Here is a 72,089-nt window from a genome sequence, read left to right on the forward strand (position 1 = left end):
ACTAACAAAATAAGAGTCATAACCATAACTGGAGATTGTACCAACTTCAACAAATATATGCATCTTTGTTTAAAAGAGTATGTAATTCCTAAAAAAAAACAACCAGGTTATCTTAAACTTAGACTACCAAAAAATATGATTCCATCCAAACCAAGAAAAGAAGACCTACTGGACTTTAGCTAAAAATGTTCTCTATTCAGTATTGCAGTCAGCGGGGGTTTGATGAAGGGTGGGTTCAGTAAGTCAAAGAGATGTGATGTAGTTTCCACCTGGGATGTGCCACCACTAGGTGGTTCAAAGCGTATCCTGCTTTTTTTGCTAGCCACGACACCAACTTTAATTCCATTCCTATGTTTTTTAATCTATACTCCACCATCATAATGCAAATACCTTAATCGAAGCCACATATAACCCAAAGATCTACATCCAAACCAATCCAACTATTATAGGGGAAAAAAAAAGAGATCATATTTAATGCACAAATTGAAAAATAAAGAGGAAAATTTTCTGTTTGCAGTCTCGGCAAGCTTTTTCTTAGGATTTGAATTTTTTAGTATCTGCACTCCTAATCACTAAAACCCACTGATCCACTCTTTATAGAAGAAAAAAAACGTAGAAATAGAGCCCATAACTGTAAATAAACTTTAAACAAAGAACAAATTGAGATAAATACAAAGAATCTCTAATGGTAAAGCGCAAAGAGAGGGAGATAGAATTCTGACCGAAATGCCTAAATCAAAGCAAAGCAATACCCAAACTGCCAAACATAAATCATAGTTATTGCAAGATTTGAAAACAGAGCAGAGAAGGGATGAGGTTGAGATTTGAGAACGATTAGAGTAGCAATTAAGATGAAATTGAAACGATGGAGTGAAGAAAATTGATTTTTTTTTTTTTTTTGGGTCTGTGTTTAGTTTTGTCCAACTCTGTTCTCTTCCTCTTTCTCTGTACTGCAAGCAAGCCTTTTTTTTAAATTAATTTAAGCGGTTAATTTTTTTTATTTATAATGAGAGGCTTTTAAACAATGTTATAGCATTGTCAAATGGAATAACGTTTCTCTTTTTAACTTATATACGTGACTGAATTTTAAGTAGATAGATTTTCTACGTGGCAGCACAACCTTAATTGCAGGAAAAAGTTTCTGCTATTATATACTATAGTATTAGATATTTAAATATTTTTGGTTCAAATTTGATTGTTAAGATAGAAGAAATTTGCAATTATGGAAATTTCCATAGAAAATATCAATAAGTTTCAATCGAACTAATTGCAAGACTCATACAATTGTAGATATCTACAAACGCAGGTGACCTCTAGCCTCTAGGACAGTTTGAAAATCCTTTTCTACATATATAAAATCAAAAAGTCAGTAAATTATAGATATGCAAATGGATAGTACTACACTACTCCCCCAGATAATGTATTTCACCTCTTTGTCTTATTGTGTACTACTCGGATCGTTTCTTGTCAGCTTGCTCATGCATTCCTTATTACAGATCGAACAAAATATATTTATTTATTTTGTGGCTGTTTCATACATGCATATATATAACATATTACATGGATTGAGGCCTATCTCCTAGGATGTGCCCATTTGAATGCATAATCTAATCTTATCTAATCTTTTAAGATTCAGAGCTGCGTCACTGCCACAAGGTGTTTAGGGCAGTTGTCCTATATATGATATGTGCCTTTCTTTGTGCTCAACAAGAAAAGCTTTTTTATAACAGAGAGAAAGAGAGAAAAAAGAAAAAGAAAATAACAACAACAACAACAACAGCAACAACCATAAAGGTAATTTTAAGTGTTAGCACAGATGGTATATTAGCACTTGTATCCTTCGCATGCCTAATTACAGGGACAAGAAGTGTTACGTCCACAATTTTTTCACAACAAATTATAGGTAATTAGTTGTTATTGATTCAAATTTAAACTTAACACTAAAATTATTTTTTTGCCCTAATAATAACAACTAATAATAATTAGTCACTTAAGATTTATTTTAAAAATATTATGAAATATTATAGACATATTTATCTGTAGAGATTTGAGTTCGGACAAAAGTTTAATAGCTAAGAAGAAGGTAATATATATTAATCCTCTATTTAATTTTTTTGGAATTGTATATTAATCCACTATATTATATATTTTATGTATGGAAAAGTCGTATTCATCAATAATTTAAAACGCAGCTAGCACCAGACAAGCCTCTTGCCCCAAGGCCGGGGAGTATAATAAATCGAAAAAATGAGAAAGCAAACAAAATACATTATTTTAGATTATTATCGTTGTTTTGGCATATATAGTTGTAGTAAAAATTAATTTACGTAAGTCCATATGGTTACTGAATATGACGAGAACTAGATTCTAGATGCACCGACAACTGTACAACAGTTGGTCGAATTGGCATAGATAACATGAAATCCACAATTGTGCCATGAATTCACGCAATGTAAGTTTCTTAAGCTTTTTTACGTTAGCTTATGAACTAGAGACAAAGGAGTTCATTAAGAAAAACTAAGAAGAAGTAACTGCGGATAAATATATATATATATATATATATATATATATATATTATAATATAAAAAATAATGAGAAACTCTCAAGCACCAAATTTTTCATCATCTTTCTCACTATTATGAGTTTCTAAATTTTGTTCCACAAGTTCTTCAAAACTATAACATAAATCACTTAATTTTTTTTAATAATGCACAGAAAAGAGCTAAACTTCATAAGAGCTCTCTCTTTTTTTTTTCTTTTTTTTTTCCGAGTCCATTCACTAATGCTGTTCTGTTTAGTTGGAAATCTATGGTCCCCTGTCATACAATGATTACTATTATTGCACTAACTGTTGCTAAAAGTAAGGCTACCTACGCATGCTACGTCGATATCTAGAAGAGAATTATTACTATCAAAGCAATAAGAGAATTAATTATTACCAAGCCACCTAGTTGCTTTCAAATTGACAGTATCCAATAATCTACATTAAGCAAGGTACACAGCTAGTACATGTAGGTTGAAGGGTTGGGAAAGAAACCAATTGCCTTAACAGGTTCATTTAGGTAACAACTAGTCTTTGCTACCCTTTAATCATATTTAGTTGTTTAAAAAAAACCATATGGGCCAGATTGGCAAATCAAGAACTGTATCCTTGAACATGTTTAATTTTGGTTAATTGACCAGCATTGAGTACAATTGTGTTCAGCCTTTTCTTTTATTGTATTTTTTTTTTTGCTGAATGTTTCTTTTATTGTATTTAATATTATTGTTCAAAGACGGTTAAATTGATGTTCATAATTTTGCTTCACAAGTTAGAATAATCCTCATTTTGGATCTATATTTATATTATTTTTTGAAATGGTGGATATATATAATTATGATGAAAGGAAAACAAAATTATGTACAAGCATATATAAGAAATTGAAGGCTTAAGCAATTTAATATATATTTTTTGTTTGTCATGATCTCGGAGAAGGTTAAAAAGAAAGGGTGGCGATTCATAAATGCATTCATCTTATATTATGTGACTAGAAAAGACTAATTACAAAGTGTTTGGGTCTAAAGGTGAAAGAGTTTGAACTGCGCAATTAGCAGCATGTTGTAATTATTTAAAAAAAAAAGACTAATTACTACTTGGACTTTTTAATACAAGATAAAATTTTTACTCTAACCTAATCTAAGTGTATATGTGTATGAAGTTTCCTCCTGAAACTTAAACCTCGGCCTTTACCCCCACACCTTACAAATATTTAAACTTGTGAAGTGATCATCGCAACAAAAATTTGCTGTGATATTACTGCTTGGACTTTATATAACCAAAAAGTTTGTTTACTCTCAAACTTTCATTTAAAATTTTGTTGAAATGGGTGCACAAACATCAGTCAAACATGATAAAGAAATTTCTGGTCAAACATCACTAAAAAGGAGAGCACATAAATTGACTTTTGATCAGAGAAACAAATTATCTATACTTTGTGAAGAAATCTGAGTCGTTGTAGTCTTGTTGATTCAAAAGTGTGAGGGTTTGTTTGAAATTTGTTTATTTTGTTGAAATTAAATTTTTGTTTGCTAAAAGTATTATAAATAAAGATAAAAGTTAGTTAAAATAGTACTAAAAAATATAATAAAACTTATAAATAATAGTAAAAATAAACTGAATAGTAAAATAAATTAACGAAAATAACCCATGACAAGAGCGTAAGTCACATTTTTTTTTTGAATTCGATATCTTCTACTGTGAGATGATATGTGATTTGGATCTAATCTGCTTTATTATTGAGAGAGGATATATGAGGTAGATAATTTAGCATGTTTTAGAGTGGGGTTTTGCTAAGGCCTATGGGGTTTGAGTCGGTGCTAGCTACCATACATAGTACATACTTTAGTGGAAAATCATCAAAAGCGGTCGAGTTCGTGCCTTCCTCAGCGCGTCCCTTTCTGTCATTCCCGCGTAACATTAGCTTGGAACCCACTTCCTCCATTTAAAGAAAGTGGGACCTACTCTTTGTTTTGTTTTTTGGGGTAGGGTAGTACTAGTACTATTCCATTGTGTCATTTAATCCAAATCTTTAAGTGGTTCGTTAGCCTTGTTGGTTCCATTGACTAAATTGTCCTCGAGGGAACATAACCCAAAAATAGATAAATAAATAAAATTGGACGTTCCTTAGAGCATTCACAGCAGTGGAGCTAAATAGCTATATTGCTATTTTAGTTCCACTCAAACCCCAAAAACCATCCTGCAGCAGTGGAGGCAAAGCTAAAAAAATTTAGCTTTGCGCTACAGTGCTCATGTATCAATACATGAGCACTGTAGCTGAGAGTTATAAAAAAAAAATTTTTTTTATTCGGCCCCGATTAAAATAATACATGCCTCTCTCTCTCTCTCTCTCTCTCTCTCTCTCTCTCTCTCTCTCTCTTTCAGTCACTCTCATCTCTGTGTGCGAAGCTTTCAACTCTCATCTCTTCTCTTTCAACTCTCTCAACTCACTCAAGCTCACCGCCGCCGGCCCGTCACCGACCCACGCCGTCCGAAGCTCTCAACTATCTCAAGCTCACCGTCGCCGAGACCCACGCCGTCCTCTCTCAAGCTCACCGTCGCCGAGACCCACGCCGTCCGAAGCTCTCAACTCTCTCAAGCTCACCGTCGCCGAGACCCACTAGCTGAGACCCACCGTCACCGACCCACCGCCGATCAACCCTCTCAACCTCAGACCCACTCCGTCCCAAGCTCTCAAACCCACACCGTCACCGACCCTCCAAGCCGCCGATTAGCTCAGACCCACGCCGCCGATCCTTATGAGATTGATCTGGGTTTTTGGTTGAGTTTGACCGCCGATCCTTCTGAGCTCACCGCCGATCCTTCTGGGTTTTGCTCCATTTTTTTTCCTTTCTTTTATCACCGTGCCTCTCTCTGTCTCTCATTCACTTTCAGAAAGAAAAGTTCAGAGGATTGAAGAAATGAAACAAACAAAGAGGAAAAAAAAAATACGGGTATTTGGGTGAAACCAACAAATAAGATAAATAAGAAAAATAAAATAAAGAATAATAAGAAATTAAAATTAAGTAATGTTTTATAATATTTTTGTAATAAATTTTAAGCGGTAGATTATTACTATTTAATATTGGTGAGAAAAAAATAATTTTTTTGATGGTGGCGGTTGCAGTGGTGGTGGCAGTTGCAATGGCGGTGATGGTAGTGACAGTGGTGATGACAGTGGCTGTGATTGTTGTTTATTGTAGATAATATATTATTCTATTATGTGGCGGCGGTGGCGGCGGTGACGGTGGGCGGCGGTAGTGATTGCGGTGGCGGTGGAAGAGTCGGTGGCGGTGGTGGTAGTGGTAGTGATAGCGGTTGGTTGTGATTGTTATTTATTGTAATGAATATATTATTTTATTGTAGTAGATATATTATTTTATTGTGAAGTTTATATTATTTTATTGTGTTGAAAGTTAAAATAGATCCACTGATGCAGCATGTTTTGTAAAATGTATAGGTAAAATAGATAAAGTAACTTTTTGTGAAGCTAAAAAGCTAAATTTTTAGCTCCACTGCTGTGGATGCTCTTATATATGAGCAGAAACATTATTTCTGAAAACGTCAAATTTTATCTCCTATGTAAAGTTTTCCGAATCAATTACGTGACAATTTATAAAATTATTTATGCTTATTTTTTAGTCACATAATAATTTAATGAATTATGTAATTTAAAAAAATAATAAACACAAATGATTTAAAGAATTGTTATATAACTGTAGTTTTCAAGATCAAGAGTTAGATGGTAAGATTATACGATCCTATTAAGGGTCCGTTTGAATAATACTAAAAATTGAAAAATATTGTAACAAAATAACTTTTAAATGTGTGAAAAGTTACTGTTGACGCCTAAAATCACTGTTCATAAGCCTAAAATCATTGTTCATGGCAAATGCACAGTGACATATGCGCGTCCAGGAAAAAAAAAAAGGTTGAAACGCAGACGCACTGCGTTTTAGCCCAATCCAAACATTACCTAAGCCAAAATGACTCAGATTGCAGAAATATTGTGCATTTCTCTAGATCAAATGTAGGATTGGTAGGATCATGTAAAATTGTACTGATCCTACAATCCACCAAAAATCCAAATTTTCTTTGAGTTGGCTTAAAGAAAAAACTCAATCAACCCAATGGATAAAAATGTGTTTCTCTCTCACTAGCTCTCAAACCCAAGACATCATACTCATTATAAAAATGAGATAATATGCCTCATACTATTGAAAAAGTTACTCACTTTAAATTAAAAACTTATTCCCTAAACCCCTAAAATCAACTTAACGGCACTCACATTCTCTCCATCCTCTTCAACAGAATTTTGCTTTTAGATTTTATATTATAGTTAGCTACTTAAGCTAGTTGCCATTTGCAAATTTATTTTGGATTTTGAATTTGGAACTTAGAATTAGGAAAATATTTTCCGAATGTGTTGATGATAGTTATTTTGGCACTTGATGACTAATTAAACATTTGATGAATTTTTTGGATACATTGGGTTAAAACTTGTTTTTTATTTTTTTATACAAGATAGAATTTCTACTCTAATTTAATTTAAGTGTGTATGTGTGTGAAACTCTTTTCTGGAGACTTGAACTCCGACCCTTACCCCCCCCACATCCTATAAGCATTTATATTTATGGAGTGACCACCGCACTATGGGTTTGCGGTGGGGTTAAAACTTAAATATATTTCTTTCATGTATAGACATAACCATACGTCACACAACAGTTAATGGTATAAAGATGATATCATATTGATGAAAATTTTCTTCTCAAAAAAATATTGATGCAAATCTTTGATTTTTAATTTTTTATGGATGAATTCATACTTTATGAGATTATTAAATATACAATGCCATTACCAATGTGTTTGTTGCTCTCTCTTTTTTTAACTTCAAAAAACAACCGATTATCAATTAGAGAATTTTAAGGAAATCAGATAAATTTGAAATTTATAGAGTATTCTAAGGTGTTCTAGCATATAAGGGAAAATTGGTATAATATGAGACGAGGTTTGGGGATTTTTTTTTTTTTTTTTGGGGTATTAATATGCCCATTTCAAATTAAATGCCTTTACCTTCTTAAAAAATAGTGCAATATTACCTTTTTCGAATTTTACAACAATCAATCAAAGTAAATGGTCCAAGATTTGTAGGGCTCGTCAACCTTGTAATTTTGACCCTTGAACAGTAAGCCAATTAGTCAAGTATGAAGTATGAAACAAGAAAGGCTTTACCAAATTGAACCAATTGACAAGTTTGCCTGTTAACATAACTTTAATAAAGGAAAGGACAAGTTTGTCTTAGGGGCTTAACAAGAAGAAGCACGTTGACAAAAGTGAACTGAGCATCTAAGCACTAGTTTTGTAAGCACAAAAGCAAAAGTCAAAGGGTAGATGGGTCACTGAAAAATAAAGGAAAGCTTGGGTCCATGCAGTGGCAAATATGGAAAATTGGAGAGTGTTTGCTACGTGTGTTTTGGTGTTTGAAAAAATATATAAAAATGTATGTTAATAAATAAATAAATAAAAATACGTAAATTATTATTTAAAAAACTAAAAATATATATTTAATCAAATCTACCCATCCTTCAACTTTTGGACTTGGCGAGGGATACGTTTAACTTTGTGGCCCGTTATCAAGGGAACAGAGGAGCCACGGTGATGACTGGTGTAGTGAGTGCTTTGACAAAAAGTGGGAATTAAAAGCTCCAATTACATCAATCCCGATGGCGTTTCATGTACGGTCTTGATATTTTAACCCCATTCCATGATTGGCGGAGCCTATTATGCTCAAATTTTCTAGTGCCATAATGCCATTTAAACAATTTGTGTGGAGGGTAGAAGAAGAACGTGAGAAGTTGAGGTTGTATGCAAATTCTTTTTTTTTTGAAAGCAGGTTGTATGCAAATTCATGTGCTTGAAATTAACCATTGGATTATATGGGCATGTGTTATGGCAGAGGTGAGGCTTATGTATTGTGCATAAAAATATAGAGCCGGATACGAGACTAATAAGTAGTCCTTATAAAATATGTAATAATTTGGTGCTATTTTTATTGCACAAAAGTATATGAGGGAAGCCAAATTCTTATGATAGATTCTATAATGGTATAGTATATGAAGTTTGAACTCTAATCAACTCATTGGTTGCAACTCTACAATGGAACTCATAAATTATCAACAACAAATAATTAACCATGGGAAAAATACTCCCAATATTATAAATTTATAAAGTAATTTTTATTTACAATGGAAAGAAGGAATTGAACTTTTTATGTCTTCACTAGAAATATTAAGATGTCTCAATCATTTGAGTTATAAGGTTTTTGGCAAAATAAACACAAATTTTTTCAAGAATCTTAATCAAACTAAAATAAAGAGTATGAATTAGGCCAAAATGGCAATATACTACTGTTTGGGAAAATATGTATAGATCTATCGATGTTTACGAAAAATTTAGTAATTTACCACATTTTTTAAACTCAAGTTTATTGTAGAACTCAAGTCCTAGAAATTCAAGTTCTTTGAAAAAATAGTTTTCAAACTTGTCATATTATTTTTTATGGAATTCAAGCTTCATAAAAAATTTTCAAAATTTTTCAATGGAACTCGAGTACCATGGAAAAGCTTGAGTTTCCCAAACTTGAATTCCTAATTAGTGGTAGATCCCTAATTAGTGGTAGATTGCAAAATATTTTTAAAAACAGTGGTATTTGGTTATTTTAGCCGTATGAATTGGGAAGTCAATAAATTTGTTTGACAAGATTTTAACTCTAGAAGGAAGAACCCTTCAAATTTGTGGATGCCTTCTATGCTGACAATCAGTAATTTTGCCTCCGATTAAAAAGAAAAGGGGGAAAAAGAAAAATAGAACAAATAAATTACACGAAAGATTATGTTTTACCAAAAACAAAAAGTCCCATTCATGGGATCTTACTTTGAATTTGGGTTGATTCCTAAAACACGAGTTTCACTTTCACCGTCCTTCTGATGAAAACTTATAGCATAAATTAGACTCCGTATTCCGTAAGAAGCTACATAAAAATGCTCAATATAATTAATAGCTACATAATAAGCTAAAGTCACTTCCATTACAATAAATCTTACCTTATTTTGAACTCCGAAAAGTCAAATATTACACACTTTCAACTGGTTCAAATATTGACCCTTTAAAATATCACATTCATACGAAACTACAAAACCTACATTTGATTTTCATAAAACTAATTAACAATGTGCGTTGGCTCACTCTTTTTTTTTTTTTTTTTAAATGGGAATCAATATTATTCTCGATTTCTCGTCTTGTGAATTTGTGACAACCGAGTCTGTGCAACATTGGCCTTCCCCACTCAAACCATTCAATCTTTGTATATTAATTTAAAGTAATTTTTATTTTGAAACAAGTGATTCAATTATTATTTTTAAATTTAAAAATTTAAATATTCAAGGGAACATGATTTAAATAATTGGCTAAAATATTATTTCCTTCCTAAAAAGTCTGCATGAATTTTTTTTTTCATCCTTTAACTTTAAAATATTTGTTTTCGTTCTTATACTTTAAATTTTTTTTAATAATTTAAGAATGAAAAAAAAAATTAATTAAAGATTAATAAGTGTAACATTTGTAATAATTCAATGAAGAAAAACGAGCTTTTTTAAAACTTAGGGATCAAAAATAAAATTTATGTAAATCTTAAAAAAGAAAACAATATTTCATCCAAAATAATTTGTCTCTTAGGAAAGTTTTGATACTATTTTCATGGAAAATGAAAAAAACTGTCAAAATATTAATTGTTTTATTTTCTTTAAATGGATTATTAACTAATACCCTAAGGGCATTCATTAGTATTTTTCTAAAGAGAAAACATAAGTTTTAAGTACCGCTGCCTTTATAAACTTTCAAGAAGTTAATAAATCGGAGTAAAATAAAGAATAGGGGTATATTGAGATTTGGGAAGTCAATAAATTTGTTTGCCAAGATTTAATCTCCAGAATGAATGAAGAACCTTCAAATTTGTGGATGCCTTGTACAATGGTTTTTGGCCTATGATTTCCATCTATGCCGACAATTAATATACTAATACTGCCACCCAATTTTTTTTTTTTAAAAAGGAAGCAGAATAAGTAAAATACGCAAAAGAATAAAGATTATGTATTACAGTTTAGCAAAAGAAAAAAAAAAAAGTTCCCATTCAAGCTGAGACTGACTTTGGAATTGGGAAGACATGCATGGTATAAATTCTTTGTTTTTTTTTTTTTCTTTGGAGAAATAATTAGTATAAATTCTTTGTTGATTCCAAAAACAAGAGTTTCACCATCATATTCTGCCGAAATTTAACATAAATCGGATGCTTGATCAATTCAATTAATAGCTACATTACATAATTCGTAAAGTAACTTCCATTAAAAAATACAAAAAATATTTACCTTATTTTGAATTCATAAAGTCAAATATTACACACTTCCAACTGGTTCAAAATACTGACCCCTTAAAACATCACATCCACACGAAACTACAAAACGTACACATTTTATTTTCATTAAAAAAATAAAAATAAAAAACTTATTTAATCTTGTATCGTGAATTTGTAACTACCGAGTCAGTGTAACATTGGCCCCCCCTCAGTCAAACTAACCAATCAATATTATGCATTCTTTAATATTTTTATTTTACTGTTTCCTAATTAAAAACCGGCAACAAATTTGAAAAAATCCCAAGTTTTGATTGAGAAATAAAGTCCTGATTGGCTGGAATTACCTACAAAAAGTACAAGTACCACCTAATTTCTTTGGCATTTCAAAGACCATAACTTTATCATCATAAAATCAAAGACCCCTAGATTTGAAAATTGCTATCTATACTTGTCATAAAAAAGTTTTTAAAAGAAAGGGTCAAGTAACCGGGTTAGCAGGTGAACCGGTAAACATTCCCTACAATCAGTTATCACCCACCCCGTACACAATCACAAATTAAACACTATACATACATAAAAGCACAATCGCACTTCCCAACACTCTCTCATACTCCGTACAAATTCTCACCCAACTCTCTCTCTCTCTCTCTCACACACTTTTTTTTCTATATACATTACAGGTCCCAAATTGGAGCTTTTTTTTTTTTTGCTTTGCTCCGTCCGTAACTTACCAAAAAATCACAAAGCGACGAGTAAAAGCGCGTGAAATGTGCTGTATTTGAGCACTCGGAATCGTCGTGGTGTTGTGTTCATCATCAACTTAGTGTGTTACTGTTTGGTACCAGAACTGAGCTGACACTTGCAGATTTATTACTGTGACCCAGTTCTCTCTCTCTCTCTCTCTCACGGAATAAATGACTTTCGGGGTTGTTTGATTCTGAAAAAAACACTCTCTGTACTCTTTTCTCTCTTTCTGTGTTAGACTTGATAAAAGGTTTTCTGGATCTGAAGCCCCTCTGACCTGATTCTGAAGCTTCATTGCTTGTAAGTAAAAATAACAGCCAATATTTTTGATATGGTACTGAGTACTGACACAAATTAATTGAAACATGTGTAGTATACGGCATTTCTGTTTAATTTTCACCCACTCAATTTAAATACTCACCATACACATTCACGCACAATACTAATGATTGTTTTTGGTTACAGTTTTCAGATTTTTGAAATGGGTAAAACAACGACGAGCAGAGACTGGACTCAGATCTACGCGATCTACGGTGTGGACCAGTGGCAAACTCTACTCTTCCTGCTCTTCCATGCGCTACTCTTCACCATCCTTTCCGTACTCTACTTACTCTACTTCGACGCAATGGGCGCTTTCTTCGAGTCGTTGTTTTCCGTCACCGGCGTAACTCTCCCAGGCGGCGCAGCCAGATTCGCCGCCGGCTTCACCGGCTCCGTAACTGCTATATCCGCCGTGTGCCTCTTCTTCGCCGCCGCGAACTTCTTCTACTCGGCCGTCCCGCTCCACCACGACATGGCGCTCCGGATGGTCGGCGCGGTCAGCGACTGGTCAACGGTCAAGCACGCCCTCGACCTCGGCTGCGGCCGCGGGATCCTCCTGAACGCCGTGGCAACGCAGCTGAAGAAAGAAGGGAGTTCGGGTCGGGTCGTCGGGTTGGACCGGAACAAGACGACGACGTTGAAGACGCTACGCACCGCGAAGATCGAGGGAGTGGGAGAGTACGTGACGTGCAGAGAGGGCGACGTCCGGAGCTTGCCGTTCGGCGATAACTACTTCGACGTGGTGGTGTCGGGAGTGTTCGTGCACACGGTGGGGAAGGAGTACGGGAAGAGGACGGTGGAGGCGGCGGCGGAGAGAACCAGAGTGGTGGGTGAAGTGGTGAGAGTGTTGAAGCCAGGTGGGGTCGGAGTCGTGTGGGACCTACTTCACGTGCCGGAGTACGTGCGCCGACTCCAAGAGCTGAAAATGGAGGACATTCGGGTCTCCGAGCGGGTCACCGCTTTTATGGTCAGTAGTCACATCGTTTCGTTTCGGAAGCCCAGTCAGCACATCGTTGGCTCCGGCGAGGTCAGGCTCGAATGGCGTTGCTGACGTGGCATTGCCGATCATTACATACTTATTACTTATTATATATATATAATTATATTATCTTATAGATCATATATGAATATCCATATTATACATCAAAGAGCGAGGAAGATGCTGACGTGGAAATTATATGCTATGTTTGAAAAAAAAAAAAAAGGAAGGAAAGAAGAGAAGTGAGGTTTATACATAAGTAAAAAAAATAACGTATGTTGATACTGAAGTTTTATGTTCTGGGGAGGCGAAGCTGACCTAGATAGAGATATACTTTTTATGTCGGAAAGTATATAGGTGAAAAATGTAGTTTGTTCTACTCTTGATCGATCTATTATGGGTTATCAAATTTGAGAATTGATGCCTCTTTGAATTTGAATTTTTGTAAAAAGTTATTATGGTATAATATTATTGATATGTATATTAACCTTTGATGATGCTTAATTAGTTTTTAAATTTTGATAATTTTGTGTTTTTGGATGGATTGCGAAATGGTAACTTGATTGTTACTCCGTATGCGTTTGTCAAAATGAGAATTGATGCTACGTTTTGTTCTAGAATTTGAATCTGTAAAAAGTTATGACAAATGACAATTCATTGATAGTAACATATCCGGGGTTTTACAGAGCTGGAGTGCATTGACAAAACTGTTGTGAAAAATTTCACTAAATTAATTTAAATTTTTTCAAAAGGAAAAAAAAATCCAAGAAAGGTATAATAAAATATGGCAGGTTTGGTTAAATAGCACTGATTTATGTCTATGATGGGCTATAATAACAACGGACGAAGGTGTTAGATTTTGGGTTTTGAAGCATAAAGATTTTGGGTTTTGAAGCATAAATAAAATTGTCGCTGTCTAGTTTCCTTTTGGTGTTCATTTGGCTCCATGTGGTGTTGCTCCTTGCTAAAAGTATAAACCAAACAGTGATGATATTTGAAAAGATAGTGATATATATAGGTGGGTGGGATACAACTATGTGGAGGCAGTGAGCTGATAGAGTTGATGTAGGGCATGGTTTTTGTCACGTCTTTATCCTGTATTTTTTTTATCCTGATATATGCCTATATGCAAAATGCTGAGTTGCAATGTGGAAAAATGAGTTACTGTAAGATAAGATAAGATATTCTTTTTTTTTTAATTTTTTAAGATGTTCTAATACAGGGTCACGGTGTAAATTTAGTCAAAAATGTCGACGGTTGGAGATTACTTGCATTAATCTTAGATGATAAGACATTTATTAGCTGGAATATTTTTTGTTCTTTATTAAAAAAATTTGATTTTTGTTTTCCTCGATTAATTTTAAAAAAAAAATAAGTTACGTAAAGTCATAAACTGGTAAAAGTATTATAAGCTATCATTTTAAACTTTAAAAAAAAACACTCAGGTAATGTAAAAAAAAAAAAAAACTCATAAGTAAATATATGAACATTCTAGATTTCTAGGAATTCAAATTCCTACTGTCACGCATTGTCCCGTACTTTAAAGAATGAAAGTGTATTTTTTTTTTAATTTTTTATAAAGAAATCATTTTGATAGTTGAAATAATACTTTATAAAGTATTAATTGATGTACAAATAAATGAAATTATTCAATGTACTTAGTATGTTACCCAATTTTTTCACATAAGAGTAGGTCACACTTGTGTATCTCATCATAGTGGTCTAAGGTTATATAGATGGTATTGGTACGTTAATTCTTTATATAAGAATACTTATTAATAAATAAAAAAATTGAAGCAAAAACTTCAAAAGACAAAAGCATATTTAATAACACATACAATAAAAAATATAAAAATAATTGTACACTTGAATTAGTGCAAATAATTAAATATTTTTTAACTCATTTAAGTAACTGGTTTATATTTTTTATCATCCACTTTTTTTAATAACATGCTATATAATTGAAGTTACTTAGTAGTATTATCCATAGGATGTGATATAATTTTTACAAAATATTTCAAAATGCAAAAAAATTTTGAACTGTGGAAGGCATAGACAAAAGTAAGTAAAGGTCAAATAGTATAAATTTTGGAAGGCATACGTTTAAAGTAGCATGTGCTACTTTACAAAAGACATCATCATGATCTTTAATGAATTTACAATATCCAATTACTGATTTTGGACCACTTGGGGTTTGAATTTGTTCATCACTTCACTTACTGATGGCTTTGCTTGCTTGGATACCATGTAAAGAAAATAATAATAATAATAATAATAATAAATTACCTGAAATCTTTTACTTTGGTTTTTCTGATAATTAAATGGAGGTTCAATTAGCTAAAGAAACGAAGAAAAAGTGTCCACGTGAAGGGAAGGTAATCATAATTAGAGTTGCACATTAAACGAAGCACTTTAAGATTTAACAAAACAAGAATTTGAGAATCTTCTTCTTTAATCCATAGGGGAATACTATGATTCCATCGAATTTTTATCTTTGATATTCCATTCATCAGTTAGAAAATTCTGAAAATCTGCAGTTAGCGCTGCATATATAAAAAGTTAATTAAATAAATACTTAACGATCGAGGTCCATCGATCCCTCATGGCATGATGGTTTGTTCTGAAACTTATTAATTGCACCACGTGCCTATCCATCTCGACCTGTACAAGCATAATAAAAGTCCAACTTTCTTTAGGAAATTGGAACCCACTCTTTTTAGGCTATATATATATATATATATATATATATATATATATATATATATATACTTTACTGTTTTTGTCCTAAGTTCACCACTATTAAATTTCTGGGCTGGATTGGAAAAATCTTATGTTTGTTCATTCAGTTCAGAACTAATTTATATTTAAGTTTGTAACTTAATCAAGCTTCTCCTTTTTGTTCAGGAGAAAGATGATGAAGCATCAAGCATGAGGATGAATTTATCATGGCTTTCAATTGAATTTAAAAGTTAAAACCCTTAGTTTTCTAAACATGCCCAGATGGATAATGATATTTTTTTTGTAAGAGGCAAAAAGTATGAGAGGGGTCAATTTGATTGTACATTTATCAACTTAATCTCTCGTAATTTCTGTTGTTTAGATAAATTTGCTTCAATGTAGCATCAATACCAAGTCTCCAATTTTTAATTTTTAATTTTTTATTATTACCGAGTTTTGTAAGTTATAACTCATCTGGTGCCAACACACCGATTGGTTCAGGGGTAAGGAGGTTGTGGCCCTACTTGTCACAATTGGATTCAAATTACCTCCATAGCCGATCGTTGGTGGACGTCCACACCTGTGCACCGTGCCTTGGAGGCTTGCGTAGCCTACACTGATTGCACTTTCTGATATTTTTAATAGATCAAAATCTAAATTTTTACCTCTTTCATTGTTTTAATTATCAAATTATATTTGTGAAATTGTCAAAGAAAAACTACAATTTCAGTGACATTTCTTTTCTCCAAGTTGAAGATTCACTTGTGCTATCCTTGGGTCTTGAACGACCCTTGAAAGTGAAAAACAATCCAAAGATAAATTCTTAAAAAAAAAAAAAAAAAAAAAAATCGGTTTTATGAATAAAATTGATTTTCCAATAGAGACCTTTTGTTCCCTCAAGCCTAGTCAGCATCTAATGGAACCGAAGGGCGGTGAAACTCTGTCGGAGATGCTCATTTGGCCACAAATTAGTACTAAAGAAAAAACAAAAACAAAAGATCGATGCCTATCAAGGACAAAAATGAAAGTGAGGGAAAATTATACATAATACTAAAAATGTTGCTGTTTTAAGGTTCTCGAATCTCGGGAGGCAATAGCCAAACTAGACACTTTGTTGGAAATTTAAGTATAGTTGCGAATTGATCGATGCCTAACTCTATCCCAAAATATGAGAGTTTGTCAGAATTATGGAATTTTAAGTTGATTTTAGAGTTTCCATAACTTATCTATAGCTATGAGTTTGTTTGATCATAGAAAATTTCCAGGATGATTGGCACAATATGTCACTAAAGAGTGGTAGAATTTGAATCCCAGTCACATACCATTAAGCATAGCATTGTTTATTAGTTTAAATAATTTTGAGGTTGCACGTCTTGAAGAAAAGACAATACCAATAATATATGAAAAGAAAGTGATATTTTTGGCAAGAAGCAACTTAATTTGTGGAAGCTGTGAGCTTGATAGAGTTGATGTAGGGTTGGGTTGGGTTGCTATCAAGTCGCCATCTAGAAGTTGAAACTTGAAAATGTTGAATGGGAAAGTTGTTAGGTTGAATATCACAACATGTGAATTTTTTATAGGGAAGAAAAACAATTTTGGTTCAGGGTTGTGAAAATTCACTGTATAATAATTGCTTTAAAAAATATATATATGAAACTGATAATTCTTCCTTAGGAGTTAGGAGACATTATCATCAAAGTATTGCTTACACTTGGTGAACTTGCAACTATTACAAGTTAGGAAAATACCTAAGTTATCACTACTCTCTTATTGTTGCTCATGTTTAAGAAATCTCACTTTCAACATCATTTACTATATGGACAATGTTTGCTGTATACATTGTGTGCATTTACACTGTTCAAAGTAACTAAAATTGTGACTTTAAATCACATTTTTAGACTTGAAAACATGGTTTAAAGTATGAAAATGTGACTTAAAATAATGTTTTCAGTTTATATTTTTTTAGTGTGTAAATGCACGCATGTGTGCAATAAAATTTTCCCTTAATGTATTATATTTTAAATAAAAAGATACAAGTTTCTAAAACTATCATTTTTAACTTAAACTCTAGTGAAGAGGGTATTGACTTTTCAATTAAAATAACTATTACTTTAAGAAATTTATTTATTAAGTTTCTAAAGAAGACTATATATTGGTATATCACAAAATTAAATAAAGGAATAATGATTTGGGACAAAGAGAATATTAATTTTACTATAAAAATTTCTAAAAATTAAGGTTGTAATGGATGTGGTGCCCCCATCATTAACACAATAAATAAAATTTTGAATTACCTTTTTGTTTTGTATTTAAATCTTGGTAAATTAATTTGAAAAGATTATTTTGTAAAATTTGCTATATCCATAACATTACTCTACTATTTAATATATACTGTAAGCCTAAATAATGGATTTACATTTTTTTTGTTGAGAATTTATAGATTTTAGAAAATTTTAGATAGGAATGTAAACATTAAACATTTATATACATACACACACTAGACTCATCATCTGTTCTTGCAATAAGACTTTTATATTATTTTATTTTAGGTTTAGTGAAATAACATTTAAAAGTGAAATAGAGATAATATCTTAATTTTTAGGATTTTGATAAAGATAAATGATATGTCCACAATATTTTCACAACAAATCCTAAGTGACAGGTTGTTATTGTTGGGGCAAAAAAGTAATCTAAGTGTTAGGTTCAAATTTAAACTAATAATAACTAACCACCTGTGATTTGTTATCAAAATGTTGTAAAAATATTGTAGAAGTGACATCTCTCATTTGATAAAAGTTTAAAAGCCTAAAAGTTAGGAGCTTTTTAAAAAATAGTAAATTACTCTTTTACCCAGTTTGTGTTTTTAAATTTAAAATTATTCAACTAAAAGATATGAATACTTTAGAGAGTTTAAGAATTTGTGTGAGGATATTTTAATTTGCAAAATGTTGAAAACCAAACACATAATTCTCTTATTAATAGTATAGATAGATACATGATATAATTTTAATCTATGGTTTATCATTAGACCAAGACACAGTTGGTTTATGGTGTAGGCATAGATTAAATTTCAAGTCTCTTATTCAATGACAAAAAATTTTATCGGTTGAATTATCCGAATCCCACATGTGAACATTAATCCATAGCAGTCCCAAAATCATGTGAACATTAAAAACACAAAAGTACATTCAGTGATAATCATGTCGTGGACTACAAATTTTTCATATGCACGTCAAGTTTATTGTTAAAGTATTGTCTTATTTTTCCTTTTTTATTGGACAGATCATGTCATATAGAATTTTATTTTCTTAAGATGCAATTTTGTAGAGACTGGTATCAACGAGGGTCAAATTGATGGTATAGTCTGGTCATTATCTAGTCGCCATCCAGATCATTGACAGTGCAACGAACACTACGTATGGCCTGTTTGGGAGTTTAGAGAGGGAGGAGAGTAGAGGGGAGGGGAGTAGTGGGGAGGAGAGTAGAGGAGAATGATTACCCTCCACCTTGTTTGGATGTTTTTATAATTAGTAAGGAGGAAGGGAGTAATTAGCCCTTCCCCTTGTTTTTAACATTGTAATTTTATAAATATAATAAGGGTAAATTAGGTAATTTACTTTATAAATAATTTTATGTGTTCTACTCTCCCTCCAAATCTCTCCAATTTGGGGGAATTAAAAATGAGGGGGTTGGAGGTAGTTGAAACCCCTCCAAATCCCTCCCCCTCCTTCCTTAAAAAACTCCCAAACAAGGTAATTGAATTACTCCCCTTCCCTCTACTCTACTCCCCCTCCTTTTTTAAACATCCAAACATGCCAGTAGTGAGCAGTAGTGACCATGAAAATGCTTTTACTGATAAAAAGAAAAAAGATTGCAGATTCTCTCTGGTTTTTAAATTGGACTTACCTTTCATGAGTATAATGAAATATCAGTTTGGCTTTATGCTCAACCATATGTACTGCAATTTCTGATAAGAAAAAGAGAGAGAATATCAATATAGCCCATTAGTGCCACTGTGCATTGGCTAGGAACTATCCCCTACTTCTATCCCCGACTTTTCTTCTTCTTTTATATTTTTTTTATGAGAAGACTATGAATTTTATTCAGATTAATAAACAGCAATTACATCGTCGAGAAGAGTTTGTTCTAAGAAACAATGACTCTCTTCCATCTAAGCATAAAAATTATCAATGCCTAAAACATTTTTTGCTAAGAGATATGTAGGTCTATCCTCCACTTACTTAGTTCTCTCTATACAACACTTTGGTTGTTGGCAAACTGTTTGTTTTTTTTGGGCTTAAACGTATCTATAGAACCCAAATTGCTAGCAAAGAAGATTGATACAGCATCCTTATCTTAAAATGCTTACTAGCAAGGCAAGTAGAGGCACTATTTTGTTAGGTTAAGCATAGTGAAAATCTTTCTACCAGACCAATAAAATAACATGGCATTGGTTTTTGTTCCATGAAAATAAGAGCAGTGAACTTCAACAAGTAATCATACATAAAACAGCAAGAAGTAAAAGATAATTTAGTATGATAATGTCTACCCCAAGTCATAAATAAATAATATGAGTATATGACCATATAGTGAAATAGCAATATTATATGGATAGCTTTGTGGTTTTTTGTTTTTTTGGGCCGGCAGAAAGTAGACAGCTTTGTGATATTCGAAATAACTGGAATCAAATCTTCTTTGGCTTTATATGTGACAATTCTTTTTTTTAAAATGAAGTAATGTTGTGGTAAGAGTAAGACTCAAGTACATTTACAACTGTGACAAAAAGGTCATACAACTGCCGCAAAAAGTGGAAGTAGAAAAACTTGGCAATGGGTGGAAGACACCCCACCCATAATAGCTGATCAAGTGCTTAATGATGTAATTTGTATGAACTCAATTTAGTTTTAATGAAATCCTTTGTTGAGAATAAAAAAAAAAGCTTGTCAATGACGGAACCATGATTCATGCTATCAAAATCTTCAATCTTTATAAACAATTTAGGATATAGAATAATTGTCAATTATTTTCATAACTTTTAAAGGTGATTAGTTGTGATTAATGTATAATAAAATTAGTGTCAGTAATGAACCTATATAACAGTAAAGTTCCTTCAATTACAGCTTATCATCTTATTACGTGGTAAAAAATGTTGTATCTCTAACATAACTACTTGAGAAAACCATCTATAAGAACAAGCCTACCTAACATTAGGTTGTCTTCACAATTGCTTAATTTTCTTTACTACCAATGGCTGATATTGACAGGTTTTCTATGACAGGGATGTAAATTAGTAAGTTCCCCAAGATTAATTTCTTGCTGATCTGTAGAAAAGGCAGGCAATTTGATTTCTTTTTTCTTTGGTTATGAACTGGATGAGCTTCTTAATTTAACGAGTTGGAAAGCATTGGATTTGCATTTCATAGTAGCTAGCATAAGTAATATTTTGACAAATAGAGCTTCAATTGAAATCCAGAAATGTAGAACTTTTTTAATCAGTTCTTATATATGATGTTGGACTTTGGAGACAAGGTGGACTATTTCATTAACTGTCTGGTTAAAAATCTTAATTGGAATTTTATTGGGGCGGCGATAATATAAGAAGTTTAAAACTCGGGTAAAAAAAAAAGGTCCCACCGAGATTTGAACTCGGGTTACTGGATTCAGAGTCCAATGTCCTGACCACTAGACCATGGGACCCTTGTTGTCTGAAGAGCTTCACATATTATATTTAACCCTTAATATCATGTAACCAGACACGAGCCAATCCTGAGATAAAGCTAGAAAGATAACTCAAATGGGAGGATTTTTTTTTCATCTAATTGGGAAATAATAAAATTTAATTTTATAATGAAGATTTAATTTTCAAAAATCTAATTTAATATAAAGCGAAAAATAATAGAAATATTATTTCCTCTTATCTCCTTGTATGAAGACAATGTAAAGATAATAAAAGGAATATATATATATATATATATATATATATATATATATATTAAAAAGAAAAAAAAAAACATCAAATATCATAGTTCAAGTATAAAATTTAATAAAAAGAAATGATTTTTTTTTTTAAAATGAGGTTTACTTTATCTTGGATATAAGACGATACATGGTTAAATAAAGTTGCAATCTAATTTTTTTAATTTTGATTTTGGTGTTAAAATTGAAATAAAGACTATATTGTGTGTGGCTATGTGGAAGTTAGGTTGCTAGTGTTGATAATGTACCACATAAGATACTGGTTTACAAATATTAAAGTCTTTGTTAGAGAAAATTAATCATCATTGATGATTTGGCACATTTATAATAATTGCTTTACCCAAAGTTTTTAGGATTTTAATTGAGTTGAGTTTCTATTGATCTAATATTTTGGAGACCTTGTTAGAGGTGGGAAAAATAATACAAAATCATTTTTTATTTTATATAAAAAATCTAATTATAATCATAAAATTTGGAACCTTTTTTATAATAGGGGGTGAGGCCTTCTTATAAAGGGGTGGCTCGGATGGAGCTTTTTGCAATAGAAGCCTTGGGCCAACGTTTACAACGATATCAATTTAGAGGCCTTGGGCCAGCATTTACAACAATATCAATTTATCCCATCCGTCATCATTTGTTCAAATCTTAATGTTAACCACTTCACCCACTCAAAAGTGATGTTGTTTCGGATAGAAAAATAGGAAACAAAAAAAGACATCGTTTTTAGTTAATTAACTACTAGCATTGAAGAATACTGGCAAAAGGTTTTCATTGAAATCAGTCTCATAGTATAGAGTGTAAATGGTTAGTTTTCGTACTTAGGGAACCAATTTAAAAGAGACCCCAAACTTTAGAGGATTTAAAATGCATTTTAATCTTTAAAAATTTCTCAAATTGAAAATTTATTAACTTTCGTTGAGAAAATTGAAAATTTAAAAACTTTCGTTCACTTTGAAACAACTTTTGCTACATTACTAATGTAGTCATTAAAATAAGCCGGTACATGTCTTTTTTTTTTTTTTTTGAGAAAAGCCAGGACATGTCTTAAATATGCGGTTCCTACTAGAACAAATACAAATAGCAGAAGTAACATGTACTATTTAATATGAAGTACTATAGTGAGTTTCCAATAGCCAGTAGAATATAATCAGTTTTGTTCATCCAAATCCAAGTTAATTTTATACAACAAATGTACACAATATTTTTCTCTAACAGATCGGATCCACAATTCTAACTCTTTGAAACTATTTTCATGTAGAAACTCGAAACTCATTTCTCATTATATTTACCAAATTAAGCCAACATGAATTGAATATAAGCGATTAAAATTACTAAATCCCTCTAATTCTGTAATCCAAGTCCATTGTTTTCCAAAATGTACTCCAACTTTCTAATCTATATATTACTAAAAGCTGAAATGTAGCGTTTAATGTTGCTGCTCTCACGTTACGCCACATCAGTTGCCACGTCATTTAAAAAAAAAATTGTCCTACAATTTTAAAATGGTTTTTACAATTTTCAGTCCTATAAATGCAGTCCACTTCTTATTTATTTACTTCCACTATCAACCTATAATAAATCTAGCCCACTATTTATCCATTTACTTCCACTATCACCCTATAATAAATTTGTATAATTAATCTAGCCCAACCCAAAGCCTTTTCAATTCAATTTTAGGGTTTTGTGTGAGCCTTTTCAGCTTAAAGGAAGAAAAAAAAAAAAAAAAAAAAAACTGTTGAAGCCTTTTAAGCTCTAGGGGTTTTTTTTCTTTCCAATTTTCCTATAATTGTTTTTAACATTTATTTTTTTAATATTTACACTTCTCCAACTTTTCGCTCTCCCTTATCATCATCTCCCCACTATTTCTTCAATCTTTCTCACTCTCTTACCTTTTCATTTCCCCACTACCCTCTACATTAATATCATTCTTCCACTTTTCCTTCATCTTCCTTTATTTTTGTCTCTTCTTATTCACACCCTCTTACTATAAATTTGTCACTATCTCTTCTATTCTATGCATAGTTTTCCCTCACAAAAAAATGGTCCTCTCTCTCTCTCTCTCTCTCTAAATTTTTTGGTGGATTTTTATTTTTAATTTATTTTTTGCATCTCTACTTTAGGTTGATAACTTTTTATATTCTTTAAAACTCTATTTTGGGTTAATGCAATTTAGTTTTTTTTTTTAAATTGTTGTTTTTTTTTTCTTTTTTTTTATTCTCTTTGATTGTTAAATGTTATCCTATTGCATTCTAAAGAATTAAATATAGCATATAAAGATATAATATTATTCTATTAGATAACATGATTTGGATAATTTGGTATTTATTTTGTTACATAGCATGATTTTTTTATAGTGCTCAGTTTAGATGTTAAACTATGAGACTTTACTAATTTTTGTTTATTTTCTAATCCTTTGTGGTGGATAAGGTACTCTTAATAGTTGTATTAGAAGTACTCTATAATGTCATTCATTTAAAGAAAAACAAAGGTTAGCCAAATGAAAATAATCGGATAGGTGACAAATTTTAACTTTTGCAATTTTATTTTATTTATTATTATTTTATAACAATGCATGTATAGAAATTTAATTCTTAGATTTTGCTAATAATTGTTTATTTGATAATATGATTTGGGTGGCCGAAATTATAATTTCTACAAAGAAAATAACCTTAATAGATTGTCAAAAACAAAATTTTATCCTAATATTGGTTCAATTAATCATTGTTAAGTTTTTTTTTATTTTTTTACTTTGCGTTTTTTTGGTGTTTTGGATTGTTCCTATATTACACTTATGATTATTCCTATAATAAATAAAAATATAATTACGAAATACATTACTCATTATTAGATTAGTTTAAATTGTAAAAAAAAAAAAATTAATAAGACCACCATAAAAATAATTATGACGCGCAACGCGCGGGTTCGCGATTAGTTCTCATAATTTGGATCTTCAACTTTCTAGGTTGTTTTAACTCACTGGATGTCAAACTAAGGCCAAAATGGCCAAATATCACTTTTTGCCAAAATAATCGGTGTTCTACGACAGTTTGCATATTTAGCAATTTACCACTATTTTGAAACTCGAATTTTACATAGAACTCAAGTTTATGAAAATCGAGTTCCAAAAAAAGTGACATGGTAGCAAAAGTTGATCTGGCATTTTATAATTTAAAACTTTACATGGAACTCGAGTTCGAAAAACTCAAGTCCCTTGTAATATAAAACTTGAGCTTTTGAAGATCGAGTTTTTAAAAATTCAAACATGTATAAGACAAGAGCAGCTGAAACACTCTAATCTTTTAGTCTTGTCTTGTCTCTCATGTGCGTGTAGGACAAGTAGAAGTAAGACAAGAGTTGCTGGAACAAAAGAAAAAAATAAATCAAGTATGTAAGAGAAAAATGAGTCCGGCATGTAGGGAAGTAATGAGCTGAACCAATACATGGGTCATGATCATTAAAGGAAGTAAATCTTGGATTTCATGTGTTCAGTCCAGCAAAAGATCACATTTTACTCATTACTCGAGCTTCTAGAGCTCGAGTACTCATTACTTGAGCTCTATTCATATCACAAGGTACTCGAGTTTCACAAACTCGAGTTCCATGTTGCCTTTTTTTAATTAAAATAGTCCATGTCAATGGGTGCCACAGTAGCATATTTTTATAGAACTCGAGTTTTTGGATCTCGAGTTACATATCAAACTCGAGTTTCAAAAGGTGATAAATTGCTAAATATTTCACAAACAGTGATAGAATACCAATTATTTCGGCCAAAAGTGGTATTTGGCCATTTTCACCATTAAACCAGAGTACTCGGCAGCAGCATCAAGAATGCTCTGCCGCGGCTGACATAGGCATCATAGGGCTCATAGCTGCACACATATCAGATCTGCTGTGTCAATAGCATTAGACTCAGAGACTACTATGCAATTGATACACAAAATGAGCACCTTGATTTAAGAATAAGCTTTAGAAGCGGTTCAGAGCTTCAGTGATAATTGGAGTCCAAGTTGGTGTTTACAGGCAGCTAGGCCTTGAAATTAGGGGGAACAACAATGTGTTAGTACCTTTGCTCTGGCAAAATGTAATAAAATCCCACTATTAATATTCCACTTTATACTCTACCAATTGTAGCATATTAACTTAATGAAACTAGCGAACGCGGAGGACACCTCATGGCTAGGTAACCTGATCCATGACTAGGCAAGCTCTCAAATCCTTTTGTTCTTGGAAGATTAGTCACACCAGGAGAGAAGGAAATATGGCATTGGCAGCCCTCCTATTGGCTAGAAATTCAAAAGTTTGAAATTGAATAGAGGAACATCGTAGTTTCCTTCATGCACAGCTTATACCAGATGTATCTCGTTCAAACAAAATAAAAAATAACAAAATTGCAGCCTGTAACACTCCCCCCATCCCCCCACCTCCCCTCCCCCTCTCTCTCTCTCACTTTATAAACTAACCAAAGTTTAAAATAAGAAGGAAAAAAAACATTATGTAATTAGAGCGTATAATGTAACACTAGTCTTAAGCTACAAATAAAAAGAGATTTATTTTAATTTTTGTACGAACTTCTTTGCCAAAAATCTATTGAGATATCCTCTCTGTACACCTCCTTCGATATAAGGAAAAAGGAAAAAGAAAAATGGGAATCTTGCACAGGCTCAATCATATCAAATCATGCATTAGATCAAACAATAAATAACTTTCAATAAGATGTGGGGCACAACCATCATATTAGTCCACTCCAGAATTTACTCTTTACAAGAACCAACTAAAAATTTGAAGAAATTTGTCTTTGTTCATCTCTACAGTGTATTGTACATGGAAAGAAAGTATAAATTCCACTGTACAAGAGTAGGGATGTCACATAAAAGCCAATGTTCAGAACTCCCAAAGAATTACCTAAGCCAAACTAAATTAAACTAACTTTTCCGGATTTTCCAACAAACTCAACAAGTACAGATTTACAATTATCTAGATAATCAAAATCGAGAACCTCCTATTATCTCTATATCTGCCATTTTTGATTGAACAGAAAAACTTGTCCAAACATACGGTGTGGAAAACTATAATGACCTGGGATAAAGTAACTGAAATGCAGGAGGTATGTAATCATGCTGGAATGCAGAAGGAGGAGCTGAGAGCTGGAGGCAAGACACAAACCAGGTGGGGCCCAGCAGGATTGCAACTTATATTTGTCTCATCGACTTCTGGCAGTCCAAGTTGTGGGGGACGAACATAGCCCGCCACCAGCGGCATGCATAATATTGAGATAACTATCCTTGAACCTGTCATGGTAAAAAAATGATCAAGTTGCTACACAAATGAGTCATGTAAAACCATATATGTGACAACATAAGCTTCCAGGTATTTATTGTTTTTACCAATATAAAAATAATAATAACAACAAAATCTTGTAAGTGGCAAAAGTAGTTTGACAACCTTGCTTTGTGGAGAGAGAAACATGCCCTCTTTTCCTCCCAGCAAGCATCCAATTATCTGAATTTGCACCGACTTCATATAACACCTCATTCTGTTGTACAAACAAAAAAGATAAGCTTAAAGCATCTGAAGGGGTTACAGTGTTTGAAAATTTCACATTCATATTTCAGTTATAGCAGCCTAAAGTACTTTCAGATCTTGACTGACATTTCCCCTATCTAAAAATGGCAGTGAGGAAGAAATCAGACAAAATATGCATAAACTATAATATGAAGGATATAGATATTAAATTGGTGTCCTCTGCTCTTCTGACTTCTAAAATTGAAAAACTCAACTCAACCAAACCAAAGAGTAGAGCTAAGCTTAGTTGAGGATAGGGTTCCCCTCCCCCCCTTCCCCTTTCTTATTTAGATCTTAAACATTGAAAACATAATCTCAAAGAAATAATTCTTTCTTTTATTAGCCTTTCAAAGGATTCAAATATAGAAAAAGAAAAATTCTGGAAAAAATATTCATATTGTTAAACTAGTTAAAGAATTATGTCATGCTAAAAAAACATGTTACTAAACTAGGTAAAAAAAAATTATGCTATGCTAAAAGAGATAATTCAAGTTCAAGACCTAATACAATTCACTAAAAGGACAAATAGGTCGTTAAAATCAGGATCCTACCAAGATCGGATCAAGGATCATAGGATCCTACTTTTCGTTGAAAAACAAAAGCAAAAAAAGCATTGGTGAAATAATCCATGAAAGAGATTGCTTCAATGTAGTGTAATTTATATAACCTACACTACATCTATATAAACAAAAAAGAAAAACTTTATTTGATAGGAAAAGAGTGATGCTTTAAAATCCTAGGTTTTAGCTTTGCTCATATGCATTGACGACAAATTATGGACCATTTCTTGACTTACATAGTGTTTAGAAACTTCATTCTCCTCTAAATCCTTTAACCTTTCAATCCTCCATTCCATGCTAACAAGTTGCCCAACTCTAAGGCCACCAGAAGGCAGAGGAAGAAAACCAACAGCCAGACATGGGTCAAGCACAGGCCTCTGCAAAACAAGAGAACTCCTGAAGATCAAGTCCTGTCTAGCACCCTCAGGTCCAGGAGATTCTACAGCCACAGGTGGGTGTGCTCCAGTGGTTCTATCACCGGAAATGCCATATTCGATATTTAATATGCTCTCTGGTCGCAGTGCCTTAGCTTCATCTGCAAACCAAAAGAAACACTGGTTTTCGTAAATGTAGGCCAAATATGAAAAAGATTAGCTATTGCATTGGCAACAACAAAGCCAATTTGATCTTGACACATTAGTGTTTGGCATGTACACAATGTTTCTTATGATTAATCACCTTCTACTTTGGAAACAAGAAATACACCGCATTACTTTTTTTCTTTCCAATCAGTTCCCAAATTGGTTGCTTTAAGCTGACCTTTAATGATCAAATCTTAAACTTCAGAAAAAGCCATTTTTACTATACTTTAATCTAATAGTGTTCCAAGAAAATTAGATAAGGTAGAAAATTGACATGCTAATTCACCCCATGGTAAGACAAAAGAAATAACTTGTGGCTCAATTGAAAAATATTGCATTGATCAGGTTGAGCAATGAGCTCAAAGGCGTTGTTTCTATTCTGCATTTAATATGCATATTAATTCATTTCTAGGTTAAAATAGGCATATGAATGTGTTTCTACAAATCATGGTTTAAAAAACAGGCTTAATAATACACACACACGTAGATAGAGAGAGAGAGAGAGAGAGAGAGTGAGAGATGGGTTCAAGTTACACCTGGTGTAACTTTGTATGAGTTGCACCTTTTGTAACCATTGATTTATAATAAATCTAATGGTAGAAAGATATGAGTGGCCATGCTATCATTAAATATTTATTACTTTCCAACTCACCTATTTAATTAAATATTCTCTCTCTCTCTCTCTCTCACTCTCTCTCTCCTATTTATTCATTTACAATAATATTAAAATTTTAGACAATAAAAAAATTGCAAAATCTACAGCCACGGGTCAACACAGAAATTTCTTTGATAATTTGATTACTGAGTGAAAAGAAAAGGAAATAAAATAACTTAACATCTTATTTTGACCATAGAAAAAACCATAACACAAGATGTACTGAGTTAATAAGAGACGGAAAAGGAAAAGTATTTCACAGATCAGACCATTAAGACTATTTGATCAAACTGATACCATCTAAAATGTAAAAGCTATGATCCTTTATATAATCAATTTCCCATGTTTAGCCCACCCAAACGACGTGGTCTACAGCCTTGTATTGAAATTGAAGGCATTGGTCTTGATGAACTGGGTTCATCTGCAGTTATATTTGGCAACGGAGTTCTTACTTGTTCCATCTTGTTATCAATTTTAGCAGTGAGCAGTGGGAAGTTTGTATGAACTGAAGCCCTTGTTCCAGCTCTGCAAATCTTTTTGATATAAAGAGAGAGGAGAGAAGCAAATCAAGTGGCTCACTCTTTCGTTCTTTTTATGCAGATATGGGTATTTTTTAAAGACACAAACCTTACCCAGGAAGAGAGATATTGATTTGGGAGTATTATCCAAGTATATACATTTTGGACTAATTTTTGGTGTTTTCCAATTGCCATGGAGATCAGTTGAGGTGGGAGATATACTATTCTTTTGTGCATAAGGAAAATGAAGATAGTGTGGTGTGAAGAATTAGAGTAAAGAAATTGCTCATGTTCTACTGTGGTGAAAAGTTGCTCGTTGGAATTGCCACCGCATCTGTAGGCTTGCTAAACCGGAAGGTTTACAGGGATAAAATATGAGAGAGAAGCTGAAGGAAGGGGGGAGAGTACTGGGATGCATGGAGGACTTAAGGGAAATAAAGAAGAAGAGAAAAGCATTGAATTTAGAGAAATTAATGTGGGGGCAAGTAACTCATTAATTTTTAGACAGAATATTGATGACATAGCATGTATGTTTTTCACCATTAGATCTTATGAAAATACAGTTAAAAAAGGTTTATCAGGTGTAACTTGAACTCATCATATATATATATATTAGAAACCAGGGTATCTAGAGCTCTTCTAGCACCTGACCACTCCCTCGGGTATGTGTAGTCCTCCGGTCCCACACACACCAAGTTATTATGTAAAGGAATCCCTTAGGGGTGACCCCAAGATGCTAGCTAGAGGTGTCAAACCTAGCACCTCGTAGATATCATGAGGCCTTATGGTTGTGAGAATATGAGCACCTTTCCTAGAAAAAAAAATTTCAAGAACAAACTTCAAAAGCGCATGTTTTTAACATCGCATAGATGAACATAAGAAGACACTAATTTCCCAATCCTCATGTCCTTTGCTAACTTATGCCACAGCTAGAATGACAAAGAAAGCAATTTGGTCTTAAATGATTTTAAAGCAATTTTTCAGATCTAAATAAAGCTCCAACTATTCTAAAGAACCCTTTCCATTATTTGAATTACTTAAAATTGAAATATATTATAACTTAATTTTGTATAGACTGGTCACAGCACTAAATTTGAAAATGGATTCAATAAGCCCATTTCTATTCCCCACTACTTCCTTATCTTACTCTCCTGACTTGCCTTTTTGTACCAATGTCGATTGTTAACACAGTGCCAAATCCAACACAAGTCCTTAGTATTTTTTTAAAAAAAATTTATAATCATAAGGGCCAAGTCACACCACAGGGGCAGGTATGAAAGGCAGGAGTCAGCCATGGCAAGGCCAAGGCATGTTCCTGTAAGCAAAAAGCCCTAGTCTGCTTGGGCATGCCAATATACAGCTTAATTACCAAACATCAATCTTTGATTTGAAGCTGCTTCACACTTAACTGCATTGAGAATGGCTTAAAATTAACAAGCTTTGATATGCATGAGATTATGAAAATGACCTTGTTTCGAACCTGAACTGTAAAGGCAACAGGACCTTTGCCATCTCACATTTTACCATCACAATAGTCAACAGTTTTTCATGCATATACAGCCAAACTGTATCACGTTCAGCTCATCAATCATGTTTTGCATGATATTTCAGAATTGATATCTATATCACTCATAGGGAAAATTTTATGGACCTTTGAGAAACGAAACTGGCAAGCACATCAAAATCAGCACTGTGCTATTACTGAATATGGATGACATGTGCTTAAATTTTTTAACTAACATGGCATTTAGAATTTTATAACCCCATTTGTAGATATCAAAGGGAAGTATGTAACAAAAGGCATGTTAATATGTTAGAAGCATATTATTAGATGGTCCTGATCTGGCACAGGTAGTAAAAACAGATCCACATATAAGTGCATTGACTATATCCAGTATTATTTGAAACATAGGGTTACAAGCTAGTTAATTGTTAATGCGTGAGACACTCATTTACAAAGGATGCATCTACACCTGTTTAACTTCAGTTTTGATGAATAAAGATGCCAAAATTTATTTACACAATCAAATTAAAATACCTTCAGCATTCGACATCTCTAAGCATATGCTGAACAGGATTGCTGCTCTGGAATGTGGAGAGATGACAAGTGGGAAGAAGGCTGAAGTTGGTCTCCCATCACCTTTTGTAGTATGAACAAATCCATCTTGAAGATCAAGCCAAGCATCATTTATGGTTAAAGTGGCCTTCACTTCTGATTGTAGTATCACCTGGAAGTAACATAAACCAATGTGGACAGCATAAGAAAAATTAATAAACCATAACAAGATAATTTCATAGTTATTATTTTCACAATAAGAAATGTGAACTATTATCTTTGGAGGTCCAATCAACAGTAAAATTGATGTAATCCCTTCTGATTCTTTTTCTAATTTATAACTTTTATATTGAAAGGCAACAAAGGTCATTTGGTTTGTGAAAATTTGATAACACTTGTTCAAAATCAAAAGGCACACACAAAGAAGAGTGCTTTCAGAAAATCAATGAAAAATTACCTGTAGAAGCAAAGTTCCATCATTGCATTTATCTGCAATACGTGTGCTCACTTGGAAAGGGTCAGTAAAATGGACAGCCAGGGTCCTGTGCATTGGGCCAAGTGATTGTTCAGACAAATGCATAACTAAAAAAAAAAAGTAACAGGTAAGAAGTCTTTTCAATGAAACTGGAAGAATGATGGAAAATGACAATGCCTCTCAAATATCTGGTTGTGAGATACTCCAAATTCAAGCTTCAGAGCTATTGTCCTCATTCCATCCACAATACTCTGTCTCAGAGGGGAAACTGCCCATGAAACACGTCACAGACATCAAAGCAATCAGATTCAGCAAAAATAATACATGCAAAACACAAAAGATACGGAAACCATCAAACATCACTAGCTCAACCTGAAGATGATCCTCTTGCAAGCCCATCACTAATGGCACGTATAGGAATCCACAGAATAGAAGTCACATTGTTTGCCCAATTTGGAAACTCTATCCTACCATCGTGGAGACTCAACTGCTCAAAATTTTTATCAACTGCCAAGGAACCTTCTTTCTGAGCAGCATCAGACTTTGCCATGTCAGCCGCACTCTGTGACACATCAACATAACTCTGCATCTCAATGACATGTGACTCTTCAATCTTCAGACCTGGACCAGTATCTATATGCAATATAGCGCCTTTCAGGGAGTAGTTGATTGGCCGTACTATGATCCCAACCCACTGAGGTTCATTTATCAGCAAAGCAGATGAAATAGCTGCAGTAAGATCAACCAGGGCTCTTGGTTTGAAAACCTATGAAAGAAGAGGTTTTCTCAGATGATTGAACAAGTATGCATAAATCTACTTTTTCATTAAAAAATAAGCAAATATGTACTAAAAGACAGATACTTAGAAATAATTTCCTTATTCTCATTCTGCTTTAGAATGATAAGTGGATAATGTAAGAAGAAAACCAAATGTATAAACACAAGTCTTTGCCTCATCATCATAAACATCGTTATTATCCAAGCTTCTATTAAACCCTTTGACTAATTTTTTTATCCTGTGGCTGTAAAGCAGGGTACCTTCAAGATAGGCCTAGTTGGCTTTTCATATATCATAAAATCATCACTGTCTGCAGGGCCACCCTTCGAAAAGCTATGAGATCTGAACCGCAAGTGCCCTATCTGCCCAGTAAGAACCCCCAAGACATAGGAACCTGGTTTTTGGGGGGGCAAAGGCAGTGTAATAATATTCCGACCAGGTTTTAGAACAATAGCAGAAGGGCACCTTAATGCCTGAAATATCCGATGAAATAATTGTTATTCGAAATTCTATCAAATGCAACCAATAAAACTGCTCAACTGTAATGAAAATGAAAAACATCATGTCCAGAGAAGAATACCTTAACACCCTCATCACCATTATATGTAGCCATCAATGTGAGACTGAGTGAATCAAGAGTTATATCATCGGGAAAGCCACTCCAAACGGTCACAGATAGAGTACCAGGATCACCATCACAGAGCTCCAATGGGGGCCCAGGATTCCCAGAAAATGTAATTAAAGAAGACACATCTAGGGGTACAGGGTCCTTCATTTCACTGTGTGCAAGGCGAAGAACTTCTGACTGAAAAGCTTCGCGTTCCTTGGTCGAAAATAAGCCTTTATCTAGTGAAAGTAATCTCACACAAGATGATAAGTAGCCAGCTTGATCATTAAGTATCTTCTGACACTCAGCTAAACTGGGCAGGACTTCAGCCAATAGATCCTGCCATCCTTCACCCGCATATAGGGCACAAACCTTCTCGTATGACTTTGCAGCCAGATCAAAATTTCCATGTTTGAAGCAGACGGCTGCAATTTCACCATCAAGGACAACTCCATGTCTTTTCCACCAGGAATGATGGTAATTGTCAGCAGCACCCTTAGTTAGCTCCAGATATTTTTTCTGCCAGTGCCAAAATTGAGAAAGCAGCCAAATATCAGCCATACAGAGAACTAAAATAGTTAATGGAAAATAAGATGCGAAAGACTAAATAGACTCGAGCTTTACAGAGTGAGACCACTATAAAAGACAAACAGTATCAAAAATCATTTAGAAGTTGCTCTCAAATTTTAAGGAAGGGATTTTATGTTTGATTACATAAAGACGTCATCACATAAAAGAGATACTGCCAAGAAGTTAAAGAGAATGAAAGACAGTGTGAGAATATTTTTTTAAGGGCAACAAACTTTTACAGGATGCTGTGTGCATGAGTATTCGTGTGTGAGCACATATATGTTTGGCCTGATTTATACCTCATACTCCTCTAAAGATGAAAAAGATTTCCATAAATCAGTATTAGAAATTGTATGCTGCAAAGCATGCTCAGCAGCAACATAAATCTCAGCAAGTCTCATGGGTCGATCAATTGAGCTCTCAAAACCTCCTGGTGAAGAGTTAGTGCGTGACATGGAACTTGCACGGACTTTTTGTGATGGGGACATCTTTGTGGATGCATCTGAGCCTGATCTGCCAATGCAAAAACCAAAAAGATACGAACTTAAAAATCTAACATAAAAGATAATATATTTAAAACACTTACAAATAAAATTAATGCATTATTTTTATTACCCATCATTGAAAATGGGGCGACCTTCAAACATTTCAACCATATTTCCAGCAGAAAGAGTAGCCCTTCGCCGATTTGCCTCACGCAAAAGAAGGGAAGGTTCAAGAGGCAATGGTTTCCTCTGAATACCCAAGTGCTTGACTCTAGGAGTTTCTTGGAGAATCATCTATACAAAGGAAAACATGGTCAGTAGTTCTTTTGCAGGAAAGTCGAAAAGAGGCTGTTTAGCAATAATAACGATACTACTAAAGCACATTTTCTTGAGAAATTATGCAGTTCACATACCTAACATTGTATATGAATAGACATTTTTATTAATAGGTGTGGAAAAAAACAGTCGGAAGCAGTCAGGAGAGTGCCAAGCAAGGAAAGCAGCGTAGGAAATCAGATGTTTTTTAGTTTTTTTGAACTCCAAATTTTGAAGACCCAAAAATAAACTTCAGCACTCAACTAAAAGCATGACAGCAAATACAGCCCACAACAGAGAGTAATTGTCAAAGACTAAAACAACTTTCAGCAGATTTCAGTCACTATAATAAGCTCTTTAAAATGACAGCTTACAACATAATTGACAGATCAAATGACAACAAAAGTGCAAGTTTAGTCATGCTCAAGGTTTTTTTTTCACTTTCAGACATGTTCTACTTGGCAATTTACCTAAATTTCTCTCAAATTGTCATCCAAATTTTAGTTCTGAATAATCAATATAGTAGAATATCAACCATATGAGGAAAAAGAGAATAATGAATTTTATGACTAGCATTTACATATTAAGGAGTAATGTGTAATAAGGCACTAAGGTTATTAGTTTGAATACTAAGCTTATGTGTTACAGTAAATTAACATATCCTAAATACTTTCCCGTACGCAAAATGGTATCATAGCAGTAAATTCCCCTTTGTTGCTGCCGTCAACCATCCTCCACTACCAACTTTGCCTTACCCATTGCTGGTGACCGCGCCTATTGTAATACCAAGCCTTAGCAACCATCCATATCCAGAAACCCAAAAGTGTAGTTCCACATCATGTCAATGACAAGTCCAGTGGTTATCAAAACCGCAAATAGGGTCGCTTAACCAAGGCAGCCTCGTTCTCAGTAGAACAATCCTCCGCTGTTGTCCAGCCATGACCACGGCCACAACTGTAATTTTGGATTTATCCCACATCACTTGATTCCACTGGGATTTCACTCCAGGCTGCTGCTTGGACGAGCTATGACTCAATCACTAGGAGCAATGAATAACCCCTCTTGAAAAGATTATCACCAGTAAGAATCTTTCCTAAAGCCGCTGTCCACACAAAAAAGGAAACTCTCTAAGGAGCCTTAACCCTCCATATAGCTTTCCAAGGGAAAGGGAAAGTCAAAGTGGGTGAACCCTGTAAAATCATGTAAAAAGATCACATAGCGAAATCTCCACTACTCTTTGGCTTCCATCTCATCTGATCTTCCCCTCCCTAATAGGAAAATGGGAATTCGACAAATGGAAAAATGCAGCCACCCCATAAATCTCTCAATCATTACAGTTTCTAGTGAATCCCACACCCCAACTCCTTCTCCCCCATCCTCCTGTCTCTCCAACAATGATTCCACAAGAGCATCCTCATCCATAGCAACTTCAAAAAATACAGGAAACATCATCTTTAACGGTTGATCACCACACCAATAGTCATGCCAGAATCGAATTCGAAAACCAGAGCCTACCTCAAACCGAATGTATTGTAAAAAACTATCTCCCTTCATTCTAATACTCTTCCACAACCTACAATCATGAGCACCATGAACAAGTTCCAAATATCACCCACCCCCCTCCTCCCCATACTTCCCAGCGACTACCCATCTCCACAAGTGGTTCTCCTCCAACCCAAATTACCATAACCACTTACCCAACAAAGATTGGTTGAAGGTTGTAAGTTTACAAATCCCCCCCAACCCTCCACTAGCCAAGGTTGGGACAAGATCACCCTCAAATAGAAGATCAACTACTAGATATTGCACCTTTCTAGGAAGAAACTTGATTACATGGAAGACTAGAATGTTATGTCTCAGTCTAGTGCAAAAGTGGAGTATAGAGCCACGGCTCATGTGTCATTTGAGCTGATGTGGATTAAGTACCTACTTGAGGAGTTGAGACTTAATGTCAAGTTACCCTTAACCATGCAACGATCCATATTACTTTAAATCTCGTATTTGATGAGTGGACTAACCATATAGAAGTGGATTGCCATCTTGCTCGGGAAATGGTGGAAAGTGAAATTATTATTTATTTTTTTGATAAGTAATAAAGATGTATATTCAAGAACACTACCTTATGCAGAAAGTCATAAGGAAGAGAAAAAATTATAGAGAGAGAAGATAAAAAAAGAAAAGGAAAAGATACTAATTACAAAGGAGAGAGCTAAGGAACATAGGAAGAGAATCACTAGTGGTGAGTCCCCAAGCCCTAGACCAATAAAAAAGGGAGCTACTGAAAGAAGCCAATAGCTAGTCATCAAAACTTTCCATGTCCTCAAACGTCCTCCAATTTCACTCCCTCCAATTTCGCTCCCTCCAAAGACACCACATTAAGCACAATAGAGCTAAATTCCAAATGCTAGACGGAGGCTTTCCAGGCCAATTCCACCAACCAAAAAGAATATCCACAACCGATCTTGGCAAGACCCATGAAATCGCAAAAGATCTAAAAATCAAACTCCACAACCAGTAAGCCTTACTACAATGAAGTAGCAAATGATCCACCATCTCCCCATTACAACGACACATAATGCACCAGTCAACAAAATCCATCCCTCTATCCCTCAAATTGTTACTTGTAAGGATCTTATCCCATACAGCAGTCCATACAAAGAAAGAAACACGCTGGGGAGCCTTAACCTTCCAAACACTTTTCCAAGGAAAGATAATGGGCAAGGGACTTCTTAATTTATTATAAAACGATCAGATATCAAAATCTCCATTCTTTGTCAACTTCCATCGCATACGATCTCCATTCTCTGTGAGAGGTAAGTTTGAACTCAAAGTACGGAGATATTCATCCACACCACCCATTTCCCAATCATTTGGTCTCCGAATGAAACGAACATTCCAGCTTCTCCTTTCCTCTATCCCCAACCGTTCAAGAGAAGAGGCCACCAATGCCTCTTTATTGGAAGCAATCCCATACACACTCGGAAAGGTCAATTGAAGTGGATAATCGTCACACCATTGATCTATCCAAAGCTTCACTCTATCCCCCCTACCTCAAACCGAATATTTTTGCTAAAAACCTCCCAACCCATTCAGATACTTCTTCACAAGCCACACCCATGTACCCCTCTATCTAGCTTGGAGGTCCATCCCCCCATTATTCCCCAAACTTTAAAGCTAAAACCCTTCTCCAAAGCCTTGTCTCCTCAATCCCAAACCGCCATAACCATTTCCCTAGTAAGGCTTTATTAAAAGTAGTTAATTTCCTTACTCCTAACCCACCATTTTCCAGAGGTGCACACACCTTGTCCCATCCCACCAAATGTTTTTTGGAATCCCCCCACAAGAAATCCCGTTGCAACCTCTCAGTTTTATTGGCCACATGCGTAGGGATAGTAAAAAGAGATAAAAAATAAGGAGGAAGACTAGATAATGTACTCTTATGCAAGACTAGATTGGATTTAATATATAACAAGCTGGGATTATATGATACATATGTCCCAGCTTGAGAAGAGTGTAGAGTTGTGATTAAATATTAAGGGGTGAATGTGTAACAATGTACTAAAGTAAAAATACTAAACTTATGTGTTAGGGGTAAATTAACATACCCTAAACACTTTTCCTGTATGCAACATGATAAAAAGTTCAGGTGTAAAGAGGGACGATGAAACAAATGTTATTTTACGTAACAGGGCTGCTAACAATGCCAAAAACTAACATTTGTTTGGGATCCATAAGTTCCGACCCAGAAGATGAATTGTTAGACCACTAATTGAGGCCTAACAAATCATATGAATTGTTAGGGTAAATTAACATACCCTAAACACTTTTCCTGTACGCAACATGATAAAAAGTTCAGGTGTTAAGAGGGACAATGAAACAAATGTTATTTTATGTAACAGGGCTGCTAACAATGCCAAAAACTAACATTTGTTTGGGATCCATAAGTTCCGACCCAGAAGATTTTGTTAGACCACTAATTGAGGCCTAACAAATCATATGAATTGTTTGGGATCTAACGGTTTCACCCCATTATAGAAATTGTTAGGCCACTGATTGAGGCCAACACGGAAGCCAGTAATTAACTATATTAGATTTTGGAGCCAGTAATTAACTGTATTAGATTTTGGAGCCAAACGTGTCGCATATTAATTCATTCCTATTATTGACTATCTTGTGTGTTCTGTAATGACTATCATTCTGACAACATGAGTTGATTAGTCAGTAGAGAAAAAGCACAAGAACAATGATGTTTTTAAAGGAAGTGAACATATTAAATGTTCCTTTTGCTAGCACAGTCCTGATTATCCCATATTGAGAACTTACCTTTTCTTTCACAAGAACCTCAGATGAAGCATCAGGTGGAACTAAAGGCCATACTGCTGGCTTGGGCCAAGGTAGCATACTGAGTAAAGCACTGTTTGGAAGAAAAAGGGGTAAAAATTAGATAAAAAGTAGGATCTGAGCATAAAATAAATTTTTGCTGCAGTTGAAGAATATCGTAACTCAGCTTGCTCTTTGTTACAAGCATGCTCTTTGTTACAAGCAATCAAATATAGAGAATGCTAAAAGTAGATTTGGTCTTCAAACTTTAGCGTCTACCTGTTGACAGGACTTCTTTCTATCTCCGTTCCAAATCCAACTAAATATGCAAGCCTCATGAACTGCCAAAACCATAAATACAATCACACAGAATTTCTCATTGCCAACTAGAAATAGGAATAGGGAAAAAAAAAAAAAAGATAAAATTTTGTAGAAACTGTCAACCACCAAAAAGACAGTGTAGAATACAAAATCAATGCATTCAGACAAATATTGGCATGTTACTCCCTCTGTCCCAAATTGTTTGGCTTCTATTCCATTTTGGGATGTCCCAAAAGGATGTCCTCTTTGGAAATTCAATCCATAAATTTCCTTAACATACCCCTCACTTTATTAAAAAAGCCAATCCCTCTCTTTTACTAAGGTTTTTTTTTTTTTTTTGGAATAAATAACGGAATTGTATTAATCAAAAGTCCAGGTACACCAGGGGTGTACATGGATAACAGTACATCAAACACATAAATTACAAAGATCAAGCATTTCAAAAAAATTAGAACAAGGAAAAAGATTAAAGGAAGAACTCCACTCCAGCAAGGTGTGAAGAAGAAGAGATTTAAATTCTGAAATAGACAGTTACTAAAGTTTATATTAATGAGGGTAGTTTTGGAAACTTGTATAGTTTTATGTAAAAAACAATGCATTAAATGATGCTCCCCTAAAAAGATGGATTTTCTAAACAGGCCAAACAATTTGAGATGGAGGGAGTATAAACAATGTCTCTGGTTTTACCACATTCCCAGTTCAGTTATAGACATTAGTCACTTTTGGGACTCAAAAATTGGTACATCACCAAATAATACTAAACGAAACAGAATATGCAGTTAAAGTTATTAAAAAAATTCTACCTTAACTCTGCATAGCGAATAAAGATCACCCTGAAGGCGGTAGAACTCCTTTTCTATATCAGGTGGTCCATCGTTATATTGAGAAGCAGTTGCATTGATCAAAGCCAAGCAAGCAGTTATTACCCAAACTTCACGCATACAAAAGGGTAGAATACTCTGAGAAGAACTCAAAGAAGAAAGGAAATAGAAAAGGGGAAAAAATCAGAACCAACATTCAATTGATGTGCAAAAAAGTAACAATATTATGTTAAGCAAAGACATAACAATAGACTATCAAATACCTCACGCAAAGCCAGGGCCTTCGAGAAGCTTATTATGAATGAATAACCCCTTGATGCAACTTCAAAGGCCCGCTTTAGCTTAAATAAAAGCTGCAATTGACATATATCACTAAGATGCAATACCAATTTATAATTTCAGTAATGGAAAAGTACTTATTGCTCCAGAAAGCAACTTGAAGCCACACCAATCAAAAGTTAGAAATAACTAACTGCTTTCATAATGAACACGCATAACTAGAAAAAAGATAACAAAGACACAGTTCAGATATTTTTGGTTAAAACAATAACATAATTCCACATCATCTTCCACGTTTGTTGAATTTACAGGCATAAGGCTCAGCGGGAGTTATTGCTTTTATTTGATTCATGTTACTAAAGGGCACTTCTTAACCACTAATTTGGAGTTTATGATAACTGAAACTTTTATTATAATAAAAGAAAAAAAAAGTTGCACCAAAATTTTCTAGAACACTTCAACCTTCTTTCCCTGTTTGTATTTGTGCATTTGCATCAGTGTGAGACAGAGAAGGCAGATAATGACAGAACCCAATGACCTTACAAAAGAATCTAACTAAATTTTGAGCACCCACTCACAAGTACTTGCAGACAGTCATTTTGAAAGTAGCTTGAATTAAACCTAACGGAGCTACTTGTTACAACAACAACAACAAACAAAGCCTTAGTCCCAAAATGTTAGGGTCGGCTATGGATTCTTGACAGGGTCAACCATATATATTCTTTCCCTCCATTCTACTCTATCTTAAGTCATACTCTTTGTTACTCCCTTAATTGACATTTCCCTTTTTATTACTTCTATTAATGTGATTTTTGGTCTTCCTCTACTTTTTTTCATTCCCTCAACTTGGACCAACTCACTCTTTCTTATTAGTGCATTAGTTGCTCTCCTCTAAACATGACCGAACCATCTTAAGCAACCCTCCCTCATCTTTTTACAATAATACAAAAACATTTAATCAAGTTAATTAATGGATTCCACCATCCAATGAAGCACACGTTTGAAAGTAAGCAAAAGTGATTCATGCACAACAAGATGTGCATTGTTGACAAAGCAAACAAAATGACATCTTTACAATGAATTTACCGTCTAATTCAATTTTCTTTAAATGCAACCATTTAATATCAAATGAGGGATTCTCAGTTTTGCAAACCTTTGATTGACAGGAAAAGAGATACTGTCGAAATTCGAACTCCCTAAACGAGTCATCTTGAACAATCTGTGTCAATGGTTTGTTCCCAGGGTTAAGCAAAGCAGCCTGATCATCACCACGGTCTACTCCTCCAAAGTCTCTCAGTTTCCCAGTCATATTAACTGCATAAAATGAGATTAATTTTTAATCCTCTATTTTTTTTGTAAGAAGTAATAAAAAGTTGATCCATTAATACTCATTACTTCAATCATACAATGATCCATATTGCTCAAGTACACAGGAAGTACACAATAGATACACCAACAATTAAGATCTAAATTTACAATGCTCAATCAAATTTAATAAATTTGAAAATGAATATAATCCTGATGCTATCATCCATTCAAACAAGGATCTGAGGTATAACCATTTCAGATCCCCAATATATATTTAAAGGTCATATGATCGTGTGAATATTTGTGCGTATATTTCATAGCACTTCTGTTACTGAAAAACACAAGCAGCATCAAAATTTGTATCTTGACAGCAGAAGTGATAACAAGGTAGCACCTGTTTCCAAATAGCAGAGTTCTAACTCATCATACTCGCGCAATGCATCTTCAAATAGATGAGCCATCTCAAACATAAAAGCCAAACTTTCCTGAGAATAAGTCAGAAACAGCTAGAGTAAGCAGAAGAAGAATGTAATAAATAACTGGGTTACATAACTATAAGGACAATAGTTATATTTGAGACTCATGCTTCCACGTCTATCTTAAGTGAGAAGGATGTCACTTCCATCAATAAAGGTAGAAGACGAAATTTGAAATGTATTCTCTTTAGTACAATGATATTTACTTGAGAAATAGAAGGCAAAATATGACATTGAAAAATCCCAATTAATAATCAATGCATTACTCCTTGAAGCCAAAGCACCCTTTACCACATTTTTAATTCAAAGCTTTAGGCAAAAAGGAACAACCTTCAAGATAAAAAAATTACAGAAGTTCCAAACGGGCATTAAACGTTGTTCACTGAGCTTGCGTATCTCATCCTCATAAAACTGTACACGCCTATCCAATGTATTTCTGATGGACTCCATAATCTTGGATTCCAGGTCTTCCCAAAAATTTGCCTCAGGGCTTTGTATATCTAATTTGCAGCACCTGAACAAAGCATAAGTTAGAAACACTAGAAAACAAGTGAAAGATCTTTCATATCAAGCCCTTTGCACGATACTATATACATTTCTTCTCACAGTTAGGTCTTTCTAAACACTACGCTCCTCAAATTTAAAAATGTAATAATGCTGGTAAGGTAGTCAATATATGACCCAATATATTGATTGATTTATACTTCTCTTATGGTTAATAGGTAAAAAGAACGAAAAGTCATTAACTGATGTTTTCATCCAGACAATGATAATTATAAATTACCACTTGTCCCAAAGCTTAAGCTATTAGGAAATGAAATGATGAATTTGATCATTTAACCATTATTCTCACGCTCCCTCTCATGTGTGGATCTAGATTCTGCCTTAATAAGTGGGAACCAACATGTGGGATTTTTAACTTTTCAAATGGAAGGTAGAGCAGGGACTAGGAAATGGTAACATTTTTCTTTTGATAAGTGACTAGGAAATGGTAACATTATTCTAACAATAATAATGATTGAAAATTAATTTTAGTGTCCAAGTATTACTTGTACAATATACTGCCACAATGCTGTTAACTTGCGAACAGGAAATCAATTTAACGTTATGATAAGTAAAACATATATTCCAGTTATACAATTACTTATAAAAAATAAACAAATAAATGAAACATGTATTCCAGTTATGTCTGACAATAGAAGTAACTCTTCGGTGAAAATGACTTGAGGACAAGCCTAAAGTGCTTGAGAAACTTAAACCACTTGAGAAAAAACTAAAGCAATGATCATGTCAATTTTTTTTAAATCCATCAAATGAAATATAATACATTATGGAGACCTGCAAACATACCTTTCCCTCTTTTTAGAGCTAAATTCAACTTCAAGTTTGGCATATACTTTTTTTGCCAATTTTGTGGCTTGATCATTATTCGGGGGAGCTTTAGACACAAATACAATAAACCATTCCCGCTCATCATTTTGGACAATCAATTTCAGGCGTGGTTTAAGGATGGTCCTGAACTCATCAAGATCCTATGGAAAATGAAAATGAAAATGAAAATATAGTAAAAGAACCACATTAGCAGTAATACAATCAGAAAAGAAAAAATGATAGAAAGAAAGAAATCACCACCTAATACTTACTGAATACACGTACATCAAAAGAAATAAAACTTTTACAAATGTAAGTATTTGACTTTATTGATTCACAGATACAGGAGCATTACATAGGTTTATTTAAGTAAGGGACACATGACAAATCAGTATTAACAGTATTTTATTCACGTGTAAATAGAATTACTTCAAACAGAATGAGAAGGCACTGGGACATGGAAGGCAATGGAGCTCAGATTGTAGGAAAAAAAATGGACTCTAAATAAATAAAACTCATGTAAGGTCCTTTCTAGAACTAACAGTGCAGAGGGGAAGTTTTTTTTTTATGGTGGGAAGGGGGGGAGGGGGGAGGAATGAAGAGGTTTGTGCACCCAATCATAAGGAATTGGATACTTTGTCAAGTCATCTGTCATCTATGCTTTGCACTTGCAATTGATTGCAATTCATCATTCAATAACTTCCGTTTAGTAGACCAAGTAAACATAAAGTTGGCTTATGGGATCAACACTTAATTCATCAACTTATTTATACAAATAGAAAATTCTATCAGAAACTTCAGGAAATAATGCAAAATATTAATCATTCATATCATGCCACTTTTTTATTTTACTTACCCTCTTAACTACTAATATCGCACTATTGTTGTATCCATAACTACAAATAGCATGCATTTATCATGTTTTTCTTCATCCCAGGTGATGTGCACACTATTATTTACGTAGCCTACTTCTACTGTGAAAATATTTAAAATAAGGGCAAAGTGCACTTTTCCCCCTTAAGTATAACAATATTGCAAAGCCCCCCTTTAGTTTAAAAATGAAATGTTAACTTTTTAAAATACACACTTTACCCCTCCATTACTATTTTCATCCAGTTAAACAGAAAATTCAATTTTTTTTCTGAACTTGTGTCCAGTCCCACGCTAATTTGAAGCCTTATATATAGGCAATGCTGTAAAGGATTCGGTGGTTTCCGCACAAAAGGTCCTCCCATGTGAGGAGAGGAGAAGATTGCTAGAAAGCCATGGGTATGAGTTTCTTCAAAAAGTAGTTTGGCCAACTCTTTTGAGGTGAAAAACATTGTTTATTTTGGATTCATTCAGATTTGGATTGGTTTGTAGCTGTTAGGAGTTATTAGTGCATTTGTGTCTGAAAGATTTTGAGTATGTGTTTGTAAACTTTGGTTAAGTGTGAGCAATCTATATAGCTGATAGTGGATTTTGGTTGGGGTTGCCCATTAGCATAAGCTTGGAATTTAAGTCAAGGTGGTGATCTATTAAAAATTTGCAAATTCCTATTTTGAGTTAGTTAACTTTTTGGGTTTTCTTGGTATGGAAGGAAAGTCTTGTTTTTTTTTTTTTGATAGGTAATAGGAGTTTTACTGATAAGAAAAGAACAATGTGTTTACAATTGTAAACTCATTGCACTTGAAACAAATACAATCAAATCAATGGAAAGTCTAACAGAAAAAAGGAAATCATACAAGGAAATACAAGGCGTAAGACCCCAAATACAAGACCACTCAAACAAAGTCCTACCTAGCAATGTCTCATGACAACAAATAGGGTTGTAAATGAGCTATGCCGATTCAAGTATTAATAGTTTAGATTTCGTTCATTTAATCTTATTTTGAACACTAGCCAAGCCCGAGCTCATCATCAAACAAAATCGCATGTTTAAGCTATATTCATTTTCTGGTCAAACAAGCTCAAGCATGTCCATGAGCTACTTAATTAACTTATTATTTTTTCCTTTTTTCCCATATATAATAATAACATGACCAAAAAAATTTACCCCTTCACAAATCTATAAAATTTTATTAATGGACTATTTTTTTTTTTTTTGATAAGTAATAAAGTTTTATTGAAATCAAAAAGAGAGAGACACCAAAGTACACAGTGAGTATACAGGGAGGAAACAAATCAAATACGAACATTACAAACATCAAGCAAATCCAAAATGGAAGAAAAAGGATGGTTTCTCCACACGGAGAACCAATCCAATAAGGGTCTGAAAAATAGAAGCTTGAGATAAGGCATGGAACACTCAATATCTTCAAAACACCTACTATTTCTCTCCTTCCAAATACACCACATCAAACAATGAGAAACAACCATCCAAATATCTCCATTACGATGGCGACTAAAACGACCTTGTCAGCAAGCAAATAGCCCAACAACAGACAATGGCATAACCCAACAAACTTCAAATAAACCAAAAACCATATCCTACGACTCCAAAGCAACCGGGCAATGAAGGAATAGATGGTCAACAGTTTCACTATTACACTTGCACATATAACACCAATCCAAAATGCAAACCTTTCTTTTCCTTAAATTGTCAACCGTTAGACATTTCCCCAAGGCAGCGGTCCATACAAAGAAAGTCACCCTAGAGGGAATCTTCTGCTTCCAAATGTTTTTCCAAGGGAAAAACTGCTCACTATAGCCAACTAGAATATGGTAGTACGCACTAACCATGAACCCCTTACTCTTACCAGGTAACCAACATCTCTTATCCTCCCCAATCCCCCTTACAGGAGTGCTATAAATGGTGTTTATGAAGCTCCTGAAAGCTTCCAATTCCCGGTTATGCACATCCCTACAAAAATGAATCTCCCAATGGATGACTCCATTAGTGAACCTCATAAGATCCACCACACTTGCCTCTTTGATACGACAAATCCTAAATAAATCAGGATAGCAGACTGCAAGAGAAGAAGAATCACACCAACGATCAAGCCAAAACTGCACTTTAGAACCATCTCGGATTTCATATAGAATAAACCGATTCATATGAATAATATTAACACTAAACTATAAATAATAGTTTAATATCATATGAACCTATTTACAAACTTCTACAATCCAATCTCAAATATATATAAGTACATTTTTGGCACGTAAACTGTAGTGGGTCCAAATCTAGTTTGGATGACTTTCCTACAATAAATTTATTAATTGAACGAGGCTATGCCGAAGCTAGGTACCACGTGAATCCTATACAAATGAGGAGCGATGCCACACTGGACAATAGTAGGTTCTTCCTTAGATCAAGTTGTGACCTTGGGTCTGTAAACTTGAAATACCAAAGAGAAGCTCAGTTCCTCCATGACTTGACCAACCCTAGGTTTGGCCATGGAGGGTCCAATGTCTAAGTTAGTGAAGAGCATGAGAAAACTAAGGTCAAAGAGAGAGAGTTGAACAAGCAAAGAGAGAGTCCTTGGACAAATCAAAGAGTGAGTTTGATAAGCAAAGAGAGAGTCCTTAGGAGAATGTCTTTAGGCGAATCAGAGAGTCCCTGAGAGGATTAGAGAGAGTCTTCAGGAGAACGTCCTCAGGCAAGTCAGAGAGAGTTCCTAAGAGGGTCATAGAGAGTTCCTGAGAGGGTCAGAGAGAGTCCTCAGGAGAGTGTCCTCAAGCAAGTCAAAGATGGTCCCTGAAAGTGTCAAAGAGTGTCCTCGAGTGAAAGAGAATCCCTGAAAGGGTCAAAGCCCCGAGAGAAACAAAGAGAGAAAGAGCCAACCCACTTTGCCAAATGGTCTTCCTTCCTTTTATAGAGAAATGTGTGGTTGTCGGATTTTTTTGAGTGGGACCCCCACATATACATAATAAAATTTTTAAAAAATGTATATACTTAAATTGAGCCTCACATTTACAAGTTTGTTCCCAAACACAATATTATGCTTGAGCTTGGCCTTCTTTTTTGGATAAGTAATTATAATTTACAGAGATTTAGAAACCAGAAAGAAAGGGAAGCTATAAGATTAGCAATACAAGTTCAACGAGTCTAAAAACTCCATCAAAGAGAAGGTTGAGATAGTAAAAGAGTGAGTTGTCCATTCGACGAGAGTTTTCAAGAAAAGAAACTTCAGATTCGGTATAGACAAATCCTTCCCCTCAAATATCCGCTGATTTCTCTCTCCAAATGCACCATAGAATACAGGCTAGCCTTGCCCCGCATACAGTTCCATACCTTCGATGCCTCATCATTCCATTCCAAGGCTTCATCAAAGACTTGACTAGTATGACCCAAGCAATCCTGATGGCACAAAAAAAGAAAAAAAAAAAAAAAAAAGAATAGTGCAGCAACAATTGACTTATGGTGTCACGCCAGATGATTTACACATGCAACACCAATCCACCATTACAATACCCCTTTTAAGTAGGTTATATGTCGTTAGAATGTGTTGCCTCCCAGACAAAGAAGGATACTATAGGTGGGAGAATACCTCTCCAGACACACTTCCACTGAAAATTAAAAGTATGAGCTACCCAAGCAATCACTGTGTAATAACTCTTGATTTGAAACCCTTTTTCAGGGAAAGGGACCCAAACTAGCTTATCACCACTAGATGAACCAACCTGTGCAGCATACAAATCATCCAAATACTAAGCCATAGACTCCAACTCCCAGTCTTCAGCGTCTCGACTAAAAATAGTTTTCCAGTGTGCCTTGCCATGTAGCCATTCCATACAGTCAGAAACTCGAGCACCTTTGTCTCTAGCAAATCAAAACAACTCGGGATATCTATCTTGAAGGGAACTATTACCATCCCAATGATTCTTCCAAAAAAACACTTGGGAACCGTCCCCTACCTCATACCGAATGTGTGACGCAAACTGGTCCCATCCCTTTCTAATATGTTTCCAAAGTCCCACCCCATAAGTCCCTCAGCCCGTTTAATAGTCAAGCCTAGAATGGGGCTTAAGCTTGGCTTGTTTGGTAAAAAAACGAATATAGACAAGTCTTTTAGCAAGTTGATCTCAAGATTTTCATAAACAACTTGGTTCAATTACATCCCTAGTGACAAATAAGTAACTCGTACATCTTTTTTTTGGGTTTTCTTGGTCTGGAAGAAAGTCTATTCCATGAAAAAGTAGTAATTAGTACGGCTTGTTAAAAAAGTGGTATTTCTTGTCAAAAGAAGTAATGTTGTATTACTTTTCTACCAAGAAACAAGTTTTGAATCCTTATATTTAGGCAATATTGTAAGGAATCTGGAGGTTTCAGCCAAGAGATCCTCCGATATTGGGAGAAGAGAAGACTCTTAGAAGAATATGGAGTAGCTTTTTTCGGAGAGTATTTTGGTAGTTCTTTTGGGGTTAAATGATGCCCACGTGTGTAAGTAAAGAGTATTTATTATTTGAGTAAGAGAGAACGATTGGATGTATTGAGGTGTTGCATTGTAAGAGTGTCAAGTTTGTGAATAAGAATCGAGTGATTGTTTTGTGTGTATCATAATTTATGCTAATTTGTGTTTGTTAGGAGTTATGAGTGTGTTTATGTCAGTAAAAGGTTTTGAGTGAGTTTGTATTTGTAAGATTTGGTAAAGTGTGATTTTAATCCATAAATTGATGGTGGATTTTAGTTGGTGTTACATAAGCATAGAAGTTGGTCAAACCACGTTAAACTTAATTGTCTTGTGTGGATGTTTTATTTTTATTTTTTTTATTTGAACAAGCTTCTGCTAGCCCAAAATTCCAATAAGATTGATAGCGTTGTGGGTACAAGTACAAACTGTGTATTTCCTTAGTTTTAGGAAATGTTGGTGAGTTGCAAGTTGTAATAACAACTAAATCATATATTCCCATCTAACTAAAGAATCAATTGTGCAGCTACGCTATAATTAATACTAGAACATGTGAATGAGGTCACTGAGACAGCAAATTACCTCACAGGTAACAAGAACCACCGTTGCATATGGCTCCCGAAACCAAAATAATGATTGCTCCAAAGGGAACCGGCTACGAAGTCTAGAATCTGTTGTTAATATGAACTCAGCAGTAAAATTCTCCACAAACACAGAGTTACGGGTCTTGTTGTTTAAACTTGCTCTTTTGAATGGTAACCGCCTCTCAAATTCACTCTTAACAATGGGCCACAAATCGCTCACATCTTCCACTGAAAAGCAGCTTAAAAAAATTAGTAGATGGGAAGCAAATAGCAAGTAGGTCAATGACACATTCTGGCATTCAGCTATTGCATAAATATAGAAAATATATTTGCACATATCAAAATATATATATATATATATATAAATTATATATTTGCTTCTAACAATGTTGTGAAGTCTATGATCATGAGATATAAAATAAATATCAGAATTGGAAGGCATGTACTTTTCATCCCATAAAAAAAGTGAGCACCCTTAGATATTAATCCTAATGTAACCATCTTGCGAATAAGCCTACAAAAATGACTGAGTTTTGTGCAAGACATATAATAGAATCTACATCAGTAACTCTTTCTGACGGCATTTGATGGTTCCAATGGACAAAGACAGAAAAAATAATATAAACGAATCATTTCCAAAGCATTGACGACTCTTAATGGGTTCACAATTTCTAAAAAATCACGGAAAATTACCACACACCAATTCCTAAAAACAAACCATTTTCAAAAGTATTGCAAAAAATCGCCCCTAGTACATGTTCCCACTTAAAAAAAAAAAAGCATTTGTTACAAGTTACAACCACAAAATGAAATCCTCAATAATCTTTTCAATAAAATCACAAAAAACATTACTGATTCACATAGGATCAACTACATTCGTTCAGAACAGAACTCCCATAAAAGCTATACAAATTACAACGCCTACAAAAAAAAAAAAAAATCACACAAAGTAATGTGGAACAGAGCTGAACACAGAGTGATAATAATGTAGCTTATTTTTTCCCATTATTCGAAAATTTAGTAAGATTCCTAGCACTCATAAATTTAAATTTTAAACCTACTGTTGTCATTAACGAAATCAAGCAATTCCATCTATAATTTGAATCCAAATCTAACAGTGTAGGTCACAAAACAATTACGATTCTCGAGGCACTGAATTCAACTACAAATTGAGCTTAAATTTTAATACCTAAAATAAATTTTTCGAAAAAACAAAGAAAGATTAGAGAGGGAGGGTGAGATTGAAAACCTGCAATAACGAGGTGATCGGAGGAATTCTTGATGGTGTGGAACTGAGCTAGAAAGTTCGCCATCGCCGATCTATACCAACCAATATATGCAAATCATATACATAGAGAAAAGAGAGAGAGAGTGAGAAGTGTGGTTGCTCGGCTCCTGGATCGAGTAGATGTTGGGTTCGGAGGTTGGGATCATTTCATTTGGACTTGGGATTCACAGTCTGCTGGCGATCTAGTGCTTCGCGTCCTATCACCCTCCATCATTCCGACACTTCATCTCACCGTTGGATGACCCTTTCTTTTTTTGGTTCATTATGAAATATTTTGCAAAAGTTATATTATTGTTAAGGAATTTAGGTCCTAGTTGTGTCAAATTATTAATCAATAGCGAAGTTGAAAATTTGGTTAACAAGGCTCTTATTGCTGAATTGACATCTTATCATACATAAAATGCTTTGAGGTTTAGGGAAAAAAAAGGTTTAAGAGACCAATAAAAAAATTGTCTCGAATAAAAATCGTTGTGAATGCTTAATCACTAACCTTAAGGAAAACAGATTCATTACGTAAAATTGAAGTTTTACGAACAAAATAACTAATAAAAAAAAATTGTCTTAAGTAAAAATCACTGTGAAGGTTTAATCACTAACCTTAAGAAAAACAAATTCATTATATAAAATTGAAGTTTTACAAATAGAACAATTGTATTTTAATGTGCTACCTCATATAGTACTTACTAACGTGATACAACTATAAATTTACAAACTCTTCTACAAACATGCTACATTTAATGTGAACACTCGCCTACGACTTCAAGTACCTTCTTGAAGATTCACTTCAACAACTCTTTGTTAATAAGATGTAGTAACTTCACCATGATCTTTAAATCTTTGGAAACATGAACTTTGATCACCAATTGATGTGTTTATGGGAGCTTGGAAATTTCCATTACTTTGTCTACACCCCACGACTCTCAAAAAGTTTTTAAAAATGTGCCCTATGGTTGCTTTTTATAACTTGGCTTGAAAAGCACGAAACTCTAGCTTCATGACAACGAATTAAAAGAAACTTAGAATTTGTTTTGCACAAACCTTGATTGATTGAGAATTTGTCTCAATAGTTCAAGATTAGTGATTCTCAATAACGGTGTCGAGCATTTATCTAGATTTTAGAAACTTGATTTCTTCTTAATTTTTAATCTTGCTCTTGTTTTGGACTTGAATTGAACTTCAAAGATACTCAAGACTCACTAAAACTCTTACAAAGTGGTTACATTTTATCACAATTGTCAACATGTTACAATATTTATCAAATTTAATTATATTATTTATTCTAATATATATATTACTTAAACCAATTTCTTAAATAAATGAGAATGGATGCCTCCACTTTTAGATGCCAATAAATAATATCTTAATTTAATATTATGTTGTTGGTGTGTCACTTATTATATTCATTGTTATATCAATTTGTAAGTTTTTTTATAGTAAAATTGTGATGTAGTATATTTAGTATTTTTTTTCCTTCTGTTTTATGTTTAAAGGTTCACATATTAAATTTGTAAGACTTATTTAATAAAACTATCAACACTGTCAAGTTTTTTTCATCAAAAAAAAGAAAAAGAAAAGAAAAAAAAAAAACACTATCAAGTTTATCCTTTTACAGTAAGTTGAAGGAATTTTGGGTGTGTTACGCCTAATGGTTGGCAATGGAACGAGCCGGTGTGTTTTTATTTAGCCCATAGCCCAGCCCAAAGACAATGCCCATTGAGACAATGGCAAGTTGGGTAGCTAGGTCAGGCCTAATAGGGCACCCATGGCTTTTAATGGGCCTTTATTTGGGTTTTTAACAAGCCTTTAATGAACTTATAAAATTGAATAAAAAATTATAATTATATTATATCTCACGAAATACAAATTGTTAAATTGAACTATTATATATCAAAAAACACAAATTGTCAAATAAAACTATTAAATATACTCGAAAGCCCATTAAATACAAATTGTCAAATTATGAAAATGGATTGCATGTGACTTGTTTAATGTATTCTCAAATTTTGCGTGTCTCTGATCTGCTTAGTGGAGTACATGATATTGTCATTGGAAGTGTTTGAATTTTACAATCTAAAACTTTAAAATTTAGATTTTACCCCCTAAAATTTGGGAGTGTTTGGATTTTACACCTTGATATTTGAGAATTTAGATTTTACCTTTTAAATTTTAGGGGTGTTTGGATTTTACTCTTAAAAATTTGAAAATGTTTAGATTTTACACCCCAAGTTTCAAAATTTGAGGTGTAAAATTCAAATACTTCCAAACTTTTGGGATTAAAATTCAAATTTTAAAATGTTATGATGTAAAATTCAAACACCCCAAACTTCAGATAGTAAAATTCAAATTCTGAAATTTAGGGTGTAAAATTTAAGGACATAATTTACAATTTACCCTAAATCTAATTATACTTTCAAGTTTCAAATCACACTCTCGTAGTTGCATGGACTTGGGTTATGCCAAAAGAAAATGAAATGTTACAAACTACATGAAATAGGCCCAAAAAATAGTTGGGTCTGGCTTGCATAGGACTTGCAAGATTCTTTCATTAAAATGGTCTCTCACTTCATAAGTTTTATAGTTTAACTAACACTTCCTTATATTTGAAATGGAATCATCAAGATCACTAAGGGTACATTTGGTATACTGAACGAGAATTACGAAATGAATTGTAATTTTTATTACTAGAAAACAAAATGTGTTGTAATATAATAACTAAACATATTCATAAGTTTGGTTGTGAGTTATAACATTAGAATAAAATTTAAGATTTATTTTAGGAAATTTTTTACTCATACAATTATATCTCTTCAAAAATAGTTATTTTTTAAATTTAAGAAAAATATATGTTAATTTCTATGATTTTTTTATTTTTATAATTGTTAAATGTATATGGAAAGTTGTTTATTTGAATATATATTAAGTTTTGAAATTATTACACTCACTAATACATACCATCCAGAGTTCATATGGTCTAATTTTTTTTTTTTTAAATACCATTAAGCGTTGGACATTGTCTTTACTTTTATACGCTGTGAAATCAATAAATAAATATAAATGTCAGGCTATTCTAGTAATTTGACTTCCAGCAACCATACAAAACCAATCAAAATGTCAACAGATAGACTTTCTGGATGAGGCGCGCCAAAATCTTTCTGCAACTTCCAACTTCCATTCATGGCGTTTCCTCTATCTTCCGCCATTATTTCTTACAAGCACTCTCTCAATGTATCCATCACTCCCTCATTTCCAAAACTAAGTTTCCTCCCTACCCAATTCGTACTTTGCTCTAATCAACTGCCTAGCAAAGGCCCAGCAAGACCAGCCCGCCCCAGAATTCATTGCTTGTCCAAGAAAACTCTTTCAGAGGTTGGTTTTGATTCTGCTCAAATATACATTCTTTAGTGATAATGCTTTCTGGGTTTAAACATTCTCGTAATTTCAATTATGATTGATTGGAATTTCAGCTTTGTTTAAAAAAAAAATGCTGTTTTAGTGATTGCATTATACTTCTTTTGGTCTTAAATTTATGTTTTTTTTTTGGGGGGTTTCTGTTTTAGGCTGACTGTGTTCATGTCCTGGACATTTTATCGTCTAGTCAAGAATTGCTTATTTTCGGTAGCTTATTTGCATAAAGTGTGACATAAAGCTAAAAGCTAGCTTATTTTTAAAAAGCTGAAACTTACATTATTTGAAATAAGGCTAAGACAAAAAGTGGTGTGAGACCTGAAAATAGTGGAGAATTTAAGCAAAAAGCTAGCTTATAATTGGCTGCCAAACACACATGGCAATTTACAAGCATTGGCTTATCTGGCTGATGTAATGAATCTTATTTTATATAAGAATTGCTGATGTAATGAATATAATAGATATGATTTGTTGCATTTGGATTTGAGGATGTATGGAAGCAGATAAGGATCTTAGACCACAAAGTCTAATTGTTTAATGAGGCTTTAACTACGCATAAGGTTTAGAGTTGTGAAGGAAGGAGAGAGATGATTGTGAGAGAGTGTTTAGTACTAAATATTATAGAATCAGGTAATTGGGATAACACTTTCCTTCTATCAATTATTCAAAGTTGAAATATTAATTAACAAGTCTCTCTTCTTTGGCCATGTGTCCATTAAAACCAAAAAAATTTGAGAATACATTTGGCTAAGTTCTTTGTTGCTGCCAAGAGTCTTGTAGCTCAACTAGCACAATGACATCCACGGTTCAAATCCCCCCTCTTCCAATGTAACTGTCAAATTTTCTGCTAGCTTATTTATTAAAAGATGAGCTAGCAGCAAATAAGCTAGCCAAAGACACATAGATCTTACATGAGAAATAATAAAGGATTGAAAGCCAAAATTCCCAAGTCCAAGCCTCTTTATCCAAATTTCTTAAATCCAAAACCAACTTTAGGTGTGTTTAATTTATAGAAAATCTATCAATTCAACTTTTTTTGTTTGTTTGTTTGTTTGGCTGAGTGTTTTAATTGATTAGTTGCTGAGTTTTTTTTTTTTTTTTTTTGATAGGTAACTAGTGCAGCAGTTTATTGGTAAAAAATAATAAAATCTTTGAGTTCACGATGATGAACACTATAATGGATAGTCTAAGAGAAACAAGGAACTCTATAATGGATGATCCCTGCTTCCTGAACAATTTCCTCCAACAAAATAATAAACTCGCAACAAGGCCTGGCATAACCCAATTAATCCCAAATATCTGAAGCATATCCACCTACAAAGCATGGGCTACATCACAATGAAGTAGGAGGTAGCCCATAGATTCCCATTACATCGACAGATACAACACCAATTCGCTAATAGATTTAACAATCCACAGATTAGTTGCTGTGTTTTTTTAAAACATAGACAATGCAGAGGATTTAACTTGATGGATTTATGTTAAAATATATGGTGAGAAACACCATGCAGTATGCCACATTGTGGTAGCAAAGTAATGTGTACACATTGGAGCGATATGCATTATTGCATCCAGTTGATTTGTTAACACTACTGATTTGCAAGTTCTCAAATTAATGCTATTCTGCAGTCATCCATTCTACTTTTAACGATGAGGAGTGTCAAATCATCTGAGTAATTCATCCTTCTCAGTTGTAGCCACCTTAGGTACTGACAAGACTGAAATGGCTATTAATCAGGAGAAAAGTTAATAATTATGATGCCCTCTGGGAGTCTTCCCGCTTTCTGAAATGGGTTGTCACTCATGCAGGAGCTGGCAGACCGGCATGATTTTCCAACCAACTTTTACTTGTCAATTTGCAGACATGGAGTTAAGAAGCTTGAGAGCCTGATTGCTGTGATCCTTTTGTCTATTCAAATTTCTTCTCCACTCCCTTTGGTTGGTTGGGACTCTTTGTCTATATCTCCTGCAACAGCAGTTCTTTATTCTCCAGATACCAAGGTTCCAAGAACAGGAGAACTTGCTTTAAGGAAGGCTATCCCTGCAAATACAAACATGAAGACTATACAGGTTACTGTTGATGATTGAACTAATTTCTATCCTCTGTTAACTTTAAAGTAATCAGTTTGCAGACCATCTTGCCTCTGCTTCTAGGAATCTTTGGAGGATATCTCATACCTGCTGAGAATTCCACAGAGAAAGCCATTTGGGACCATGGAGGGGAATGTGAAGAAAGCTTTAAAGGTATTTATTTCCTGTTTTTTGGGGAGGCAGGGGAAGTTCATTTCTTTATAGAAGGGAAACAATCTTAACTAAGCTTTGCTACCATCCAAAAGTTAAGAGAAGTCATGCGATAGGTCTAAAGAAAAAAAAAAAAGGGGGATTTTTTTCAGTACCACTTTTAATGTGTTTATTTTATAAAGTTCCTCCTGCATTGCTTTCTGCTCTTTCACTTGAATAAAGTTTTTTGAGAATACCCCCCCCCCTCTCTCTGTGTGGCATGGCTGCAACTACTGTTTTATTTAGTTGTGTGTTGAAACTGATTCTCTTTTTAGCTTTACGTTTACTTTGCAACTTGTAAGTTAAATGTTTGTAATTTATACCGTATAGCATGGTGTCATTTCCCAGATTCCCCATCATATGATTTCCTCGTTTGAGTTTTTATAGCTTCATCTTATACTTTCCTTTTTGAGTTTGTATAGTTTAAGCACTTGTTTTTATTATTTGTTTGTTTTTTTCTGTCCATTTATCTGTATATTACACACTTACGCTAATATGATTTCTTCTGATTTTTACTTGTTCATTGCGTCCTACTTTCAGATAGCAGTGGATGAAAAGGATTCTATTTTGGCAAGTTTACCAACAAACCTGAAGGAAAAGGGCTCCACATTGTATGCATTACTTATTGATGGGAAGGTATGTGTAGGTCCTTATGAAGAAAGAAATTTTATGAGAAGGCTGCCAGCACAATATTTTATTTCTTGCTTTTCTCAGAACTCATATATAGCATCTAGAATAACAATGTGGGTTGATCAATTATCAAAACAAATTTTTTTATTATCAAAACAAATTTTGAAGTAGGAGTTCCTTTGGCTACACAGCATAGCCAAATGTTAGAGTCCAATTGTTGGACAGTAAAAAGGTTCTTTAATTGTTTATGCATCTCTGGAATGTGATATAATACATGGTATTTTCAGTTTCTTAATTCCCCAGAAGAAAGAAAACTGGAAAAAGAAAGATAGAAAGAAAGGAGGGGTAAAAAGAAAGGCTCTAATTGTACAGTACTGCATCTAAATTCACATATCTTATCTCTTCTTTTGGACGAATTTTCTTGACAACCTTGGGTTATTAATAACAACTTGACAAACTTGGTTGTTATGGTTCACTGCAGAACCTACCAAAATATTATTGAAGTTCCTTTGGTTTTCCAGGGTGGATTGCAAGCCCTTCTTGAATCTATAAAAGATAAGGACCCGGATAAAGTATCAGTTGGCCTAGCATCTTCACTTGATACAGTTGCAGAGATAGAGTTGTTACAGGTAACCGAACTCATCATAAATATGCATCCCTTTTCGAACTCTTAATCTGGGTATGATATATATGTCAGATCATCAAATGGATGCCTCATGGAAAGCACAGCATGAAACTTGACCTATTTTCCTCAAATTGTTGCTGCTTTCATGCTATTGGAAACCTGCAATGTTTTTGACTGAAAGGCTGATGATATTTTTCCTGTATTGTGCGTAATAGCATGATGCAAGAAGCACCAAAATCAATTAATATTTTGCATTTGAAATTATTTCTGTTTTTGAATTTTGAGTTTAGCTTTAATGTTGAGGGTTTTAAAGGATTTAATTAGGTATTTTTCATATTGTTGTAATCTCTAAGCCCTATTAAAGTAGTTCTCTTGTAATCATGAAAGCCAGGTATGATTTTGAATAAGAATTTTATGAGTTTAGAATATCCTTCTCTTTTGTTTGGTGGTAATGCCTAGGGCTTGCAGGCAGGTTCTAGGTGGTGAAGCCTAGGGTTTGTCCTGATTATCTTTTGTTCCTCTTTTATTCTTATTTTCCTAACCGTGTTCTTCATCGTAGCACTTATGTTGCAATCAGCATATAAGCATTTTGAACCCTCAACTTGGTATTGTTTGTAACAGGCTCCAGGATTGTCATTTTTATTGCCCAAGCAATACTTGAATTATCCAAGGTCAGTCTTTTCTAGAGATCTTTGGCTGATATTTCCTAACTACCTTCATGAGGGACTAGTAAATGAATCACAAAAAAGATAGGAGTCAGAGAAATTCTGATGTAATACTAGGAAGATCCTCTGTTTCTTTTCTTTTCTTTTTTATTTTTTTTTATTTTTCATTTTTACATTTGAATCCACAGTAATAAATTAAAGCAAAAGGAAAATTCCTGGCAGATCTGATTATTTAGTTAGAATTCTTTTCCAAACCCATTATTTGAATGGAATTAAATCTTTTTTTTTCTTTGTACTAATCATGAATAATTTTGTTAATGAGGACATTTTGGGTTTGAAGTGGTTTACAAGTTTTCTTTTTTTAGCTGGTTATATTAGTGACTAGTTCTGATTTTTTGAAGTAGTTCTTTTCTACCTGTTGTTTCTTATAAGCAGATATCCCTACACTAAAACTTTATGCAAAGAAAAGTTATAGTATGTATAATGTATTGAAATATTTATCGGTTGTTTGGACATCCCATGAAAATTGTACCAGTCTATTTGTTTTGGGATATTAGATGAGTCTATCTTTGTTTTCCTCATCATTCTTCCCGGTCTTATAGTTGGAAAGTTTTTTGAGATTGTCCGGAAAGTAGACTTTGCATTGGTATATTTGATACTTGAACAGGAAATTAATGTTTCTTTTTGATCTATAGGCTTACTGGGAGAGGAATTGTTGAATTTACAATTGAGAAAGGAGATGGTTCAACATTTTCTCCAGAAGCTGGTGGTGAACTAAGAAAGACTGCCACAATTCAGGTATGCCAAATGTTACATTTTCAGAAGGATGAAGTGATTGTATCAAGAAATCTTGCATATTGTTGTTATATGACTTCAATTTATATATTAAGGATGTAAGCATTTCTTGGTGATAAACTAACCCGTGAGATTTTTAAAATTTTAAATGGGAGGTGAAGTGAAGACAAGGATTGAACTTAGAACCTCCTGCTCGGATATCATGATAAATTATAGATTCTCCTAAAAGCTTAAGCTGTTAGGAAATTGTGAATTTAATCATTTAACCATAATTCTAACACTTGGCTTAAGTTGATTGATTTGTGGAATCTGGCAATCTCATGTTTTTTTTGGTTATGAGATTCACCATTTCTACCTTGCAAAAGAAGAGTTACCATTGTTACTACTACTAATTATCATTATTTCTATTATTGTAAATGAATCAATAACTTTCAGTTAATATTCTTTTTGTTATCTGTTAATTTTTGGTCTCCATTGAGGGACTTAACATAGTCAAATTAACCTTTGCTGTTGAGTCTTTGTTCTGAACAACCAATCAGAGCCTCAAGTCAGAGTTCTCTGTGAAAGATGTTATACAATAATCAGAAATGTTGGAATCTGTCAAACGGTACTTAATAACAGAATGACATATTGGTCTTCAAAAGGTGGATTTTTTTTTTTTTTTTAAATGTTTGGCATAGGAAACAGCTGGTTGAAACTGTTTCCTCTTCCATTGTTGAAATTGTTTTTGATGTTCTTAACATTATGCGTGAGCTGCAAACTCTGGTGGCTATACACTTTAATTATGCCTAGAAAACAGAGGTATCATAGTATGAATAATTTGAGAGTTGATCTGTTCTGAACCAGATGCATGACATTTGCATTGTCTTTTGAGTATTGATTTAAGGGTTTGGGATTGATGGTGATTCTCTCTGTTTGTATGCTTTGTGTGTGTGTGTGTGTGAAGTGTGTGCATGCCTACGTGGGACATCTCAAATACTGGAACAGCATTAATTTCTGCTGTTCCATTGATTGCCAACCGAGCTATTTTGTGGGATACTCACGAAATGTCCTTTTACGTTTTTGTTTCACAGTCTGAAATGTTTGATTGGTCAGCTTCCTAATTTACCAATTTGTATGTATAGTTATGACTATGATTCTCTCTCTTACTGGTAAGATTGTAAGAAGGTCTGTAACTTTTTGGGTTGTGATACAAAATGGTGCTTGGACTGAGGCTTTTACTATCAGAACCAGTTTGGAATTGGCCAGTTGGGTGCATAGCATGTCGTTAAATGGATGTTGGCTGGTAATTATAAAAAATTCAATGTTAACTGATTGTAAACCTGTATATTCAGGTTGTTGTGGATGGATATTCAGCACCATTAACGGCGGGGAATTTTGCAAAACTGGTAAGGTAGTAAAACCTCAATTCACCCTTGGGAAATATATATATATATATATATATATATATATATATATTGAATTGGATCCTTTTTTCTTGGTCTTTAATGCTTTATGCCTATACATTTGGTTTTCATCTCCTATATTCATAATTTTTAAGGGTGACCAGAAGTGGCTTCTGAATGGAAGATTTTTCTCTTCAAGGTTTATTCTTGTGTAGTCGATGTCTTAACTGTCCTCTTTTACTGTTTACAGTGTCCTACTCTGGCAGTAAATATAACTTCTTGATTCATCTTGAAATCAGATTAATTTGGCAAAATGATATAATACCTTGCAGAAGGATTACGTTTTTCACGGTTCCTTGTTTCACATCTAATTGAGAATTCTTTCCTCCCATATAAAAATATTTTTAAAAAAATAAGGAAGGATGTGAAGTATGAAGATCTAACAAGCTTGTGGGGATACAGCCTATTAAGGATATGTTTGACAAACAAAGAGAAGTTTAATTGATCGGAATTCTACTAGCCTTATGCTGGTCTCTCTTGAATACAAAGTCTGTTTATGCTAGTGCATATGAAGTTTAATCTTTTCCAATATCTTTTTGGTGTCTGTACGTTTGAAATTTATAGGCTGTAAATGCTCTCTGAAAAGAACATATGATCAATTGACAATTCTTCAGGTAATTGATGGGGCATATGATGGGGTAAAACTTAACTGTACTGACCAAGCTGTTCTCTCAGACAGTAGACTTGATAAGAACGGTTATAATGTTCCTTTAGAGATAAAGCCATCTGGGCAGTTTGAGCCATTGTACAGAACAACATTAAACGTGCAGGTATGTCAATCTCTTATATCAACAAGACATTTCTTGTGAGTAACTCTTCTCATTTTCTTTTCTTTTTTGTCCATGCATAAAAGGATGGAGAATTGCCAGTTCTTCCACTCTCTGTATATGGAGCAGTTGCAATGGCACATAGTGAAGTCTCTGAGGAGTATTCATCACCATACCAGTTTTTCTTCTATCTTTATGATAAAAGAAATGTAAGTTCAATTGGCTCTTTTGTTTAAATTGATATTCAAGTTCAGGCTTTTGTTAGACTAACAATGAAAAGCAGATTTTTGAAATTAGTTTTTCATGTATTATCTGTCTTGGTGTGACACTATTCCTTTTTTTTTTTTTGTTCTTCTTCAAACTTACAATTTCATATATCATGTGATGCAACTGCATTTGGTAGGCTGGCTTGGGAGGGTTGTCATTTGATGAAGGTCAATTTTCAGTTTTTGGGTATGATTTTATACTCCTAAAAATTTTCTTGTTTAGAAATAACTTTGGGTTTCCTTCATTAATAAAGAACAAAAAAATTGTTTCCTGTGGATGGTTGCGTTATTATTATTTGTTCTTTAAATCTGTTTCAATATGCAGATACACAATTGTTGGGAAAGATATTCTTCCACAGATAAAAACTGGAGATGTGATTCAATCTGCAAAGCTGGTGGAAGGTCAAGATCGCCTCATTTTGCCAAATGAGAGTTAACTTTCTCTCTCGCCAAGCACATTACTTCCATTCTTTGCATATGCTGCATTTTAAGTGGCATCAGCCTGATTTTATTGCTGCAGGTTGTCTTGTCAAAATTTTCATTTCCAGTTTTGTTTGGCATTTGAAGTTGAGTCATATGTAATGAAATTTATTATGTTTGCTCAACAGTAGAAACTCTCACCGATCCTTATACCGAAGAAACTCTAAAATCACATTAATATACTTTATTCATCATATATTATTTTTCTTCAAGTAATTAACTTTCAGTACGATTTCTTTTCTTTATCTTTCACAAATGGAACATGATAACAATATTTGGAACTTGATCTATAAAAACATTGGTGCTGATTTCTATGCATTTAAACAATATAGAAAGGTTTTGTATGGACGGTCAAGCCTTAGTATTGTCGGGTATTTGAGATGATTTCTCATTGAAACATGCCTTTATGAAGCGGCGAACACCATTTTTAGGTAGAAACTCTTCTAGGGTTTTGTATGGAGGGTCTAGCGCTTCATTTTGGTGGGCATTTCAAATGGTTCCTCATTCAGTTCAAGGACTTTGGATGTCAAACGATAAAAAATAAGATGTCTAGAGTATGGATGAGATTGATACATTATGGATTATGGTGAAGGAACAAGATAAGGTGTGTAGTGTGTACCAAATGAGATCCATCATATGAGAATGTGGTATAAAAATAAATTTTTTTTAATATTTCGAAATAGATTTTGCAATTGTATTTCACACGTTGAAATTATACCCTCTGTTTTAATACCTATTTTCAAGGATAGGTATGTAAATTGTAATCTTGTGTTCACTTTCTCTCAAAATACTATTTTGGTTTCTACATTTTGGGTCATTGAAAATTAATGAGATATTTATGTGTATAAATGTTAGTGGTCACATCAATGTTTAGATGGCAAAATAAAAAACACATCAGCTTTTAAAAATGTAGGGACTAAAATGATATTTTAACTTCCACTTTATTCAAAGATACATATGGATAAAAGAGAGATCTAGACCCCGTTTGGTAACGATGTTTAAACAACAAAAATTGTTGTTTAAATACCACAACATATATTTCCACATACTTTTTCATCTGCATGTATTTTCAAAAAATTTAAACAACGTTATTAGAAATCTCTTGCCAAACGAGTCTCTAATGGCAGAACCAAAATTTTTAGTTCCCAAGGTAGGAGTGGGGAACAAAATCAAAATATAATATTAGAAGCAAATTAAACCAAAAACATATTAATCAAAATTAACAAAATAAATAAACAATTATATAACATTATAATCATCAAATGTAATATAAATTAGAATTCATATTTCACACCTAAGTTAGTTTACTAAGTTGCACTCGATGATTTTTCATATTATTAAAATAAATAAATAAATCAAATGAAGAGATTAATATAAAAGTACATTAAGTTTAAAATATGCAATTTGATTACTCAAAATAAATTGAGGAAATGTTAAAAGTATTACAATTTACATAAAAAGTTGTATTTTGCATCACTACCTTGATTGTTTTTAAAAATGTAAAATTCAAATGTTTGTTAGTTTGCTTTTTTTTTTTTTTTTTCATATAATATGTTAAAACTTATCTCTTGGTAAGGAAGAGCAAACTAATCTAAATAATCAAATGACATATATCTATATTATTAATAAGAGGATTCTCCTATTTCATCTTCAATTTTTGGCCTATCAAAATACTTCATACAAATTTTGAAATAACTTACCCTTTAGTTTAATTTGTTTTGTTACAAAAAAAAAGTGAAAATAGTAATACCATCTCATGTATAGGAAAAAAAAAACCTTTGTTCTTACCACTCATTGGTATTTAAATGTCTGATTCCTATTTGTATTTGTTATGTATTTGTATTCAAATACTTCTGATGTGGGATGAAAACACTCAAACCACCCAACCCGTCCATGGACGGTCATCACCTCGGAAGCCGTCCAGAAGTTATCCTCAGGACGAGGGTAACGAACAAAGACGTCCAGAGGGCGATAGCGAAGCTACATCCCTCGTCCGTGGGGTGCGCACAGCCTACCCTGAGAGGACTCGTCCACGTGAAGATCCATGGACTAGGATTTTACACTTGGAATCAGCAGGTGCACTCGACGAAGGAAATTCAGGACGAGGGTACCATACTTGGGAGAATCCCCGAATAAAATGTGACAATCCCTTATCCCACGCATAACGGTCATGTATCCGTTGTGAAATAGAAATGTAACTCCTGGACGGTTATGGCAGTTACGTTTAAGCCTCGAATCCAGGAGAGGTTCCCATTTCGATAACCGTCTATGAAGGCACTATATAAAGACTGATTCAGACAAGGCAAAGGTATGTTCAGTTTTTACTAAAAGAAAGTTGGAACTCAGATTACTTAGAGGGAAAACTAACTTTGCCATCGGAGGATTTTTGGCCGGCAGCCCCGGTCGCCTTTGATACGCTTTTCTTTCTTTTTCAGGCCGTAGAAAGAACCAGTAGTCCTTTCAAGTCCGAAGCATCCAGCCTACTGATTTTCTTGGCATCATCAGTTGGCGCCGTCTGTGGGAACACTATACGGTAAACTTGTTATTCTATCCCAGACAAAAAGGTTGAATGGTTCGAACAAGATCAAGGGCTACCAGCCCAGGCCACCAGGAGAGTAGGGATGCTTCCAGCAATCCCCTTCGTGATCGCAGATCAGCACCTGTAATGCAACCGCCTTCTATGCAGCACATACAATCCATGGCTGCCGCTATGGCAGAACTAACGCGTCAGAACCAGGAATTGAATAAGGAGATCAACTTCAGGAGGCAGCGTCAAGGACACATGGAGGGAAGGGCCCCAAGTCAGGAAGGAGGAGGGGAGAATGTAGAGTCCGAAGATCAAACAAGGGGTACCGCTTCAAGAAGGGTGCCACACTTGGAAAAAGAAATGGACCAGATGAGAAAAGCCATGGATGAAATGAGGGAAAACATGAGGCGAGCAAACCCAGTGGATGATATGGTCCACCGAACGGACTCCCCTTTCACAGCCTCCATCAACAGTCACCCTCTACCCCCGAAGTTCAAAATGCCTTCTCTAGACTCGTACGATGGAAATCGCGACCCTTGCGATCACATTGCAACATTCAAGACGACCATGCACCTGCAGGGGGTCCCAGACGAGATCATGTGCAGAGCTTTTCCCACCACACTCAAGGGACCAGCGCGAGTGTGGTTCAGCAAGATTCCCCCAAACTCAGTGGGATCATTTGAAGAACTGAGTAAGCTGTTTGTCAACAACTTCATTGGAGGACAGCGTCACAAGCGATCTTCCTCTAGCCTACTGACCATAGAGCAAGGGGACAATGAGAGTTTGCGATCTTTTATCACCCGGTTTAACAGAGAAGCCTTAACGGTGGACGAGATGGATGACAAGCTATTACTGGCCGCTTTCCACAATGGGGTCAATTCTGACTTGTTTATTCATAAGCTCTACGAGCAGGAACCCCAGACTATGGCCGAGCTTGTCCATTCGGCCCAGAATTTTATGAATGCGGAAGACGCCATCATAGCCAAGAAAAGAAAAAGGGCAGAGCGCTCGGAGGTGGGCCACCATCGCTACCAGGACCAGGGACCTCGTCCGAAGAAAGTTCGGGCAGACGAGAGAAAAGATAAGGATGGTAAGAAAGCCAGTTCCTCGGCAAGGAATCAACAATACACGCCCCTGACTATGCCGTTAGAGCAGGTTCTTATGCAGATCAAGGATGATCCGTCCTTGAAGTGGCCAGACAAAATGAAGGGAGACCCCAACAAGCGTAATAGGAGCAAATACTGCCGTTTTCATAGGGACCACGGGCATGACACAGACGAGTGCTTTGACTTGAAGCAACAGATAGAAAATCTCATTAGACAGGGGAAATTGAGGAACTTCCTTGGACGGGACCAGAGAGATGAGAAAATGAAGGCCAAGGTGGAAGAATCATCACGCCCCCCACTAGGAGAAATAAGGGTAATTATAGGAGGAAGCACGACGGCGCAGTCGTCCAAATCAAGGAAGACATACTTGAGGGTGGTGCAGAACATCCAACAGTCTGGACGACCTCCTAGGACGAGGGAGGTAGACCAACAGGCTGTTACTTTCACGGACGAGGAGGCAGGACGAATCCACCATCCACACGATGACGCGATAGTCATCACCCTACTCATCTCTGACTACACGACCAGGAGGGTATTGATAGACAATGGCAGCTCTGCAGACATTCTCTACTACCCCGCGTTCCAACAAATGAAGCTAGGACGAGATCGACTTCGACCAGTGAACTCGTCGTTGGTGGGATTCGGAGGAATGAAGGTGCAACCTGTGGGCACCATCATGTTACCAGTAGTCGTCGGGACGTATCCGCAGCAGATAACCAAAGAAGTGAATTTCCTTGTTGTTGATTGTGCATCGTCATACAATGCAATAATTGGAAGGCCAACTTTGAACAGCTGGAAAGCGGTAACCTCTACCTACCACCTGTCCATTAAATTCCCGACCGAGCAAGGAGTAGGCCAGGTACAAGGAGACCAGCTGGCTGCCAGAGAATGCTACCTAGCCATGCTGGCCATGGACGAGCATATGCAGACGATGAGTATAGACGAAAAAAGGGTTGTGGCTGAGCCCACTGAAGCATTAGAGGACATCCCTTTGGACGATGATCAGCCCGAGAAGTCTACCAGAGTTGGGGCGAGCATGGAAGAGGGGGCAAAGCACGCTTTGATCCGGTTTCTGAGGAAAAACCTCGATGTCTTCGCATGGAGTCATGAGGACATGCCTGGCATTGATCCAAACGTCATTACCCACAGCCTGAATGTGTGTCCCTATTCGAAATCAGTGCGTCAGAAGAGAAGAGTTTTTGCTCCCAAGCGAGATAATGCCGTTAAGGAAGAGGTGCAGAAGTTGGTCGCCGCGAAGTTTGTCCGAGAAGTTCATTACCCAGACTGGTTGGCGAACGTAGTCATGGTCAGAAAAGCCAATGGCAAGTGGCGGATGTGCGTGGACTTCACTGATCTCAACAAAGCTTGCCCCAAGGATAGCTACCCACTGCCACGCATTGACCAGTTAGTGGACTCGACGGCAAGTCACAGGATACTTAGCTTCATGGACGCTTTCTCAGGATACAACCAGATTCAGATGAATGAAGCGGATCAGGAGAAGACTTCATTCGTCACAGGCCAAGGGTTGTATTGCTACAAGGTTATGCCCTTCGGTTTGAAGAACGCAGGGGCGACCTACCAAAGGCTGGTTAACCATATGTTCCGTCCTCAAATCGGGCGAAATGTGGAGGTTTATGTGGACGACATGCTGGTGAAGAGCCAGGACGAGGGTAAACATCTTGAAGACCTTCAAGAGACTTTTGACACATTGCGGCGATACCACATGAAGTTAAACCCGAGCAAGTGTGCTTTCGGAGTTTCGTCGGGTAAGTTCTTGGGGTTTATGGTGTCGCACAGGGGAATTGAGGCGAATCCGGATAAAATCCAGGCGATACTGAACATGGAGCCACCGAGAAATATCAAGGAAGTCCAGTCTCTTACTGGACGAATCGCCGCCCTCAACAGGTTTGTATCGAAAGCTACTGACAAATGTTTACCTTTCTTTAAGGTCCTTAGGAAGGCTTTTGAATGGACGGACGAGTGTCAAAAGGCCTTCCAAGACCTGAAGGCGTATCTAATGACGGCCCCATTGTTGAGTCCGTCTATACCTGGGGAAGAGTTGTACTTATACTTGGCAGTGTCCCCACACGCAGTAAGCTCAGCGTTGATCAGAGAAGAGGGAAGAGTCCAGAGGCCGGTCTATTACACAAGCCACGCGATGAGGGGGGCAGAAGGACGATACCCGATGATGGAGAAACTAGCCTTCGCGTTAGTCACGGCTTCCAGGAAGCTGAGACATTATTTTCAGGCACACGTCATCAACGTCCTGACAGACCATCCCATAAAAAAGGCGATGAGCAGGTTGGAAGCTGCTGGACGGCTGGTACAGTGGGCCGTTGAGCTCAGCGAGTTCGATGTCAGGTACCTCCCGAGGAGCACAATAAAAGCGCAAGCGTTGGTAGATTTCATTGCAGAATTTACCCCCAGCCAGGACGACCTGAACAAGGACGAAGGAAATGAAACGTGGGTGGTAAATGTAGACGGATCGTCCACAATGTATGCAGGAGGGATTGGAATTGTACTGAAGTCCCCTGAGGGTGACAAGCTGGAGTATGCGACCCGTCTGCAGTATCCAACTACCAACAACGAGGCTGAGTATGAGGCTCTACTCAAGGGTTTGGAATTGGCCAAGTCCTTAGGGGTGGAGTCGTTAACAATCAAATGAGACTCTCAACTGGTCATCAACCAAGTAAATGGGATGTGTGATGTCAAGGAGGATCGAATGAAGAAGTACCTTAACAAAGTGAAACGCCTTGCCCGAAAATTTTCAGCCATAAGTTTTATTCAACTTCCCAGGGAGGAGAATGCAGAAGCAGACGCCTTGGCAAAAGCCGCCTCGGCAGGGGTCATAGATGAGTTCGACGACATCCAGTACATGCCGAGTATAGACATCCCTGACATACAGCAGATAGGAGGAGGAGAGAATTGGATGAGTCCGATAATAATTTACCTCAAGGATGGGAGGCTTCCAGAGGACAAGGATGAGGCGAGAAAGTTGAGGGTCAGGTCGGCCAAGTATGTCCTCATTAATGAAGCGTTGTACAAGCGAGGCTTTTCCCAACCCTACTTAAGATGCTTGGCTCCTGACGAGTCAAACTATGTTCTAAGGGAAGTTCATGAAGGATCGTGTGGAAATCATTCAGGGGCAAGGTCCCTTGTCCATAAGGTCATCCGTGCCGGCTACTATTGGCCAACAATGCAGGCAGACGCTAAAGCCTATGTCAAGGTATGTGACCAATGCCAGCGTTATAGCAACGTGCCTAGACAACCGTCGGAGTACCAGACCCCAATGACGGCCCCATGGCCCTTTGCACAGTGGGGCCTGGATATCCTGGGTCCTTTCCCCGTAGGGATCCGGCAGATGAAATTTCTGGTGGTTGGAATAGATTACTTTACCAAGTGGGTAGAAGCCGAGCCTCTTGCAGCAATCACTCAGCAGAACGTGAAAAATTTCGTATGGAAGAACATCCTATGCAGGTTCGGAGTACCCAGGGTATTGGTATCTGACAACGGGCGTCAATTTGACAACGCACCCTTCAGGGACTTCTGCAATCATTTTGGAATTAAGAATCACTATTCTTCACCCTCCCATCCACAAGCAAATGGGCAAGCAGAAGTAGCAAACCGATCCCTGCTGAAAATCATCAAGACTTGGCTTGAGGGGGCAAAAGGGATATGGCCAGACGAGCTACCGGGTGTTCTTTGGGCCTATAGGACGACCGCACGAACTCCAACAGGAGAGACCCCGTTCAAACTAGCCTATGGGAGTGAAGCTGTCATACCAGCGGAGGTCCACATGGCGAGTCACCGAGTGATGGAGTACCAGGAGAAAGACAACGGGGAACAACTTCGCCTCAACCTCGATCTTATCGATGAGGTAAGAATGGATGCGGAACAACGGACGGCAAGGTACAAAAATCTCATGGCCAGACAGCATGACGCCATGGTGAAACCCAGACGGTTCGGTGTGGGGGACCTTGTCCTTAAAAGGGTCTCCTTGGCGACCAGGAACCCAGCTCATGGGAAACTGGGACCCAATTGGGAAGGACCCTACAGGGTGATCAACTGCAAAAGGCAAGGGTCCTACTACCTGGAAGCCCTAGACGGGCGGAAGTTAGAGCATCCTTGGAACGTGGAACATCTGCGAAGGTACTATCAGTGATGAGTGGGGACAAGGGAAGTCAGTGGCAAAATTACAGTTGTGATTTACGTGTTTGCTTATGTTTACTTGTGCTTTTACTACTATTATGGTGTGTTATGAATAAAAGTGCACTAGTTCTTAAACTTTTGCACTACTTACAGACTAGCTTATGAAAGACGATGCTATGTACTTGATATCTTAATAAGGCACTAGCTTGTAAGCGTGTGCCAAGTTTGTGAACAATGTTCATGTAATAATATGGTTTGGATTTCTTATGTACTTGAATTCCAGTTTCCTTGATAATATCCACGGACGAGGCAAAAGCCTTAGACAAATAAAATCTTAGGACAAAGGCAAACTCGTCTAAGACTTTCTTTTAAAAAAAAAAAAAAAAAAAAAAAAGGGCAAGAGAAAGAAACCAAGGACTTCTCGTCCAAAGCTTTCCTTAAAAAAAAAAAAAGGATAAAGCAAGAGAAAGAAACCAAGGACTTCTCGTCCAAAGCTTTCCTTAAAAAAAAAAAAAGGATAAAGCAAGAGAAAGAAGCCAAGGACTGCTCGTCCAGAGCTTTCCTTCAAAAAAAATAAAGCAAAAGGAAGGCCAAGGCCCACTCGTCTAAGGAAGAAAAGTAAGCCTTAAGATATAACATTTCATAGACGAGCACTCGTCAAGACGAGAAAGCATAAACATTATAAATTGCTTTCGAGAAGGCGAAATAATTGCCTAAAGGACAGGCTAAAGTAATGCAGTCATCATCAGTCCTAAGTGGGTCGTCCATAAAAAGATTGTAGACGGTCATTCAACACTTAGAGTATAGTTTAAAGGACAATGACATAAATGATAAACAAACAAAGAAGATATTCTTTAACTTGAAAAGGGTAGACGGCCACCGTCCAAAAACCCTTATAAAATAAACAGTAAAACACATTGTTCATAAGCTCGTCTAGAACACTCTAGACGAGGGAATTGTACTTAATAACATTTCAAGTTCTCAAATACATTTTGAATAAAAAAGAAAAAGAGAAAAGAAGAAAGCTAAACAACAAATAACAACTTCTTCAGGAGGAAGGGGCGTCAACATTGGGGTCGTCCTGAGCCGGTTTGGTGGAAGCGTCGTCCTCGATGTTTACATCGTCTGAGCCTGTGTGGACGAGGGAACTTGTAGCAGCAGCAAGGTTGAGTTTAATGGTGCTAAAGTCAACTTCAGGAAAGTTGTCCATAGCATCCATTCTAAAGTCCTCAAACCCTGCTGCGTAGTTTGTATCCATCAGGTCAGTGAACTCTTTGGACGCTTTGAATTCTTCCACTGCCTCGTCTTTAGCCTTCTTCAAAAGTAGATTCAGCTCGTCGTTCTCCTTTTGAAGAAGTTCAAGACGCTCGTCTTTCCTGGCAGTGTCAGATTTCAGCTCCCCCACCAAAGCCTTGAACTCCTCAGCCTCGTCCTTGGCCTTGTTCGCCACATCTGCCCACGTCCTGCAGTCGTTTTTGACCTCTTCTATTCTTTTCTCCAGGAGAACCCTCGTCCTGTCCATCTCTGTGGCCTGCCTGGACGCAGCTATGAACTTGGACATTGCCTACATAGAAGAATAGGAAATTTAGATGATAGAAGTAATATTGGGAAAACATGGACAAATGAGGACGAGGCAAAGATGGTTACCTTGAAGAGATCGTGGACGCCAGAGTGTTCGAACTCTTTCAAGGACATGTCGTAGCACGCAGCTACGTCCTCGCCCTTCACAGCCTCTTGGAATCGTTCCCAAGCCAGGTTCTCGTTCTCCAATAAATTAGTAGAAGTCCTTCGAGGAGGCTGGGACGAGTCAGGAGCAGGGGACTTGGACGGAGTGGCACTGAGAGGTGTGGACGAATCTACGTCAACGACCAGGACGGGTGGCTGAGGAGGAAGTTCAGTCCTAACGGTTTCAGTCCTGGACGGCCCAGACTTAGCTTTCTTGCCCCGACGACTTGGCAAGCTAGCCAAGTCCACGTGCTTGGACAGGCTTTTCCTTTTTTCT

At 35.2% G+C, this 72,089-nt stretch overlaps 3 protein-coding genes and 1 non-coding gene across 6 annotated transcripts; 2 read left to right on the top strand and 2 right to left on the bottom strand.

Annotated features, from left to right (window-relative positions):
• The first annotated feature begins 11,533 nt into the window (after positions 1 to 11,533).
• Positions 11,534 to 13,484, top strand: LOC142641638 (sterol 24-C-methyltransferase erg6-like). Its single transcript, XM_075816115.1, has 2 exons — positions 11,534 to 11,990; positions 12,156 to 13,484. Exon 2 carries the CDS (start codon positions 12,172 to 12,174, stop codon positions 13,060 to 13,062), a length of 891 nt encoding a protein of 296 aa, XP_075672230.1. The 5' UTR covers positions 11,534 to 11,990; positions 12,156 to 12,171; the 3' UTR covers positions 13,063 to 13,484.
• A 7,849-nt stretch (positions 13,485 to 21,333) lies between these two features.
• Positions 21,334 to 21,405, bottom strand: TRNAQ-CUG (transfer RNA glutamine (anticodon CUG)). Its single transcript has one exon. It is a non-coding gene; the product is annotated as a tRNA-Gln (tRNA).
• Positions 21,406 to 26,366: 4,961 nt separating this feature from the next.
• LOC142640503 (trafficking protein particle complex II-specific subunit 130 homolog) lies at positions 26,367 to 51,201 on the bottom strand. Its single transcript, XM_075814628.1, has 21 exons — positions 50,909 to 51,201; positions 49,658 to 49,887; positions 43,722 to 43,903; positions 42,702 to 42,885; positions 42,290 to 42,380; positions 41,741 to 41,901; positions 40,572 to 40,661; positions 40,291 to 40,446; positions 39,446 to 39,507; positions 39,170 to 39,260; positions 34,662 to 34,825; positions 34,346 to 34,559; positions 33,450 to 33,995; positions 33,130 to 33,342; positions 32,464 to 32,857; positions 32,269 to 32,359; positions 32,074 to 32,158; positions 31,599 to 31,788; positions 28,043 to 28,341; positions 27,127 to 27,217; positions 26,367 to 26,972 (listed from the first exon to the last, which is right to left on the bottom strand). The coding sequence occupies exons 1-21, from the start codon at positions 50,970 to 50,972 to the stop codon at positions 26,797 to 26,799; spliced, it is 3,774 nt and encodes a 1,257-aa protein (XP_075670743.1). The 5' UTR covers positions 50,973 to 51,201; the 3' UTR covers positions 26,367 to 26,796.
• Positions 51,202 to 54,062: 2,861 nt separating this feature from the next.
• On the top strand, positions 54,063 to 62,537 carry LOC142638575 (peptidyl-prolyl cis-trans isomerase CYP37, chloroplastic-like). 3 transcript variants are annotated; one of them, XM_075812609.1, is made up of 13 exons: positions 54,285 to 54,313; positions 55,982 to 56,058; positions 56,215 to 56,422; positions 56,507 to 56,596; positions 57,173 to 57,268; positions 57,784 to 57,891; positions 58,509 to 58,558; positions 59,248 to 59,350; positions 60,682 to 60,735; positions 61,407 to 61,562; positions 61,646 to 61,768; positions 61,963 to 62,012; positions 62,151 to 62,537. In XM_075812609.1, exons 3-13 carry the CDS (start codon positions 56,408 to 56,410, stop codon positions 62,260 to 62,262), a joined length of 957 nt encoding a protein of 318 aa, XP_075668724.1. In that variant the 5' UTR covers positions 54,285 to 54,313; positions 55,982 to 56,058; positions 56,215 to 56,407; the 3' UTR covers positions 62,263 to 62,537. The 3 variants fall into 3 exon arrangements, with proteins under 3 accessions (XP_075668723.1, XP_075668725.1, XP_075668724.1); XM_075812608.1 differs by lacking the exon at positions 55,982 to 56,058 and having other exon boundaries at positions 54,063 to 54,313; positions 56,162 to 56,422; XM_075812610.1 differs by lacking the exon at positions 55,982 to 56,058 and having other exon boundaries at positions 54,172 to 54,313.
• Positions 62,538 to 72,089: the final 9,552 nt, after the last annotated feature.

The sequence above is a fragment of the Castanea sativa genome, chromosome 6 (assembly GCF_040712315.1).
Source record: "Castanea sativa cultivar Marrone di Chiusa Pesio chromosome 6, ASM4071231v1".
Classification (NCBI taxonomy): domain Eukaryota; kingdom Viridiplantae; phylum Streptophyta; class Magnoliopsida; order Fagales; family Fagaceae; genus Castanea; species Castanea sativa.

Coding starts and splice junctions, on each gene's coding strand:
- LOC142638575 (XM_075812608.1), top strand. CDS start 54,122: ATGGCGTTTCCTCTATCTTCCGCCATTATTTCTTACAAGCACTCTCTC. Junction 56,597..57,172: donor ATGTGAAGAAAGCTTTAAAG/GTATTTATTTCC, acceptor TCCTACTTTCAG/ATAGCAGTGGATGAAAAGGA. Junction 57,892..58,508: donor CAGAGATAGAGTTGTTACAG/GTAACCGAACTC, acceptor TGTTTGTAACAG/GCTCCAGGATTGTCATTTTT.
- LOC142640503 (XM_075814628.1), bottom strand. CDS start 50,972: ATGGCGAACTTTCTAGCTCAGTTCCACACCATCAAGAATTCCTCCGAT. Junction 49,888..50,908: donor CGATCACCTCGTTATTGCAG/GTTTTCAATCTC, acceptor GCTGCTTTTCAG/TGGAAGATGTGAGCGATTTG. Junction 26,973..27,126: donor TTCTCTCTCCACAAAGCAAG/GTTGTCAAACTA, acceptor TTACCATGACAG/GTTCAAGGATAGTTATCTCA.
- LOC142641638 (XM_075816115.1), top strand. CDS start 12,172: ATGGGTAAAACAACGACGAGCAGAGACTGGACTCAGATCTACGCGATC.